This window comes from Urocitellus parryii, chromosome 1 (genome assembly GCF_045843805.1).
Source record: "Urocitellus parryii isolate mUroPar1 chromosome 1, mUroPar1.hap1, whole genome shotgun sequence".
Classification (NCBI taxonomy): Eukaryota; Metazoa; Chordata; class Mammalia; order Rodentia; family Sciuridae; genus Urocitellus; species Urocitellus parryii.
In genome coordinates this window covers 59052262-59124350 of record NC_135531.1, presented here as the reverse complement: position 1 = coordinate 59124350, position 72089 = coordinate 59052262, and the positions used below count along the sequence as shown (strand labels likewise).

The window sequence follows — 72089 nt, the reverse complement described above, 5'->3', positions numbered from 1 at the left end:
TTGTAACTGTTAAATTAAAAGATTGTGAAGTAGTGTGGAAGCAATAAAACTCTATTAAGATCAGTTTAGGCCTTTAAAAAAAATCCCATGATTTCTTTCACTCACATAACATCTTCATTCCTTTTTTTGAAGTTTGGATCCAAGGAATTTTGCATGCTGTGGGTTGACATTTAGTTAATAGCATCTTTTATTGAGGTTCCATTTTCTAAATTAACATGATCAAGAACAGTGACCTGATGATATTTCTTTACACATCTGGCTCTTTCCCAAAACAGAAATATTAGTAGAAAGAGAATGAAAGAAACCAAATCCTTCTGGTCACCTTTATTTTAGAGCAAAGCGGTATTTCAAATTTTTTAAAATACCAGATACCAACTTCTCACCAACAGAAGAAACAAACAACCCTCCCCTACCCCACCCCATAAGATCTGTAAGTTGTAATATGTCTGCTATTTCTCTTTTCTCTCTTTTGCTCTCCTTCTGCCTATGATCATTCCCATTAAGCCATGAGAAAGATAATGCAAAATACATCTACATATAAACTATGGGGAGAGAATCAACAGTTTGCCTGGGGAGTTGAATCAAGTTAGGTTCAACTTCCAAAGACATACTTGGGGATGAGCTGAGAGGAAAGGAAGAGGGCTTGAGGAGTAGAATAAGTCTGTCTAGGCACACAGTAGGCGTTTAACACACTTAAAAAAAAATTAAAGACTAGTAGCAAAAAGTACGAATCATTTATGCCAGTTAGGAACCCGTACAGCAAAATAGGGGACCAAGATAAAGGACCAGAATGGCATCTAATCCACTCTCTTCTCATTCCCAATTTTTTACTTGAAAAGTCCATGTTGAAAGGGTGGGGGTGGGGCGAACTATACACACAGAATGTGAGAAATACCCAGGAAGACAGATGGAAAGAAAATGTGGAGCCTACCGAACGCGCAAGGATGCTTTCCAAGACAGAAAAGGGGGAACTAGGCGCCTTTTTTCCACTCGGCTGCCTTCAACGTCTCGGCTGGCAGAGCGTTCTAACGCAGTTGACTGGACCTTCGGTTTGGGACAAGGACCTAGGGGCTCCGGATGGGTGGGAAAGCGAGGGTTGGGCAACAGGTGGGGAGGTGGCGGACTTTTGTCTCGGGGAAGGAAATCGGCTGCGCTGAAAGGGCGGAAAGCAGTGGCGTGCAGGACTAGTGTCTGCGGGGTCCCGGGCGCTCTAGCCATCGCCCCGGGCTCCTCTAATTAGAGAGGGGATGCAGGGTGGCATTAGTTCCCAAACGTTTTAATCGAGCCTCTTTTCAATGGTCAGGGATAAATGTAGCCACTGTTACTCTGTGCTGAATGGGTCGCAAAGGCCCCCGCCCGGCCCCCAGCGTGGCCATTCACGGCTCTTTTCACAACCCCTAAGCGGTTCAGTCCCTGGGCCTAGCGACACTCTGGAGCGCTCCTAATTAGTCTAATTAGAAAGGTGGATTGATAGATGGAAAGAAGACAGAGTTGGGTTAGGAAGATGCTCAATGCTGCCAATCTCGGCTGGGTTGCCGCTTATTCTCTCCGGAAAGAAAAGGCCCGCAAAGAAGGAGGTTGGAGCCGAAGCCCGCCCGCCCGCGCCGAGGCTCGGCTGCGGCCGGATCGCCGGCTGGGCGGTCTTTGACCCCGCGCCTCCCGCCCACAGCCGGGGCAGACGGCGGGAACCACCCGCTTCTCCAGGGACAGTCGCAGGCCGCGGTCTCAAGCCTTGGCGGAGCGAGGTGGAAAGTAAGGGCCGCGACGGGCGGGCACGGCCCCTCACTACAGCCCGGCGCCTCTCCGCCTCGCTGGGCCCCACCGCCACCCCCTCCTCACCCGGAAAATCGTGCGGAGGCGCGGTGTGGGCGACCAGGCCCCAGGGGGCCTCGGGCGGAAGGTACTTGCGGGGCCACCGAGTCCCGCAGCGCCACGTGTCAGCTCCTCGCGCCCTCCCGCGCCCGCCGTGGGTGCTGGAGGGCAGCGCTTCACACCAAATGCCGAAACCCTAAGAAGGAAATAACTTTGGGCTGGGAAAGGCTGATGGTTGTGTGCTGGCTAGGTCTCTTCACCCTTCTCCCAGCGCACGCCTGTCCCCCGCGTCGCCTCTCCTCCGGGTCGTCGGGCGCGGTACGCCGGTCGTGGCGCATTCCTGCGCTTGCCGCGGACGGCGGGAGGCGGGAAAGGGAGCTGCCCGGGTGGCTTGGAGAACATTGAACCTTTAATTGGGCTATAAATCAGGCAGGGGAGTGCGGTGGAGTTTGTGCAGGTGTAAAAACAGAAGGGAAAGCCCGGGCCGAGCAGCCAAAGCGCCCAGGCAGGTCAGAACCTCCTGCAAACTAACATCTTGATAAGTCCGCTGACAACAAAATAAACAGTGGAGAGGGTCGGGAAGGCGGGAGCGCCCAGCCCGCGGCCCGCTCGCAGCAGCACAGCGGCGGTCTGCTAGGAGAAGGCAGGCCGCTTTTTTGTTTTTCCTTTTTTTGGGGGGGGGGATTGGGGGAAGGGCCGGTAGAGAAGAAAAGAGACGCAAAATTCCCTTCCTTCCCGCCCTCTCCCTTTCCGCGTCACATTTTAGTGGATGAGCGCGCCTGGAATGTTGGACGGTGAAGGATGGGGAAGTGCGCGCTGCCTCGCCAGTCCTGGCGTTGTCCACACACTGGGGTTGCAGGCGACACCGCGGGCCAGGGCTTTGCGCAACCCACTCCCAGCCCTTGGAGAGCGAGGAGTAGGTCCCTTCGCCCCCTGTCAGACACCGGCGCCACAAACCACCCACTCCCGCTTTGTTTCTAGGGCTGACGTTGGGAAAACACTGCTGGGCCCCTGGCCGAAGAAGGTAACAAACCAAGTAGAAAGAGGGAATTAATTTGGTGCACTGCTCAGGAGCAAAACGCTGTCAAAACCCTATAGAGACGTTGGCACAAGCGGCAAGCGGATTCATAGACAAAGGAAAACAATACAAGTCTCGTTAGATCATTTTTCTGGACATTGTTTAAGGTCTGAAAGGGACCAAATCGTTTCAAAATGTTGCCAGTAAAAATTATCCTATGTGGAATGCAACTAATCCTTTTAGGTTCCTGTCAACTGTTTCCACAAAAGGAATCCGATTTTTCAAATCAAAGATCCAAAAGTCTTTGGGGAGAGATTTATTACATGCCAGAGCTTTAGTTACAGAATAGAGTTACAATAACAACCCGCACCCACCAACTCCCTAAAATAAGGGATCTCATCCCACATAGTTCTAAAGACGTGTGGGAGATGGTTGCTGGAGTCCTGCTATGTAAGAATATGGGAGGGGGCAGGGAAAAGGGAGGAAGGCAAAGAAATATTAAATTCCTTAAATAGAAAAACAGAGCACAGAGCGCCTCACATTTTATTTTTGTCCTCTGTGCCCCTGGTTACTTTTGCAGAAGAAAACAAGACCCAAACTTGGTGACTTGGATTCAGTTTCTTGGCGATGACAACTTAAAGGTGAGGTTAATGCTTGAGTTGAATTCAGAAAAACTCTTGGGCGCCTGTGCACCCTCACTGGTCCAAAATTTGTAAACTCTCTGAGTTCACAAATTGCATGTTGCAATTTCTTCAAGTGGAAAAAAAATAGTTCAAAGTTTATAAAAGAATACAAGAAAAATATACTGTACTTTATTTTTATTTTTTGATTTGTAATAAAATATTTAAGGATGGAAAAAAGTGCCCTAGGGTTTTAGGCTGTGCCTCCATATTTAACTCTTCACAAACCTGTATGAATATGAACATGTTCTGTGCAGGTCACAGTCTCAGTTCAGGGTAATATATGAAGGCCTCATAACAAGACATCACCCTTCCCTTTTACAGTTGTTCACTGAGAACTGGCAACTAGGGACACAAAATGATTTATTAGTAAAAAGCCTTAGAACCTTGGGAGGAAACTGAGATTCATGGTTCTCTGCCTGAAGGAGTGTGGAATTGACTCCACCTCCATACTCCAAAGACACTTGTTAGTTTGGGTATTTTTGTGAGTATATTGGCCTTGCCAGAAAGATATTGTCAAAAAGATATCAATTTAGTTTATATCTCATCAAAGTGTTTGGTAATGAAAAAAATGTTCTTTTAAATGGAAAATTGAAAAATTGCCTTTCCAGCCTTCCCTCCACCCCATGGTTCCCTGCTAAAATGGCTTGCTGTTCTTGTTTCCTGAACATGTGATTATGTTATTAGAGGCAGTTTGGTCACGGGAATTCTTTAATTTGTTTCCTATATTTAAAGGGAGAATAAAGGGATTTGCAGTATAGCAGGTGCTCAATAAATAGTGTGAGTTAATCCCACTTTTCAAAGCTTAGGGGTTAAAGAGATGATCAGCAGATAAGTAAGTAGAGGAAAGAAACAGAGCAAGAGACTAGAAGAATGGATTTAAAACACCATTGGTTTGTTTGTTTTAGAAGGGGCAAGAAAGTTATCTGTTCAAATATACATCTGGCTGACGCCAAAGAACACACAATGCCACCTCTTTTATCCTCATTGTTTTTATGAAGGACTAAGTAACAATTTTATTTCTTAGATAGGGGTGGGAATTTTGAAGAATTTTTTTTTTTTTTTTTTTTTTTTTTGTAGAGAGCCCAAAATTTCTCTAATAATTTAGGGATGCTCTGAAGTTTTAAAGTTTTTCATTTTCTTTTTTTTCCAGGGATGAATAAGTTGTGAAAGAAGCCACACAGATATCACAACTCTTTAAATTAATATAAGTTTCCAAAACATTTTCACGTAAATTATATTATCTGATTCTCACAAGATGCCTGCCTCACCAAGGGTTGCGGGAAGAAGGAAGGAAGGGAGAAAAGAAGGAAGAAATGAAGGAAGAGAGGGAGGGAGGGAGGGAGGGAGGGAGGAAAGAAGGACAGACTAGCCATAAATGAGGGCGACAAACTAACATCTCATTTCAACCTAATCTTGTGTATTCTCACATGAGCTTTGGAGATTGTTTGGCTTGTGACTTTTTTTTTTCTCTCCATAGTCAGGTATTTAAAAGAACATCATCGTGTACAGTCATTTTCATGTATATGAAACTCTAAATAAAAACAAACAAATATAGAGAGCCAAGTTATTTTTCCCTATGAAAGTCCTTTATTGTAGCCTTTTCAGAAAATGTGCTGTTTCATTTTATTTCTTAAAAATACCTGGTTTATTAACCAGAATGCCTGGGCAAGTGTGCAGACACTTCTTTCTTCTGTCATGGCTAATCTCTGTCCTCAACTCTTTCCTTTGCCACCCTGCTGTTGATCAATAGTTACAATTAAGAAAGAATCCTTTCCCTGTGCCTGGCTCCCTTGGGGACAGTGAGACCAGGCAAGGCCCCATGGCTTCAAATTCATCATCTCCCTTGTCCTTTCCTGGTGCTCACTGGATTGGCAGGGCCTAGGACACATCCATGTATCTTGTATTCAGTGACTAGCCAATATCCTGTCAGTAGTATCCTATACACAGGAAAACATTCTATCTTGCAAAATAAAGTTACTCTCATTTTAAGAGTAGAAAAATATCCTTCCAAACTTTTGTCTAACTTCATGTTCAGAATTAGGATTTTTCCAGATTGTTTAAATGAAACTGTTGATATTAATTGACTGATTTTCTTTGTGAAATGGGTTTTTTTTTTTTTACTTTTGAAAACAAAATTCTGGTTTTAAAAAATCATGTTTTTACTAAAAAATCAACATCTTTTGCAACTAGCACCTTGGAAAGATTGCCATGATATTCTCTATTGCATTCTGCAGCTCACAGTTAGCCAAGTACAATCCCCACACTGCCAACCAGCTTGGGTGTCTTTTTACTGGACAAAGCAGTCCCAGTCCATACCTCAGGAGACTGGACCTCCCTAAGGTTTTGGATGGCAACAGGCAAGGATGAACTAGCAGGTTGTTTAGAATCCCCACCCACCATGTCCCTGAAAGCACTTTGGGGAGAACTAGGTGAGGCAAATAGGAGCTCCAGGTGGGATCACCACTACAGAGGCTCCTCTGCAGTGAATTCATTGTGCAGGGGCCAAAAGAACCCTTCCAAGCCATATCATATTCCGAAGCTGTTCAAAGACAGTAAAATTTTCTAGAGTGTGTGTGAAGCAGAGACATATTCTCGGTGCGGGGGAGGGGGGGCTTCATTTTCTCATTAAGTGTTAAATCTGTTGACCTGACTCCTTACATTGTCTTCCACATGGGGAAAATGTGTCCTTAAGGCCAGTTGTAAGATCTGCCTACCAAATTTTGCTAAAAGCTCTAAACTTGCAAATTTTGACCATTAAAAATCAATGGAAGAAACAGAAGTGGGTAAACAGTACAAAAGTGAGTTGTGAGCTCTGTGTGTATATGTATAATGTTTTAAAGAAGTTTTCTGGCACAAAAAAGAAATGGGAAAAGGGCTGCTAACAGAGTATCATGTAGAACTAGGTGGAGGAAACGAATGCCTCTGAATAATTAGCTGTCAATTCCAAATGCATCTAAAACAAGGTGGTGGGGCATATCTGAAAGACCTCTGTGGAGGTGGTAGGGAAAAGGGTGCAGCAAGAAAGCAAAAGTATATACAAATAAATGGCTCTTCTACACTGTGCCTTGAAGGCACTTCCCTACTACTGTGGGGATTTAATAAATCACACTGATGGTAACAAAGTGGTGGTGTAACGCAATGGGGGAAAATGGGATTTAAATGCTGAAGTAGCTATGACCTTGAGCAAGTCATTTAATCTCTTTGAGCCTTGATGTCTTTATTTGTAAAATGAGGTCAGTAATATCTCTTGTCCTATTTCATGGTATAACTGAGAGAAATATTAGTAAAAGTTCTTTATAAAAGACAGTATAGGGTGGGGGTGCTGGCTGGAATAAACAGGAAAGGGCATTGAGAACATCTGCGTCTTGCCTGACAGGAGATACAGGGGTGTGTTCACTTTATGAAAAGTTGTTGGGATTTCTATACTTTTCTTTATGTAAATTATGCTGTCCTAATTTTTTTTTTTACTTTTGAAAAGTAAGATTAGTTCAAAACAGCTTTTTAAAAAATAGAATGCTGATGATAATGACAAGCTCAGCAAAGCTCACAATGTTGAATCCCCATTTCACTTTCTTGCTATCCTATCACACCTGAAGACTCAGGAATTAAAAAAAAATACAAGGATGAAAAATAATCATTTGTTGTTTTTCTCTTTGTGTGTTTTGCTTACTACTGACTAGCATGACTAGCATTTTCCTGGTGCAGAAGAAGCTGGAGGAATGAACCAGGAAGTTTCCTACATGCCAGAGGGGTCAACAATAAAAAGAAAGGAGCGCAAGCTGCTCACATCAAGAGAAACATGTGATTAGAGAGATGTGACATGCAAAGAAATTATCTGAAAAGTGAATTCAGTTGGGAAAGTCTAAGCCCCAAAGAGCCCTGAGCAGCTGGTCATGATCAGATTCTCCATCTTTCTGTCAAATGTAATCGTATCCGAGTTGGCAGTGTATTTATTGCTAAAGTCAAAAGGGCCAGATTTTACACTAAACATATTTACACATTTACATTCGTGGCCCTATAAACACACCACGTTTCACTGGCCATGACATCAAACACATTTACCAACAAAAAACATATGTCTAATTATGAAATCATAGAGGGGAGAAGGGAGGCAAGTGGCAGCTGATGGGCAATGAGTGTGCGTGTCTGTGTGTATACGTGTGACTCAGCTGCACCATGTGGACGCCCGGCAAAGACAAGAATGGATGCGGACAATGCTGGGCCCACTTCACTTGTCCTTTACTCCCTGGGCTGGTCCTTGTCTGGTTCCCTTTTAAAGGGAATGGAGGAGCCCTTGGTATTCCAATTACATGCACACTTATTTCCCTGGAGGAGCCCTACTAGACCAGAGCTGATCCTGGGCAGATTTCTGGTTGGGGTTGCTGTTTGGTTCTGATATGACCTTGAAGTTGCCCCAAATGACTTTTCTCAGTCAGTAATAAAAACAGGTGTGAGTGGGATGTGTAGCCAGCAGAGAATTTTAACATCATATTCCAGAGTCCTTGATTCCTGGCTTTGGGTAGTAAGATCAGATCCCTACCCATCAACAGCAGTTGTAATAACACAGTTAGCTGTTCCAAGCTTGGTCCTCCATCAAGCAAGGAAATCAGAGCCACCAGGGCCAAAGAGAGAAAAACAAAACAGACACAGCCTCAACCACTGGCCTCAGACAGCCTTTAATAAATGACACAGGCTGGTATTCCATCAAAATAATCACCTTCCATCAGAATGACCACCTCCCCCAGCTCCCTCAGGAGACAAGCTCCAGGAAGAAATGGTGGGCTTATAGAGAAAGAAAAACGGAAGGGCAGAATCCTTTTCCTGAGATGGATACTTACTCTACATTCACTCTGGGAGTTTAGACCAAAAATATATTCAAAATTTCAGTTCCATCAATAGAAAGTTTGAGCAGTAAAGGGCCACTGCTTAAGAGACAGAGAAGCCAAGATGAGTAAACATAAACATAATTCAACAAGTAAGAAGTCTTCGAATTCTTTTTCTTTCACCTTCTCAGGGTTTCCCACCCCCCTCTTTCTTCTTCTTCTTCTTCTTCTTCTTCTTCTTTTTTTTTTTTTTTTTTTTTTTTTTTAGTAAGAGGAAAGAAAGTGGTTCTTAAATAAACGTGTGTTGAGGATGGAAAGGAAACACGTTATTGAGCAGAAGCACTAGCTTCTTATTCTAAAGAAATAAAATAATTACCCAATAGAGAAAAAAAGAAATCAACCAAGAAACAATCTAAGGTCATGACACCATGTGTGGTACAAGAAGCAATTCAATCCATAAGGGCTTCATTACCCCCGCAATAGATAACATTTGGCTAAATCTAGCTGCAGATTAAATCTCTGCAGCACAACAGAGCCCTGAATGAAGAGGCTCCTTTTTGTGTGGTCCTTCTCCGGGAGCTGCCTGAACCATTAGCCCCAATATATCCCTCTCCCTATTAACTGCAATTCCCTCCCGACTGCGCTTCGGTCATTTGTCTCCAGGCTCTACGGGGGCGTTTGATGAGTAGAGAAACAAGAAGAAGGGGAGAAAAGCGTCGGGTTAATGAGTTGTAGCAAATCCACACTTTGTAGTTGGGAGGAGGAGAGCTGGTGGCCAATGTTTGTCCAACTGGTTTATTTTTCGAGACCCAGCCTATTGAGGAAGGCTTGTTCAAGCAAGCTTCGTCCCTACAAACACACAAACATCCTTCTGTTTGCCTTCAAAGAAAAGGGGACCAGCGCTGGATTTGCATGCGAATAAGGAGCCCGGGGAGGAGACGTCCTTGCCCATCAAAGGCCCGGTTAGCCGGCGGCCTGGCGGCCTTTGTTCCAGCACCTGCTCGCCTGCACGGGCTGACTGGGCGCGCCCCGCGCGTTCCCGGCTCTCGGGTCCACAGCTCTCGGCCCAGGCCCACTCTTCAGCCTCGCCAGCCCCGAGGCCCATCACCCACACCTCTCACAGCCTATACCTCACCCGCCTCAAGGCTCTGGCTTCCCCAGGCGTCAACCCACAGGGGCAAGCAAAGCCCACCTCCAACCGCAACCCCGCAGGGTGGGTAGCTGAATGTGCGGGACGCAGCACTAGAAACCAAGGCAAGTTGGGTTTGCATTTACTTTTGGGTCAGGGGCTCACGCTGCGCTCCACCTGTTCAAAAACAGCAGGAGCAGTGTAGCAGCGGGAGCCCAGTCCCAGAACCAAGCAGGGCCAGTGCTGGATTGCCCAGTGCTTTCTTGCCATTCTCTGAAGAGCACTGACAGCCTGGGAGGTGGAGTTCGTCCCCAGTCCCCGCACTTTTAAAGATGCAGGAATCTGAGCGAGAAAGGGCTTAGCCGGAATCCCTTTTTTCGGGACATCCATGTGTCATGCAAAACAGAAACAAAAGCAAAAAAAAAAAAAAAAAAAAAATACGGTTTTGTTCTTGGCCCCTTTTGTAATTACTTTTAGATCTAAATTCCAGATCCCTGCTTTACAGAAGGCCACAAGGTGCTCCAGCCTTGTCTGCGCCCTTTGGATTTCGCCTGCTAAAGCCTCTGCATCTCTGGGTGTGGGTTCCAGACATTCTCGGGTCCAATGCCTCCTTCTCTTCTTAGCCTGGCTAGGGTACAAGGAACTTTGCATTTAGGATTTTGGTCTAGCAGTATTTCAATTTGTAGCTATATATTTAGTGGTAAGTTTGAGGGTGAGTGTGTTTACTCCAACCTTTTATTTAACTTCTTCCAAACATCCCATAGGGGGGAAAAACAAGCAGAACTTAATTTCAAGGCTGTGAGAGTCGGTTTTTTCCTCCTTAAAAGGGATGAAAGGATAGGGAATCAAGAGTGAATATTACTTAAAAATATTGGCCTCTACCGTAGAGTTCATTAATTTGGGAAGTTAAATCTGCAGGTCTTCAGCCTGTCCAGATATTTCATGGAAATTGAAAAAAGTCATTTAATTTCCACTGATATTAGGCATTCAAATTAAGTATTAAATATGCCTTGGTTTTATTTAGAGTCCATAATAACATTTGTTATTAGCTATCAAAACTAGTCTCACAGTATTTGTAAGAAAAAGAAATTGGACACAATTAGTTAATGACTTGAAACTTGGGGGGGGGGAAGACATCTTAAGTCACTCAAATTGTATAATTAGCTCAATAAACACTTGATGCATTTTTAAAACATATGCTAAAGTTGAGGATTTCTTAAGTTATTCACTTAAGCTAGAATTTCAATGTTTGCCTTTTAAGATTTTAAAAAAAACCTTTATGTAATTTCTGAAATCCCTTTTATCTGAAAAAATGGTAACTTTACATGCTAGAAGTATCAAATATGGGTTGTTATATATTCAGATACTTGCTCATTCAAGACTTTAAAGCTTTTACTGATGATTGTCTCTACTGATTTATTTTTCTATCAAAATTTTTAAACTAGAAACTGCCCCTTTGCTGTTTTGTTTCCATTACAGAATATTATCTTGTACCATTTTTGCATATATAAGCAATATTGTGCTGAAAAGCAAGTGGAAATCAAATGAAGTGGAAAGCTTAAAAATAAGATTTCAAATTCCTATAAAATTATCTCAGGGTAACTGTGGCTTCAGTTTTAAAATGTCTCAATGGTCTTAAGATAGAGTAGAATCAGCTTTTGAAATGTATAGCAAAGTAGCTTATTTGTAATCATTTAAATATAATTTCTCATCTGCAATGACTTTTACTTAGGAAGTTTAAATGAAAAATCATGATATGATACTTTTGTTAAAATCTCTTTGACAATAATATTTAAGTCTATTCTATGCTGAATTCCTACTCATCCCATATCTAACTTTTTCTTAGTAGAAAATAAACTAAGAAGGGGACAACTGAAGCCAATTACTTCAGCAGATTTACTTTGAAAATTAAGCATTTTATTTCTGAAAAAGTGTAAAAATCTTACAATAGTACAATAATAATCGCCAGTAAAATTTACAATACTCCTTGTAAAGAATACACAGTAAGTACAAAATAAAAATTCAGCATATCTATTATGATACAAAACACAGGTTAAAATAAGAAATGATAACTTTGAATTTTGTTTCTTGTGTAAACATGTTAATCATTTTTTCCTTTTCATGAAAAAGTACACCAGACAAGTATCCTCAAATAAAAGGCATTCTTCAAGCCCTTTTCTGTTTTTGTATTATTATTCATTTGAATGTTATTGATCTTAAACGCCTGAACCTGAGAATCTCTACACCTCAAAAAGGCTTAGATTTTTTTTTTTTTTTCAGTTTGCCCAAAGTCAAGGAAGCCCCTAGTGCCTGGACAAGGAGAATCCCCACCAGCACCCTCTTCCTCCCCAGTCTGGGTAGGGGGCTGCAGGATAGGACGACTTTGCATAAATAGAGGGACCCGCAGAGCCAAAAAGCGTGCCCGCGCGGTCGCCAAAGTCTCATCCGAGAATCCGAAGCCGAGAAAATGGGAGCGCGAGGTCGAGAGGGGCCAGTAGGAGCCAACAAAACACCAAACCACCGAGATGGGGGAAAAAAAAAAAAAAAAGGAGCCGGGATTCCTACCTTCTCTTTCTCAAGCGCGCTAACATAGCGTTATTAACAATTTGAAATCCTAGCAGTAAAGTTCTCCACACTGGACAGGGCAGTCCCTTGATGCAGAGTCCCCAGGGCGGCCGACGAGGAGACGGAGGAGGCGGCGGCGGCAGCTGCAGCCACGAGGGAGCGAGTGAGCGCGGCGGCCGGGCCCACCGCCGCCTGAGCCGCGCAGCCGCCTCCCGCGGAGCCGGGAGCGGGCGGAGCTGCCACCGGCGAGGGTGAGGGCGAGGCCTGCGCGGCGGCGGCGGCCTGCGCGGCGGCGGCGGCGGCAGCGGCGGGGCCCAGGCTGCCCCCGATGATGCTCTCGATGGAGAAGGGCGAGCGCGCCAGCGCGGAGGCGCCCGGACTGCCCGCCTTGGCCGCCGAGGCCTGCAGGGGGCCGGGCAGGGCGGCGCCGAGCGGGTGCGGCCGGTAGCCGAAGGCGGTCCGGGCCAGCTCGGCGGCCGCACCGTGTGGCGGCGGGGGCGGCGGGGGCGAGTGCGGGTGGAAGGCTGCGGCCGCCGCGGCCGCCGCGGCCGCGAAGAGGGCGGAGGGCGGCGCGTAGGGCGGCAGCTGCAGGCCGTAGCCGCAGCCGTAGGGGCCGTAGCTGTAGGCGTGAGGGGGCGGCGGTGGAGCCGGCGGGAAGAGCGCCGCGGCGGCCGCCGGGTCTCCCCCGGCGCCCGAGGCCCCCGCACCGCGCAGCAGCAGCGACTCGGCGGCCGCGGCGTTGGGCGGGAGCAGCGGCTGTCGCTTGAAGCGCTTCCTTCGGCGCAGGAAGCTGCCGTTGTCGAACATGTCGGCGGACTCGGGGTCTAGCGTCCAGTAGTTGCCCTTGCCCGGGTTGCCCGGCTCGCGGGGAATCTTCACGAAGCAGTCGTTGAGGGACAGGTTGTGGCGGATGCTGTTCTGCCAGGCGGGGAACTTCTCCCGGTAGTAGGGGAAGCGGCCGCTGATGAACTCGCAGATCTCGCTCAGCGTCAGCCGCTTCTTGGGGCTCTGCAGGATGGCCATGGTGATGAGCGCGATGTAGGAGTAGGGCGGCTTCACCAGCGGGTTCTTGGCGCCGCTACCCGCGCTCCCGCCACCGCCGCCGCCCGCGCCCGCGGTGCCGCCCCCACCGGCTCCGGTGCCCACTGCCGGGGCCGGGCCTGGAGCTGCCGGAGAACCTCCTGTCCGCGAGGCCAGCAGGATGTCATCATCGTCCTCCTCCTCTTCCAGGTCCTCGAGCTCGTCCTCTCCAGCGTAGGAGCGCCGCCGCCGCCGCTGTGCGGGGACAGCCAGCCCGGGCCGGTCACCGCCGCCCTCGTCGTCGTCCTCCTCTTCCTCGTCGTCTTCGTCCTCGCCCTCCCCCACCACGTCGATGTCTGTCTCCTCGGCGAGGCCGGAGGCATCGGACATCTCCGTGCTCAGGGTCATAGCTGTGGCACCGCGGCGGCGGGGCGGCGCATAGGGGCGCCGGACTCCGGCCTCCCTCGGCCCCCGGGCCCGGCTCCCGGGCGGCGGTCCTGGCCCGGGGGAGCCACGCTGGGGTCGCCGCCGCTGCCCTAGCTTTGCTGGGGCTGCCGCGCGGTGGCGGAGTCTCGCGCTCCGACTTTGCAACTCCTGCGCCTCCTCTGCAACCGCGCGGTTTCTGCGCACCCGGTGCTCCGCGTGCACCCGGCTGGCGCGGAGGACTTGACCTTCTCCTCCGAGAGCGCCTCTCGTCGCGTCAGTTGGGGAGGGGGTGGCTGGGCCTGGGTGGGCGAGTCTGAGCCTCGGCCGCCCTGGAGGGCGCGGAACGCGTGAGAGTCTAGGAACAGAGCTCGGCGAGGCCGGGGCTGAGTCCAGAAGAGGGCGGACCTTTCCTCGGCTTATAGCAGAAGGGGGCCTGTCACATGGTGTGCACGTCAGAGCGCAGCCGAGGGAAGGGAAAGGAAGCCTAGGAAATCAGCTCTGCTCGGAGAGAAAGTTCGCCCGCAGGAGGGGGCAGCAACCGAGAAGAGTGGGAAGGAGAGAGGACCCCTCTATTCCTGGCCAAGGGGGCTGATAACCTGCATTAGGCGCTCACCCCTGGCGGTCAGCACCCGGGCAGCAGCAGGAGTTAGAGTTCCCAGTTTTCTTCTCAATTAGCCCTCAGCCCGAACCTCAGAATCACTCCCACAACTCTAGGATTTGACCACTCGATGCCTGTAGGAGCCCTTCCTTTGGGGGACAATTACCTGGTCCTCCGAAGAGGGGAGTGTCTGTTGGGGTGTCGTGGTTCCCCTAGATGGGCGAGCAGCTCCCCGTAGGAATCTGATGAGAAACCCCCAGTTTAAGCAGGATAATAATTGTTTATTGACCCTTTAACCCATTCCCTTCGGTTCTTCTCCAAAGACGTTTGTTTTCCGCCATCTGTTAATAAAAATGCTGTTAGGCTGGCGTTTTTAGTCATTTATCTGCAATTGAATGCCCTAGAGACTTGACAGCTAAACTAAGCCACTCTAATGAGAGGATCTTACAAATTCCATGGGAATAAAGAAAGCAATCACTGAATGCAGAAAAGAAATACAAAATTTTAGTGAAAAACCAAATTACACATGCATAAAGTTACACCTAGGAACGACTTTAATAAGAACTTTCACATTGGAGAAAGGGGCTACAGTTTCAGAAAAGGGAGCATTCTAGTCATCATTTCACAGTAATCTCAAAATAATTACTATAGCATATACACATTTTTTCTACCCAGGCAGGCTTAATAATAGAAACTAAAACGATAAATTAAAACTTTAAGTAAAATCAAATTTTAAAATGCATTTTTAGAAAATTCATTAAACATTTCAAATGCTTTCTGGTAAAAAGAAACGAAAAATTTTAAATGTAAGACTCAAACTCTATTCAATTCAATTTTCTTTTTCAGGTGATAAGGTAGTGGAAATCATTCAAATGTGGTAATATCTTAAAGATACTCATTGCACCTAAATTAATTATTTTTGATACTATAAAATCCTAGTGATTTGTGAAATTCACATTTCACAGCCATACTTTCTGAATTTTTGCATTTTCTGAAATGCTTCTATTTCAAAATGGGGACTTCTGCCTTCAGATTTTAAATTTTGACTTAAATGACCAAGAACTGAGAATAAAAATTAAATGGCTTTCTGTAGAAACAATTGCCAATTGCCTTGGTATACATAATTTTATCAACCAACTACTTATCATGTTTTGAGACGTTTGGTTATTCCTGTTATCAATCACCGAGCCTAAAAAATAAACTGTTCTCCCATGTAAGACTTCTTTTAAAATCGTTTTTTTTTTGTTCTTGAATATGGCTACCACCAATTACACTTACAAATGACCCATAAAGTCTATTATAGATCTTTGAAAGATCTATGAGAATGCCTAAAAATTCTAAATAAATTATTTTTCATTGATTCTCATTTGATATATGGCCGAACAATTTAATTATTGTAATGGGCTCCGCATTAACCTCAGCCAACGTTAATCAGCACTATTAATCAGGCATCACATTGCTTTGTTGATACAGTCAGGAGTTCTTTCTAAGGAGTTCACTTTTAACATCAAAAAGTTTAAGTTTTGTAAGTCCTCGGTCCGTATCTAAATAAACACCGTGATTTTCGCCGCACTGAGGGCTGGTGTGTGGCGATTTAAAGATGAAATAGTGGAAAATTTTGTTCGTAGACCATTAATTACTTTGGAAGATCAGTTACAGCCGTCATTCTGTTCAGAGTTTCCATCGCCCTGAACTTGTCTGTCCAAAAAGGGCTCCAGAAATAGATTCTGCATTAGGTTCGTAACCTCGTCCACAGGTCCCTCCCCCTTCCTCAGGTTAAAGGACTCTTCCCCGGGATCGTTTGAAAAAGCGTGGCAAATTACCTTCTGACCACTTACTGAAGGTCAGAGCAGAAGATCAACCCAAAGGGACCGCTTCAGAGACAGAATGTTAACAGAGATTTGGGCAAGCTTTACTAAAGCCCCACTTTGGGGGCGTTCCTCTTGTTTTGTTTGCTTTAGTTAAGCTACGCATTTGTATGCGACCTTTAGCTCCGATCTCGTGAAGTCCCGGGAGCGCTGAAATCCAAGATGAAATGTCTCTTGCGCTCCCCTACTGCCTCTTCGTCCCTCACTCCCAGGCTATCTTCCCAGAGTTTTCCTAGCTTTCGACCGCGGTTAGGAAATCTCAAGCCCACCCGACTCACTCAAGCTGGCACAAAAGACACAAAACTTTCCCAGAGATGGGCCAAGAAAGCGACTTGGTGACCCCACTCCCGTATGCACTGTCCGAGTGGATTCGGAGAGTGGCGTGGCGCGGATCCCCGAGGTGCCCGCGCAGGGGAGAGCTGCCCCCTGGTGGCTGTGAGCAGCCGTGCCGACCCTTGCGCTGTCCGGGGCATCCAGGGACCGCAGCCCCAGCCAAGAACTCTGCCCCGCAGTTGGAGTTTGGCAAGAGCGGGCCGACAGACTCCGAGGCGTCCCTTCCACTGGAGGGTTGAGGCGGCAGGGACTGGATGGTCGCTGAGGTGTTTCCTTGGACTGTAGGTTCTGCTTTCTTCCCCGCAGGGGGTTTGGATGCTACAGTAGTAGAGTGAGCCTCAGAACCCAGGTCACTGGGGATCATGAAAGTCAGAGCCAAGGAGTAGGCGAGACCCTTAGGAAGGTCTTCTGCCTCAATCCTTTGTCCTTGGTTCCCCACAGAGACCTCCACAGGCTTAGGTCCTCCTTTGGTGGGAGAAGGCTGGCAGAGACTTAGGGGTATAAATTCATGAGGCAGGAATCTGGATACTCCTGGTTAATCTCAGGAGTTCACCCATGAACGTAAGCATGAGGTGTACATCTGGGGCTGTGTCTCTTCCTTGTCTTTCTGCTGCTGCTCTGTACCTGTGGCTAAAGCCTCAAAAGTCATTAGGCAGATGAAAAGTGCTTCCTGAGCTCCCCATGCCAAAGTGAGAGATGTTTGGAGTCTCCCTAGAGGTTCCATTTCTTCATCTAGCACTGTCCTTCCTTCCTTGTGTTTGCATGAATCTTTATTTCTCTTTCTATGAGGCCCCAAACTGGGCCTTTGTTTTTTGTTTGCTTGAGGTTTGAGGGGGTGGTACAATATACATAGTATAAAGTTTACCATTTTAACCACTTTAAATGTACAGTTCAGAAGCCTTAAGTACATTTGCATTCTTGTGCAACCTTTATCACTATCCATTCCAGAAGTTTTCCACCATTCCAAACTGAAATTCTGTACCCATTAAAATATAATTCTCCATTCCCATATGCACCTACCCATCCCCAGCCCCTGGCAATCACTATTCTACTTTCTATGACTTGGTGTACTCTAGGTATATCATATAAGTGAAATCACCCAGTATTTGTCCTTTGTCTCTAGCTTGTTTCACTTACCTTGATGTCTTCAAGACTCATCCATGAGGTAGCATATATCATAATTTCTTTAAGGCTGAATAATATTCCATTGTATTGGAATATATCCCATATTTTGTTTATCCATAGCAGGAGTTTCCCTTTTGGGCTTGAAATCTCAATTTATTTACAATTTTGATACTGTCAGACTCAGACTCTGTGCATGATCTTCAGTTAAAAAAAAAAAAAAGTTTGAGTTAAGATTCCTCCAGAATTTGTTCCAGACATAATTGTGTTCATCCTCATCTTTATCCCTACCCCATCCCCATTTTTATGCTTTCTTAGTTCCTACTCTCTTTAAGGGCCCAAGATGACCTTTGATTTTTGCTCTCCATTTCAGCATTCTTGGGTGGTATAAAATCACACTAGGCCACTAAGCTAATTTTAAGATCACAACTGTTGAAATAAGTAATGGCTGTGAAAGGGGCTCTGAGTGTCTGACAGAGATCCCAAGAATAGGTACATTGTAACCTTGGGATCCTATTGATAGAATGTGTTAAACCATTTTCAGTGGTGGGTCTTTCGGCATCCTTTATTATATTGTACAGTGCTGGATATGAAACCCAAGGACTCACATGCCAGACAAGCACACTTCTACTGAGCCAGACCTCCAGCCCCCTAATGAGATTGCTTTGTAAGGAAGATATTTTAGTGGCATCCAGTCTCACTGGGCAGCCCTTGCTTACATAACAGCTCCTTAAACAAGTGTTTCTTGGCCTGACAGGATTCAGAAATCTTCAAGAATTCAGAATGTCAGCAAAGGTCTAAAACTGTGTTTTATAACAGCAAAATTATTTACACTGACTCAGGAATTTTCATTACCACAGTCAGCTTGGACTAGCCCTCCTTCCCAAACACACCCACACAGACTATTTAGCTCTGTATTCCAGTGGTTTGCAGTAGCACACGTTTAAGTTTTGTACCTCAAAGTCAAAAGTTCAAAAGCTATTTTTATCACAAATTTAATTATGAAATATACACATCTCCATCCCAGAGAGGATTTCTCATTTGGGGAGCTACCCTTAACATAAAACCATCAAGAGTGCATATTTGTGGCTTTGTAATCTTCTTATGTTCACATGATTTAATAAGTTAATTTCCTGGAAACAGTATCTGTTAATTTTAATATAAGAAGAATTGAGAAATAATATTACAGATTGGGAATCTCTTATCCAAAATGCTTGGGACTAGAAATATTTTGGATTTCTGCTTTTTAAAGATTTTGGAATACGTGTGTGTGTGTGTGTGTGTGTGTGTGTGTGTGTGTATAAAAAATGATCTGGGGGATTGGACCTAAACTCAAACATGAAACTCATTTGTGTTTCATATTTGCTTTACATAAGTAATTGTGTACAATATTTTGGGTTGTGTTTTGACTGTGACCCATGGTATGACATCAGGTGTAGAATTTTCCATTTGTGTTGTCATGTCAGTGCTCAAAAAGTGTCAGATTTGGGGGTTAGGAATGTTTAACCTGTACTGTATCTAGAAAGAGTGCATTTACTTCTTTTCCATTTGCAGTTCACCAAGGGGCTGTGAAGGAATATCTCTTTGCTTAGGAAGGACAGGGTTCTCTAAAGTGATTTTAGGGACATAGCTGACTAAAGACACACTGAAAAGAAAAGCATGCTTACAAGGCCATGAGAAAGCCTTCCATGAATTGTAATTATTTTTGTGCATTTAAAATGTACACAATGACTAGCTTTTGTCTCCCTCCCTCCCTTCTTCCTCTTCCTTCTTTTCTTCCTCCTCCTCTTCCTCCTCCTTCTTCTTTCTTTCCCCTTCCCCTTCTCCTCCTCCTCCTTCTCCTCTCTTCTCTCTTTCCACACCCTCTTTCTTCCTGCCCCCAAGCCTAGAATTATCACTTCTATGCTACACATATGTAAACACACTGAAAACTCAATGTCTACCCTCAAGGCAGCACTTCTTCTCATATAGTGTTCTAACATAAGCTGGGGGGTTGCTGGTTGCAGTCAAGCAGAAACATAAGCCCCTTTCAGACAGCATCCTCAACACCTTCCACTAAAGTGCACCTTCTCTAGAAAGCTTTCATTGGCACCCTTCCCAGAAAAAAAAAAAAAAAAAAACTACTGGGAAAGGGCCAGAACCCAAAATTTACAGAAGGGTAAATTTAAATAATGAATGAACACTTCTAATCAGAGACATACTAAACAGGAAAAAGAAAACTATCAAATAAGCAAATCACACGAGGGTGGGCATGATAGTAAGAACTCAATTATACTCAGCCTGTGTAAGTTGGAAGGGGTTCAGACTTTTAGTAAACAATCAGCAATACAGAGCTTGGAACTTAGTGCCTATTACCTTTTGCCCATTAATTGTAGTATTCTATCCTAAAGAAATAACTAGAAATATGAACAAACATTTTTGTGCAAAATGTCCATTGCAGTGATTTTTTTTCAGAGGCAAAAATTGGAAATGTTATATACTCAAGACCGAAATACATTACTACATATTCTTATGATGGATTGTTTTCCAATCATTAAAAATTAAGTCTGTGAGCCGGGAGTGGTGGCTCACACCTGTAATCCCAGTGGCTGGGGAGGCTGAGACAGGAGGATCGCCAGTTCAAAGCCTCAGCAAACTAAGCAACTCAGGGAGACCTTGTCTCTAAATAAAATACCAAATAGGGCTGGGGATGTAGCTCAATGGTTGAGTGCCCCTGAGTTCAATCCCTGGTCCCCTCCCCCCATCAAAAAAATTAGGTCTGTGAACAGTTTAATAATTTGGAAAAATTTTATGATTAATGATAAGTGTGAAATCTGGATAGAAAATTACATACAGCATTTTCTTAATTATTTAATGTACTATATATATAAAAATAGAATACTAAAAGGAAATACACTATAAAAGGTTGGTTATCTCTGGGTCATGAAATTATTGGTTTTTGTTTGGTTATTTAAATGGTACTTTTCTGTATTGTTCAAATTTTCCACAATGAGCTCTTTCCAACTTGCTGAAATAAGATACACAAGGAACACAATTAATGTCAAAGAAAGACAATTATTAGAACAGACATCAAGAACTTAAATAAGCATATTAAACATATGAAGGGGGAAGAAAACTTAATAGTAACAATAAACAAGAACAAGAAATAGTAGTTTTAATATTTATTTATGTATTTATTGGTGCAAGGGATTAAACTCAGGGCTTCATGCATGCTAAACATGTACTCTACCACTGAATTACATTCCAGCCCCAATAGTAATTTTTTAAAACTCTAGTGGATACATTAATAATAAAGAAAATAGTAGGAGGAAAAAGGAACAAATATATAAGACAAATAGCAGAAGAGTCGATTGAGTATGAAGATCAGTTCAAGGGACTCTCCCAAAAGCAGATTTCAAGGAAAAATTCTGGATCATACAATCAGTTTAGCGAGTTTTGAGCAGCATCCAGAGAGCAGAGCATAACAAAATGGGGTGGGATAGGATAGGATAAAAAAGGAAAAGGATAGAAAAGAAAATATCACTGCAGGACATAATAATGCTAAGAATTGTTTGTGAAACCTTCATTTCAGTTGTTATATTTTTATGTGTGCATATATATATACTGAGTTATTATATAAAATTAATCACTGTGTGCATCACAATAAGGAAAATGTTCAAAAGATAATTATTTTAGAAGAATAGCTTTTCTGGAACTTTGCTCATTAATTACCCTCTTCTCATCTAATTTTCTTCTCAGCTTTACAAACAAGTTCCAACCCCTTGAACACCAAAATAAAAAGAAACAGAAATGTTCCTTTTGCCAATGTAAGAAGTATGCCCCACTCCCCACTTTGTCACCCAATTTTTCAAAAGCCTGTTTGTCCCCGTTTCTTCCATGTCATGTCTTAGTTGTTCTGTAGGCCCTCACAGTATTGTTCCTACTGTGCAGTCCACTGCTGTGTTTATAAGTGTGCCATTGGAAAATCTGGCCGCCCAGATGTTGGAAAAGCTGTATAATATTTTATCATATAGATATACCACATTCTGTTTATGGATGCTTTAGGTTACTTCTACCTTTTAGCTGTTTCAGATAATGCTGCTGTGAACAAGAGTGTATGACTATCTCCTTGATTCCTTGTTTTCAATTCCTTGGGATATTTACCTAGAAGTAGAATTGTTTGATTACATGGTAATTGTATTTTTAATTTTTTGAGGCATGACCATACTATTTCCCCCAGTGGTTCTATCATTTTACATTCCTGCCAAAAGTGCCCAAGATTTTCTTCATCTCACCAATACTTTGTTATTTTCTGGGTTTTGTTTTTATGGTAGCCATCTTAATGGGCCTGCAGTGGTTCTTCTTACTTTTAAACAGCATTGCTCAGCATCCTTGTCAAGGTATGAACAAGATATGCTTGAAAGGGAAAAGAAATTCCCAGGTATTTCCAGAATGATAAGAAAAGACCTGTAAAAAATGAATGAAAACAACAATTTACTCGTATAGGACCTCTCAGTTTCCACTCTGATCCAAGAGAGACTTCTTCAGCAATCCCAGCAGAGTAGTCATTACCACTTCAGCCAGGTACAGTGGCCCTGGCCTGTAATCCCAGCAACTCAGGAGGCTGAGGCAGAAGGATCACAAGTTGAAGACAGCTTTAGCAACTTAGGGAGACCTGTCTCAAAATAAAAAAAATATTAAAAAGTTGGGGGATGTGGCTCACTGGTAAATCACCCCTGGGCTCAATCCCCAGTATAGATAGATAGATAGATAGATAGATAGATAGATAGATAGATAGATAGATAGACTTTGAATGTGTGCAGAGTATTGTATGTCAATTATTAATCAATAGAGCTGCTGGAATTTAAAAATTCTCTCATGCTTCACATAAGTAGGAATTTCTTAAAATGAATTTCATTTAAAAATGAAGAAAGGCCAAGCCAAAAAAAAAAAGATAAAGAAAGAAAGAAAAGAAAAAGAAATTAAAAAGAAGAGTACTATAGGGGATACTGGGGCAGATTTGCATTTTCTCAAGTATGGATTTCCAGAGTCTGATGAAGGGGCTCATGTCTTCTTTCCTGACCTTGCGCTTGAGTCAGGGATTCCCACTCTTAATTTGGGCAAGTTGGATTTATGCTGCTGCCTAGTTTGGTGGAGATTTTATTTCCTACTGCAGGCTACTTTCTCGTTTTTCCTCTGGAACAGTCAGTACTTCCCACCCTTTAACAGGCTGAAAACTTTGTTTTCTTCCCTGGGCTCTGAGCTGAAAGTGAGTAACATACTTCCTTGTAGGGCTTCCAGATTCACTGCCTGTTCCAGGCAAGCAGCACCAAGTTGTCAAAGAGCCCTTAAGCATCTTGGAAGTTACTCTGAAAATCCTGTCCTCATCCCACAGCCACTGAATTCTGTCCTCCTTGATTTCTCTGAAATTCACTCATTAATGGCCTATTAAATTGACATATGGCAGAATCACATATTGACCTTGGCTAATGTCTGAGCCTAATTTCTGTAGGGGTCAGGAGAAGTGGACCATCATCTAGGAGCTAAAATACCTGGTGGCTTCAATAAAAACACCAGTCATGTTAGATAAAAATCTGTGAACAAAAATAATTTTCAAGACATTACAAGCTACTATGTAACAAATTATCCCCAAATTTGGTGGCTCCAAACAAATATTTCATTATACACAGACCTTCTGTGAGTCAGGAATTCACAAAAGACACAGAGGGGCTTGGGCACACATTTGCACCACTGTATTTGGGGACTCATGGGGGGTGGCTTAAAGTCTGTGGTGAACCCAGGGCTAGGGTAGGAATTGTATGCAGAAGTCTTTGTTCATACCTCTAGCAGGTGATACTACCTGTCGACATGGTTGACTAGAACAGCAACATGGAACTTTTCAAGGGGCCTGATCTTCCTTGCAGACTTGTGTCTCAAGAGAATCAGTGGAAGCTGTATTGCCTTTTGTGGCCTCGCCTTGGAAGTCACATAACGTCACTTCCACAGTAGTCAAATTCACCCAGATTCCAGAGGAGGGAACTCTTGTAGTTTACTAGAGCTATCATGATGAAATACAACAGATTGGGTGGCTCAAACAGAGATTTATTATCTCACCATTTTGGAGCATAGAAGTCCAAGATATAGATGTCAGTTGCTTCCTTTCAAGGGTTATGAGGGAAGGACCTGTTCCAAACTCCTCTTGGTTTGTGTATGACTGTTTTCTCCCCATGTCTCTTCACCTCATCTTCCTCTGTGTGTGTCTCAGTGTCCTAGAGCTCACCCTAATAACTTCACTTTATTTGCTCACTGCTGTAAAGACCTTATCTCCACATAGGATCACATACCTCAACGTATGAATTTTGGAGAAAACACAATTTAACTCAAGAGGAACACAGACCTAACTCTCAGAGGGAGAGGTGCCAAAAGGCATATGGAGAGATATCGTTACTACCATCTTTGGAAAATACAATCTTGCTCATCATGATATAAAATATTGAATGATAAGAACTATGGCAGCTGATATTACACATTTCCTATAAATCAGCTGACAACGTGAAACATATAATTTGGGGGGGAAATAGCTTTTATGTTTCCCATTTTTCTAGTGGGCCAAGAATTCAAATACCAACTGTTTGATTCCAAACAAGACCCCTGGAAAAATCTAAGGCTGAATGTTTCCCAAGGCAATGAAAGGCTGTGTTTCAAAAACCTGTCCTTCCTAGCAGCACTTCCAGCAAATTATTATTTCTGGCCCAAGGATTCACTCTACTCTAAATTTGTCAGATGATTTGATTATTTGTAGTAGACATTCACTATTAGTGGTTCCCATTCAGCCTAGACCAATTTTGTCTTCACTTAGAGGAATTCATGCCTGTTAGTTTTGTGTGGAAAGGAAATTTAAACATGTACTATTACCAAATTTTAGGAGAAACAAATTATAATAGTACTTGCTATAACAATAAATATCATCATGCTTCATTTGTTGCCATTACTGTTCCTATTTGAGATGAATCCTAGAGTGTAAAATGAATGTTGCACATGGGTAGAGTTCCCACCTAACCCAGAAAGATTTGGCAACTTATTGCTCCAATGAACATCAACAAATTTCTCGCAAACCAACCATTGAATAAAGATTGTGCAAAATGCAAACTTGTTTTGCCCTTTCTAAAATGATATTGGATACACAGCTTCACTCCTTTGGATCCTTACCCAGCAGAAAACCCTCCACCCACTTTGACTGCTTCTATGTTTTGGATATGGTTTGTCCCCTCCAAAATGCATGTTGCTATTAGTCCCCAATGTGGTAGTATTGAGAGGAGGTAGGACCTTTAGAAGGTGATTATGTCCTGCCAACATCACCTTCATAAATAGATTAATCCCTTCCTCCTAAAACTGGGTTACTTGCTACTCTTGTTTTGTCTTCTCATTTCATCATGAAAGGAAGTGGCACAAGAACTTTGATATGTATACAACCCTAGATCTTGGGCTTCCATGCTCTAAAACTGTGATTCTCATAAACTTTTCCTTTGTAAACTACCCAGTTTTGTATATTCTGTAATAGCAATAGAAAACAAACTAAGGCAATTGCCAAATAACATTTTTCTTCCAAAATCCAGCTCTAGCATCTGCTTCCCCAGAGCTCTCTGTATTCCCACTGTACCTCACTCACACATATGCAAATATACATGTTCACTTCTCTCCCTGCTACAGGGTGATCTACTTGAAGGCATGCTTCATGCCATCTTCACTTTGATATCTTCAGAAGCTGCTATTTGGATGTGGAATGTTCCCCAAAGGCTCCTGTGTTTAGGGCTTGGTCCTTCAAGCAGCCTTTTCCCTAGAAAAGTGGGAAGTGATTGGATCATGAAGGCTCTAACTTCATTGCTGAATTAATTCAATGATGGCTTCATAATTGAAGGGACTATTTGGAATGGTGGAAACTGTAGGAGGTGAGTTCTAGTTGGACCAAGTAGCTCACTGGGTGCATGCCCTGCAAGTCTCTCTCTTTCTCTCTGTCTCTCTCCCTCCCTTCCTCCCACCCCTCTCTCCCTCTCTCCTTTCTGGCTGCCACAAGGTAAGCAGTTTTGTTTAACCATACCTTCCACACCCTCATGTTCTGCCTCACCACAGCCCCACAGTACATGGAATTGAGTGGCCATGAGCTATAACCTCCAAAGCATGAGCCAAAATAAATCTTTTCTCTTTTAAGTTGTTTATTTCAGGTATTTTATCAAAGTAAGGAAAGCTGACTAAAGTAGAAGTTAACCCAGGACCCGATTGATTAGAAAAAACTGGGTTTGGGGAAGTAAACAATGAGTCCTTTATCAAGAAGTTAAGTCTCCCTCTTAGTAGAAGCTGCTTGATATGATGGTATTCAACCAGGCTGATTGTGTTTGGTTATGCTGCCTGGCCCTGAAGTGATTGGGGAGATTCTTCTCTCAATGTTCAACACAGTGCACAATAGTTTTTCCCCTTAGCAAGAAAGCAAGTCCCTATAAACAGGAAAACAGATTTTACCAGTCCTTGCAACAAACTTGAAGGGCACTCATGTTCAAAAAAAACCATACATCAAACCAAGGCCCTCCCTGGCGTAGACACTTGCCTTCTTTCCTTTTCCTTCCTGTATTTCATGCTCTCTCTTTACATCCCAGACATCAAAGGACCACATTTTCTTTTTAGTATCTCTTTCCCTCTCTCTGCTACCTCTTCCTTACCTGTAGACCAAGATTATAGCTGCAACCCATAACAGACTCTTCCAATTTATGTTTATCAATTTTCAGCCAACAAAAGCTTTACAGATTATATAAAAACTCAGTCCCACTAAGAAATTTGGCACTGCTCATCTAGAAACGGGGATTTGGTATTGCCCAACATTCAGAGGCCTGAGGTTCTTATTTCTTTTCTGGCCAATCTCTGGGAAGAGGTAAGCAAGATTCACGGACAGTTGAGCAATAACTATAGAGCTGTTCTTATCTTTAGGAGGCATCAGGGTCCCCAGAGGGCTTGTTACAACACAGGTTGCTGATTCAGTGGGTCTATGGTTTGACCTGAGTATTTCTAAAATGTTCCCAGGTAATGCTAGTTTAGGGACCATTTTTTTGAAAATCACCAAGGTAGAGAGCATTGGAGGGTGGGGGAAAGCTCCCCAGCCTGACTCATTCAATCTGTCTGCACATTAAACATATCAGAATATCCAATTTATGTTATCAATTTTCACCAGGGAAAATTTAGGAATTCTGGATATCTATGCTGCAACCCAATAGAATTAAGCTGTATACTCTGAAGGTAGAACCAGACCATCAGTATTTTTTTTAAAACACCCTAAGTGCTTCCAATGTGCACTCAAATTTGAGAACCAATGATCTAGACCAACAATTTTCGATCCTGATTGTAAGTTAGATTTGCATGGCGGGGGCCATCCCAAGCCAGTTAAATCAGAATATCCTTGATGTGAAACCTAGGCTGGCTTGCTTCCTTCTGCCTTCTCCACCTCCCCCACCTACCCAGCCAGTTTTTCCAGATTTTTTTGAAGTTTCATCTAATGTTCATAACTACAAATATATATCCCTGTTATATCTGTTCCAGCTAAAAAACCCCCTTCTTGGGGTTGGGAATGCAGCTCAGTAGTAGAGCTCTTGCTTAGCATGCACAAGTCCCTGGGTTTTTGATCCACAGCACAGCCAAATAAATAAATAAATCGATAAATAAATAAATAAAATATTAAAAATACCCACTTCTTATTTAGAACAAAAGAGATTAGGATAATTACATTTTGAAAACTAGAGAGGACTGGTCTGCAGTCTGGGTGAGAGTAGGAGCAACTAGGAAGGATTCCCTAGAAACAGGGCCAGCCATATCTTCTCCTAAAATTACCCAGAGCAGCATTTCTTAATAGTCCCTGAGCCTGTAATATCAAATGTCGCTTAGGAGTTTATTAGAAACTCAGAATATGAGGTCCAACTCCAGAAACTTCTGAGGGTAGATAAACTGAAAGTGTGTCCCCCACTAAACTCCTATGATGAAATTCTATCTTGAAATGTGATGGAATTGGGAGAAGGAGGTGACTAGGAGATTTCTTGAATGTGACTAATGCTCTTATAAAAAGGACACCAGGGAGCTCTCTAGACTTCTTCCCACCACATAAGGACATAGTGAGAAGATGGCCCTCACCAGAACCTGACCATGCCATGTCCTATCTCAGACTTCTAGTCTCCAGCATCATGAAAACTAAATTCCTTTTGTTGATAAGTCACCCATCTGTGGTGCTTTGTTACAGCAGCGCATCCTGAAAATATAGTGAGGTTCTTGAATTTGTGTTTAACAAACTCCAAAGGTCATTTCAATGTACCTACCAGGAAGATAGTCTTACATTTCTGATGTTGACCCATCTCTTTAAACTTGAGCACATCTTTCTCACAATGCTTCTCAAAGGGAAGACTGCAGGAACAACAGTGGCAGCAATTTCAGAAGCCACCTGACTTAATGTCATGTGTCTCAGTGTCAGATGGAGCATCCAGACCTCTACCATCCTCCATCTGTATATGCACTTGGGCCCTGACCTTTCTGTTTAGCCTTAGGATTTTATGTCCTTAACGTGATGGCTTCAGGTAGTCCCCAAGCTCTGAGAGCTACTAACATTCAGTGTTAGTATGCCAGATTAGAGTGTCTCCAGAGGCCCTTATCAGCTCATGTTTGCCCTTTATTCTCCATTTCCTCACCAGATAGGGTCACATACTCTCAATTTTTATTCAAGCCATAATGCACCAGTCTGTGCAGCTGGGGAGCTAGATGAGGCCATTCTGGATTTAACACATCAGTGTTTTACCAGAAGCCAGAGCATTTCTCTTGGCCTGAAGGCCCATGAAATAGGAAGTAGTGTGTGTGTGTATTTTGTCAAGAACCCTTATCAAGGGTTAGCAAGATCTTCATACCTTGTGAGGCCAAGGGCTTGTTGAGTAGAGATAAGTAATCCATTGCTGGTCCTCCCAAAAAGGAAGGAAACCTGCTTTCATTGAGCACATACTAATTCCTCAGAATTTTACACATAGAATTTAACTTCATCCCCACAGTACTGCAGTTAGTATCATTGTTACTATTTACAGAAATACAAATACTTAGAAAAGGTTGAACAACTTGTCTGAAGCCCCACAGTTAATAAACTGAGATCTGTGCTCTCTCTCTCTCTTTTACTCTTCCCGGCCTTTACTGACCATACTGCACATAAATGGCAACCACAGGTTGTTTCTACTACTACCTTACATTTCTTGATATAAATGCTGAAAGTGAAAACAATTTATAAAAGAAATCAGAATAAACATGTACTGGTTTTAAAGTTTATTCTTGGGTTGTTCTATAAAAACCAAAAGCACAAGCAAGGAAGAAAAAGGGAAACTTAGATGTGATGAACAGTAGAAATTACATGTGTCCCTGGTACCTTTTAGGATCTGTCTTCTTTGCTCTCTTGCCATCCAATGTCCTATCCTATCAAGAACTTCTATCAAGTTTCCAACAGGGATGACCAAGACTAATGCCACACCACTCTTTAGGAGCAACAGGCTCTCTGTCCCTGGCTGACCTACCCTTTTCTCCTATACTCTCTCCTTAATTATTAATTTCCACTATTGTGTGAACTATCTCTCTAAAGGGTAAATGCTTCCCTGCATCCTTGTCAATATTTTTTTAAATTTTTAATTGATTTTTTAAAAAATAAATGACAGGGGAATGCATTACAATTCTTATTACACATATAAGGCACATTTTTTTCATATCTCTGGTTGTATATAATGTATGTTGACACTAATTCATGTCTTCATACATGTACTTTGGATAATGACGTCCATCACATTCCACCAACCATGCTAACCCTCTGTTCCCTCCCTCCCCCCAACCTCTCTGTCCTATCTAAAGTTTGTCTTTTCCTCCCATGTTCCCTCTCCCTACCCCACTATGAGTCAGTCTCCTTATATCAGAGAAAACATTTGGCATTTGTTTTGGGGGGATTGGCTAACTTCACTTAGCATTATCTTCTCCAATGCTATCCATTTACCTGCAAATGCCATGATTTTATTCTCTTTTATTGATGAGTAATATTCCATTGTTTATATATGCCACATTTTTAAAATCAATTAATCTACTGAAAGGCATCTAGGTTGGTCCCACGGTTTAGCTATTGTGAATTGTGCTGCTATGAACATTGATGTGGACGTGTCCCTGTAGTGTGCTGTTTTTAAGTCCTTTGTGTATACACTGAAGAGAGGGATAGCTGGGCTTTTCAATGTTGAGTACTATGTTATTCAAATATTCTTGCTATTTTAATAGTAAAAAATCTGATTTTAATTTGCATGTCCTTAATTATATTGAATTTGAATTATACATATGTTCGAATTTTTTAATCCTTTGTGGACTGCCCATTCATTTTCTTCACCTCCTTCTTTATGGAAGTGACTCTTATTGATAGATTAGAACTTGCTATTTACCAATGATATTAATCCCTTGTCATATACTTTGTCCCAATTTGTATTTTGACTTTGGTGGGTTTTGCAACACAGAAATTTTCAGTTTTATGTTATTAGATCCATGGTTTACTCCTTTGGGATCATCCTTAGAAAGATTAGCATGCTAAGCTTTTAAAAAATATTTTTTAAAACAAGCTTTTAAAAAATATTTTTAAAACAAGCTTTTAAAAAAATAAAAACTATATTAAGACCAGACCTCTTAATATAGTTTTATGTCTCATTTCTATATTCATTAAGCTGGAATTGATTTTGTTGTAAGGTATGGGATAAAATTCTAAAGTCAACATTCTCTCTCAGATTTGCTGTAACACCACTTACTCAGTGAGATCTACTTCCTTGCTGATTTCAATTGCCACCTTTATTATACACTCAGTTTCATATTACACTTCAGTTTTTTTCTAGATGCTCTAGCCTATCAATTGATCAATATATTCCTTGGCAATATCACACTGGTTTAGTTTCTGTAGCCTTAAAATATGTTTTAATACCTGTTAGAACTAGCTCAGTCCCTCTTTAAACAATTCAAATATTTTGACGACTACTACTGAATATTTATTCTTCTAGATTCGATTTAGAATAATTTTGTCAATTTGTCAAAGCTTGACTGTTCTTGTTTTCTTTTTTTTCTGGTGGGAAGGCAGGGAGTGTACCAGGGATTGAGGTCAGGGGCATTCTACCACTGAGCCACATCCCCAGTTCTATTTTGTAATTTATTTAGAGACAGGGTCTTGCTGAATTGCTTAGCACTTTGCTTTTTGCTGAGGCTGGCTTTGAACTCATGATCCTTCTGCCTCAGCCTCCTGAGCCATTGGGATTACAGGCACACACCATTGTGCTTGACTTTCCAACTTATTGTCCTAGGTGTATCTGCATGCATCTTTTCAGTGGTTATTTTTTTCAATGTGCAATAATCATTACCTAGTGCCTACGATTAACCTGGCACTGTAGGAGATGCTAGAGATATAAAAACAAATTTGACCCAATCCCTGCCTTCAAGAGTCTTATAATCATATATAGGAAATAAATTCCAATTTGAGTTCAAAATTCTAAGAACTTTGGAATACCTAGGAATGCCAAGGTATGAATACCAGTCTATTTTATGTTCCATTGTTAATAACACAATATGACAGACAGGGTAAATTATAAAGAAAGGATGTTGATTTTGGTTAATGGTTCTGGTTGAAGGTTGAGAGGCTGCATCTGGCAATAGCCTTCTCGTGGGTAAAGTCCTGAGGCAATGCAGGATCTAATATTGCAAGAGACAAAGAGTATGTGTATGTCGGGGATCCAAAATGGTAGGCCAGAGGGAGGCAGCTATTCTATGTAGCTCTGTGACCCAGGTCTCAACTAGGGGGAATACTGCTTTGCTGAGAGAGATAGAGGACCCCTCCAGAGCTGATCCCACACAGGAGTCACAGCGGCCCAAGCTTCAGCATTAGAAAAGGACTCCTGACTCTTGACTACTCACCCACGCAGGTCTCCTGGGTGCCTTAGTGGGACCACCAGCATCAGCATCAGCACAGAATTCCCAGATACCGCTCCCATGAAGGACACTCAGCTGCTGCTTGTGGACCTCCATCTACTAATGTGGGACTCCCCAGGTCGCCTCCATCTTGGGACTTGGAAGCTATTGCCATAGTCTCCTATTTGCAGTAGCCTGCCTGCACCTGGGGACATCACGGGCTCTAAAGAAACAGCAACACTGCATGTCACAGAGCTCATCTCTGAATGCATGGCACAATGCCACCTCCAGGCTCCACCCACCCGACCAGACACCCCATTGCAGAAAGCAGCAGCCTCCATCTTGGGTCACCTCCATCACCATCTTTAGTTGGGGCAACTACCAGTTTGGAACAATGGATACCCAGGTATCCATAATTTTCTAATTCCCCCCAATCCCCAGCAGCCGCTAACTGGGCAGAGAGACTGATCAATTCAAAATAAGCCTCTGCATCAGGTGTGCAGCCATCAGAGTGCAAAACACAAGGCCTCCTGGAGGGAAAGGTTCCTGATGAGGAAGTAGAAAGGGAGAGAGTAAGGGAGAGACACAATTTAGAGGGCAGGAACTGTGAGATCTACAGGCAAGATGAGAAGATGAGACCCAGCACACATGTCACAGGAGGAGACCCCAAAAGGAGATCCCTGAGGTGCAGTCTTCCAATGGGACCTGAAAGTGAGAAGATCCCAGAACAACATATATGAAGCTCTGAAAGAAAATGGATGCCAACCAAAAATTTTGTATTCGTCAAAATTAAGCTGTAGATTTGATGATAAAATAAAAACCTGCCATGATAAACAAAATTTACAAGAATTTACAGCTAGAAAACTTGCACTACAGAACATCCTTGGCAAAAATATGAAATGAAAATGAAATAAAAAACAATGAAAATCAGCAGAAGGAGGTATTACGCTAAATGAAAAGCTAATCAAAGGAAAGACCAAGTCAAGTTAAAAAATAAATAAAAATGACTAGGAATACATATCATGTCTCACTAACAATCCTGATTGTTAATGGCCTAAATTCACCAATCAAAAGACATAAGCTAGCTGATTGGTTAAAAAAAAAAAAAATACGCTGCCTGGAAGAGACTCATCTCATAGGAAAAGACATCCACAGACAGAAGGTGAAAGGTTAGGAAAAATCATACTACTCATATGAACTGCAGAAGCAAGTAAGGGTTTCCATATCCATATCAAATAAAGTACACCTTAAGCTAAAGTTAATCAAAAGGGACAAAGAAGGACATTTCATTCTGCTCAAGGGAACCATACACCAACCAAACATAGCAATTATAGATATATATGCCCCAAACAAAGGAACATCTATGTTCATCAAACAAAGTCTTCTCAAGTTCAAGAGTCAAATTGACCATAATATAATAATTTTGGGTGACTTTAACACACCTCTTTCACCACTGGATAGATGTTCCAAACAAAAGCTAAACAAAGAAACTATAGAACTCGATAATATAATCAGTAACTTAGACTTAACTGACATATATAGAATATTTCATCCATCATCTCAGCAGCACATGGATCCTTGTCTAAAGTAGACCATATATTATGCCACAAAGCAACTCTTAGCAAACATAAAAAAGTAGAGATACTATCCTGAATTCTATCAGATCATAATGGAATGAAATTAGAAATCAATGATAAAATAAAAAATAAAAACTATTCCAACACCTGGAAACTAGATAATATGCTATTGAATAAACAATGGGTTGCAAAAGACATCAAGGAGGAGATTAAAAAATTCTTAGAGGTAAATGAGAATACTAATACAACATATTGAAATTTCTGGGACACTTTGAAGGCAGTACTAAGTAAGAGAAAAGTTCATTGCATGGAGTTCATTCCTTAAAAGGAGAAAAAATCAACCAGTAAATGATATAACACTACATCTCAAAGCCCTAGATAAAGAAGAACAAATCATAAAATAAAATAATAAAAACTACTAAGCTAGGCCTCAGGCCAACATCATTCTATTTTTTTATATTTATTTTTTAATTATTGGCAGACACAACATCTTTGTATGTGGTGCTGAGGATTGAACCCGGGCCGCACGCATGCCAGGCGAGCGCACTACCGCTTGAGCCACATCCCCAGCCCCAACCAACATCATTCTAAATGGAGAAAAATTGAAAGCATTCCCTCTAAAAACTGCAACAAGACAGGGATGCCCTCTTTCAACACTTCTATTTAACATAATTCTTGAAACACTGGCCAGAGCAATTAGACAGATGAAAGAAATTAAAGGGATATAGATAGAAAAAGAAGAACTCAAATTAGCACTATTTGCCAATGATATGATTCTATACCTAGAAGACCCAAAAAATCCCACCAGAAAACTTCTAGAACTAATAAATAAATTCAGCAAAGTAGCAGGATATAAAATCAACACCCATAAATCAAAGGCATTTCTGAATATCAGTGACAAATCCTCTGAAAGGGAAATGAGGAAAATTACCCTATTTACAATAGCTTAAAAAATACTTGGGAATCAACCTAATGAAAGAGGTGAAAGACCTCTACAATAAAAACTACAGAATGCTAAAGAATGAAATTAAAGAAGACCTTAGAAGATGCAAAGATCTCCCTTGTTCTTGGCTAGGCAGAATTAATATTGTCAAAATGTCCATACTACCAAAAGCAGTATACAGATTTAATGCAATTCCAATCAAAATACCAATGACATTCCTAGTAGAAATAGAAAAAGCAGTCATGAAATTCATCTGGAAATATAAGAGACCCAGAATAGCTAATGCAATCCTTAGCAAGAAGAATGAAGCAGGTGGCATCACTATACCAGATCTCAAACTATACTACAGAGCAATAGTAAAAAAACAGCATGGTATTGGCATTAAAATAGGCTGGTAGACCAATGGTACAGAATAGAGGACACAGAGACTAACCCACATAATTATAGTTATCTTATATTAGACAAAGATGCCAAAAATATACATTGAAGAAAAGACAGCCTCTTCAACAAATAGTGCTGGAAAAACTGGAAATCCATTTGCAACAAAATTAAATTAAACACCTATCTTTTAGGCTGCACAAAACTCAACTCTAAGTGGATCAAAGACCTAGGAATTAAATCAGAGACAATGCACCTATTAGAAGAAAAAGTAGGCCCTAATCTCCATCGTGTTGGATTAGGCCCCAACTTCCTTAATAAGACTCCTATAGCACAAGAATTAAAATCAAGAATCAATAAATGGGATGGATTTAAACTAAAAAGCTTCTTCTCATCAAAAGAAACAATGAGGTGAATAGAGAGCCTACATCATGGGAGCAAATTTTTACCATTCGCACATCAGATAGGGCACTAATCTCTTGGGTATATAAAGAATTCAAAAAGCTAACTACCAAAAACAAAAACAAAAACAAAACCAATCAAAAAAACACAAAAAACCCAAACAAATAGCACAATCAATAAATGGGCCAAGGAACTGAACAGACACCTCTTAGAAAATGACATACAATCAATCAAATATGTGAAAAAATGTGCAATATCTCTAGCAATTAGACAAATGCAAATCAAAACTACTCTAAGAGTTCATCTCACTCCAGTCAGAATGGCAGCTATTAAGAACACAAACAACAATAAGTGTTGACGAGGATGTGAGGAAAACGGCACACTCATACATTGCTGGTGGAACTGCAAAACCGTGCAGCCAATATGGAAAGTAGTATCTCCTTACTTGGAGATTCCTTGGAAAGCTGGGAATGGAACACAGAGACTAACCCATATAATTACATTTTACCCAGCTATCCCACTTCTTGGTCTATACCCAAAGGACTTAAAAACAGCATACTACAGGGACACAGTCACATCAATGTTTATAGTAGCACAATTCACAATAGCTAAACTGTGGAACCTACCTAGATGCCCTTCAGTAGATGAACAGATAAAGAAGATGTGGTATATATACACAATGGAATGTTATTCAGCAATAAAAGAGAATAAAATCATGGCATTTGCAGGCAAATAGATGGTGTTGGAGAAGATAATACTAAGTGAAGTTAGCCAATCCCCCAAAAAGAAATGCCAAATGTTCTCTGATATAAGGAGGCTGATTCATAGTGGGGTTGGGAGGGAGAGCATGGGAGGAATAGACAGACTCCAGATAGGGCAAAGGGGTGGGAGGAAAAGGGAGGGGGCATGTGAGTAAAACAATGGTGGAATGAGATGGCTATCATTACCCTGAGTACATGTATGAAGACATTAATGGTGTGAATATACTTTATATACAACCAGAGATATGAAAAATTATGCTCTATATGTGTAACATGAATTGTAATACATTCTGCTGTCAGGTATAAAAAATTAGAATACAAAATAAATAAATAAATAAAATGAAATGTTTAGGTTTTAACCTTAGATTAATTAAAATCTTAACCAGGACATTGAATAATAAAAAAAAGTATCTGTATGTCCTTTGGTGTCTCTCTTCTTATAAAGCCTCCAATTCAATCATGGACGCTCCACCCTGATGATCTTATTTAATCCTAATCATCTATCAAAGGTCCCATCTCTAAACACCAGTCAGATTAAGTTTTCACCCTCTTAAAATCTCACTGTAGGGATTAAATTCTAATATTAGCTTTGTTAGTTTTGTAGGGAACAAACAACAAACATAGTACTGCCCAAGTCAGGGTAAGACACTGAGAAAGATCAACCTTGTTTTGCTTTTTTATTCTTTTGGGACCCTCAGAGATGTGGACAATATCCACCTACATTGTTTGTGCAAGGGCAACCTGCTGTACTCAGTCCAACAATTCAAATACTAATCTCATCCAGAAACACCCTCATAGACATACTAAGAAAGAATGTTTAATCAGATATCTGCGTATCTGAGGCCCAGATGACACAAAAAAATTAACACTACAAGTTCCCGAAAAATTTCAAATATAAATGCTTACAGATTTGAAACAACTCTGAATTCCATTTTAACACAGATTATGTTTCACATGGTGGCAATTGTGTGTACCCTCCTCCACTGTACATGTTTTTATGTCTTTCAAAGCATTATTCGCATGTTTTGTCATCTATAACCCTTTACCCAAACGCACATGATATCTTTTTTTAATTTTTGTACCAGGGATTGAACCCAAGGGTGCTTAACCACTGAGCCACACCCCCACTCCTTTTTATTTTGTATTTTGAGACAGGGTCTCTTTGGTTGCTTACAGCCTCACTAAATTGCTGAGGCTGACTTTGAATCTATAATTCTCTCGCCTCAGCCTCCTGAGCTGCTGGGATTACAGACCTGTGACACCATACCTGGTTACACAATTTTAAGCAGTGGGCAGATATCACAAGTCTCATTTCAAAAAAGTATAAATAGATGTTTTAATTCGCTGATGCATAAGTGGTGGTCCAAAGGACATGGTGACAGAGCCATGTCTACAAATTAAGTTTCAAATTCCTACACCAGTTCTCTCACATCCTATGGCTTACCAAGTAAGCCCTCTTTTTTTTTTTTTTTTAGTGAAGTTCTAATAGGACTATTCTACCTGTACAATAGTATTTCTACAAGAAGATTCTGAAATTCCTTTATATCTCACCTTTGCCTCACATCTCCCAGGATTCTAATGAAAACGGGAATCCACTCTCTTTATCTGGGTTTATCCCACATAAGAGGGACAAAGCTAAGACTAGGGTGAAGATCTGTATAGAAGCCAAACAGGGGAAGCAGAGGGAAAATTGGCAAAGGTTCAGGAATTGCGGCTGATGTGGCTTCCTGCTTATCTATCTCCAAAGGCCCCCAGCTGCATCACTGGGCACCCCAGCCACTCACTTCCTTTTCCATCCCCATCTGAACAGAATCTCGCTCTCCTCCTCTGGGCAATTGACATACAGAATTCAAACTCAGCTTTTCACTTCCTCAGATAAACCTTTTAAAAACACACATATGTCCTTAAAGGTTTTTTTGTTTGTTTTTTAAATGGTTTATGTTGCTAGTAGCTATGGAGAAAGGTCCAGGAACTGAAAAAGCAAAAAGACTCCACTTTGAGTTTTCCCTCTCCTTAGCTATTTCATATAGATAATATAGAAAAGAAAGGATGATACTTCCTCTACCTCCAAATCCAGTTTTTTTCTTTGGGACTATCTGAGACAGAAGATTATCTACATCTTTTGATGATCTGAGCATTTTATTTCTGGGACGGTGACTTGAAGAGGAGAGGAGTTTGAGGTAAATGGGGAAGTGGGAGGGAGGCTGCCAAGACTCACATTGCGGGTGGCTAGGAGCTCGAACAGCTGCAGGGGCATGCTCTTCCCTGCTTTAGCCTTCAGATTTCATTCTGGCCCAGCTGGAGGAGTTGAAAAGCCCAAGGCAGCGAGGACCTGGGCCAAAAAAAAGGGGCAAGAAGGAGGAGAGATATGAATTCCAGCAATTAGGAGAAAAGGGAGGTTCCCATAGTAGACCTCAGGGAAGAAGAGATGGGAGGGTTGGGCATTTGGCCTCTCAAGCCTGTGTGTGGGCTGGGTGGGGAGGGTGCAATTCAGCAATCTAGGTAACTGAGCAGTCAGGCCTGTAAGGCCAATTGCAAAGCCAGCTTCGGCATATAATATGAATACCATCTGTCTCCCCATGCCAGTAGGAGCACTAATAAATGTTACATGTTGAAACTTTTGCACTAGCTTGTACATAAAAATTCCATATGCCAATTGACTGCACTACATGAATGCATCCATCAAAAATAGGTCTCTTAGGCAAAATTTAGGACATTCCAAAGCAGCTTTATAACTACTTCAGCCTACAAATGGTATGAATTAACTCTCATAAGCTAAATCTATGCTCACTGAGTGAAGGATTGGATCAAATGTCCAAATAATTTAAGTCAAAAATACCCTTTTGCCTGTATTCTAGAGAGTATCAATAGCAAACTCTTTCCCTACCCAGATTGTACTATCGATCAATTCAATGTTTGATATCATGTTGTGAACATACATTAAATATGGTCAAAGTGATCAATGCTTTATGTGCTATGGGCTTGAAAATGACCACACTTTTCATTTTTACAACATTCTTTATTCAACTAACATTTATAATTTACAATATACATTGATAATATTATAAATAAATCTCAGGTACCAAATATATTTTATTTTTAAAAACTTAGTGTATACAATTTTTGAGAGGATCTATTTAGATGTGTTTTCTCCCTGCAATGAATGGAAGATGCATGGAGAAGAATATCTTAGACTAAATCTTTTAGAGTAAATCTTAGATATAAATTAAACTTATATTTATGTGCTTAATCTCAGCTCATATGTTAATGCTAGGAATTGGATATTTTGTTTTTTTTTCCTCCCCTCAAATTTATTTTTTTATGTGTGTGTTCTTTATAACTGTTACAAAGCTATTTTTTAAAAATCAGGTACAAATAGTGAATTATAATTGCAGGATCTTCAAATATCTCAACATGTGAAAAGACTCTAACAGGACAATATGAAACAAGTGTGAATACAAATCACACCTTCATCTCAGAAAACAAGAACTGGATGGGGCAGAAATTCAGCATATGAGCAGGATATATGAAGAAAGGCTCAGGGATTTCAGATTCCTACTCAGTAGGCTTCAGAAAGTTATTCAGGCTGCCTTCCTCCTGCTTCATGTAATCTCAGACTATCTCTAGATGAATGCTGTCCAAACAGGGGGAGAGGTATCCTTTATCGTCTGTGTGTCACACTATTATATTCACATATGAAAATCTCGTTTTAACAATATATTGGAGGGATCTGGAGACCAGCTTGGTGAACAAAATTGTGCCTGCTCCTCAAGGATTCCTAATGCAGTAGGGTAACTGAGTCACATGAGTTCCAATTAAAAGAATCTGTAGTAGGTGTGGCCTAGGAAAGGAAAAGCTCTGAGGGGCCATTTGTTATGGAAAAAATATTAACTACTGTTTCCAAATATTTGAGGCTCTGCCATACGAAAGAAAGATTAAATATGGTGTGGGAAAATTAGAACCAATAAATGAGGCTTACTAGAAGACTGAGTTCAGCTATAAAAGTTGCTCTTAAAGCTATCAGAATATGCATCCTCAATGAAAGTAATATTTTTCCAAGGGAGCAAAAACTGATTCTTGGGGAGGAAGCATGAAGAAAACCCTAGGTGTCACAATGGTTTGAGGCCCTCCAAACATCATTCCTACTCAACAAAATCTTGTGTTTTTTTCCTTAGTTATTAATTTCTCTTGTTGGACTTTATTAGATATCACAAGGGGGGTGATTAAGAAAAACAATGTTAAAAATATTCTTAGGGGAACAATAATTCTTAAAAGTTAAGATGCTTTAAATTAATGCTACCTAAGCATCTTGGCAAGAAACTATTTTGCTACTGTTTTTTTTAGGATGAATTCTAGCCAACATTTCAATATAATAGCTTTGGCATTGACATGGAAGATACATAAAATGCATGCAAGATCAGTATTAAAACTATGATGAGTGGCTGTGATTGGAGAATTTTCTCTCAATTGATGGCTCAATCTCAAAGTTTTTGATCACGAGAGATAGCTTGTGTATGCCTATTGGTTACCATTGTCTGTTTTGAAGAGGTTGTCTATATTTGATTCTTGTCGCTCTTGTGTGTGACTTGAGCTTTGAGAATTAAAAACGGTCTATACTTTTCTATTTAAAATGGTTTAAATAAATATTTAATGATGGTTAAATTTATTCAATCATCATTAAATACATCAAGAAATAAAAAGAAAAAAGTCAATAATATCTGAATAAATACCAAATATCTAATTAAATTATAAAGTTATTTTTTCATATCAAGCAAAAGTTAAAAATTAGTATTTAGAAAATAAATTATTTTCAATAACTTTATTTTTGATGGAAATATAACAGTTTTATTTTTTAAGAATTTGATACTTTGCTTTTATCATCTACTTATATAGATTGTCAACATATATGAGACATTATAATTGTCAGAAAATAAATTATATTAAACATTGTGCAGCAAAAACAGTTATAAGGTAGTTAAATGTTAGTAGCTTTTTTTTTTAATTTAACTAAAATTTTAACTTAAGATTTTATTTTTTTTTTCTTAACCCTGTCATGAATTTAAAAAGTAAACTATATTTGCTCTTCCTGTTTAAAGCATAGATATGCATACAGGACATGAACACATATGTTTTAGTTAGCTTTTCATTGCTGTAACCAAAATACCTGACAAGAATAATTTAGAGGAGGAAGTTTATTTGACTCACAGTTTCAGAGCTTCAGTCCCTGGTCAGGTGAGGCAGAATATCATTGTGGAAGGGGGTGGCAGAGGAAAGCAGCTCAGAAAGAGCTTCCTCAACCAGAACAAAGTGGAAACCCCAAAGGCACACCCCCAGTGACTTACTCTTTCCAGTCACAATCTACCTGCCTATAGTTACACCCAGTTAATCCATATCAGTAGCTTAATCCACCAATTAAATTACACTTCTCAGAATCTGTTTCACCTCTGAAAATTCTTGCTGTCTCACACATAAGCTCTTGGAGGATGCCTCATTATCTAAATCATAACAACAGATATAGTGTACCTGTGACATTAAAAAATTTCATGGAGAGGAGGCGAGTAAGAAAAACAATGTTAAAAATATTCTTAGGGGAACAATAATTCTTAAAAGTTAAGATGCTTTGAATTAATGCTACCTAAGCAACTTGGCAAGAAACTATTTTGCTACTGTTTTTTTCAGGATGAATTCTAGCCAACATTTCAAAATAAGAATGGATTTATTCATATTTTCTTCTTGACCTCACATTACCTTTTTTGCTGTTTTACTCCTCCATGCTGATGAGTGTCTTCTGGTAACAGACTTACTCTCTTGTCAAAAGCACAGTCCTGCTCCCTAGCTCCTTGTCACCAGTGTGGGTAGGTGATACAGGCTGGTATTGTTTTGAACCTGAGATATTAGTCCTGGACCAACACTTTTGGTTTCACTTTCATATTCTTAGCTAAATTGTGAATTACCATTTACCCAAAGATATGTGTTTAATTTCCTTTTTTTTGTCTGAAATCTTCACAAGGTTTGCTATGAATGTTAATATTATAAATTAATTATGTGACATTCTATATTTTCAGGTAACTTGTCATTAAGATACTATACTCTGAAAGGCAATAAACATGAATCTACATTTAGGAAATTCTCCTCCGGCCTCCATAAGAAATATCTGTTGCTAACTTATGTCAGATAAATAGACGGTGAAATTGACTTAGATATTTTTATTATAAAGTATATCCTCCACAACTATTTTTTAAGTTGAAGTATATTATATTGATTAATCCTATTGTAATCTGTTTGTAAGGTTTTGATCAATGCATTCACTAGCAACAAAAGTTGATGAGTATTACTAAGGAATATATCACATTTAATAAGCGAGTACTCAATAATCTGAAATGTACCGAATAACTGATTTTTTATTTCATTTAAAAATTATTATTTTAATTATATGTATTTATGTGTTTTGGTGGGGTAATATGATACATATTACAATGTAAAATGATCAAATCAGGATGGTTAGCATTCTCATCTCCTTAAACATTTAAACTTATTTTTTGACTAGCACATAATAATTGTACATATATTTCAACACATGTATCTAATGTGTACTGATAAAATCAGGGTAATTAATGTTTCCATCTCCTTATTACTTTGTGTTTAGAGCCTTTCTTCTAGTTATTTGTAACATATATAATAGACTTTTGTGAAATATAGTAACTCCACTGATTTTTCACTGTTCAAATGCTTTATCCTTTAAAAAAATTACAAAATTTTAAAGGCCTGAATATAAGAAACAGAACATGATTCCTTCAATTTTTTGATATACAGTGAGTTAACAGCATCCATTTTTCTATGAAAGAAGTTACTGAAGAGCATACAAACTAATGGAAGTTGAAGTCTCAGCCTGCTGTCTATCATTTGATCAGCCCATGAATGATAGTTAAAAATGGAAGTCTTAATGAGTCTGAATTCACCAGGAAGAATCAGGTTGAGATATACCACATTGAGGACATACCAATGGATCAATTTAGGAAACGCTAAAGATAGAGGGCAGGGAACTAGGGGCTAGGATTTGTGGTATGAATTCACAATTCAGCAGAGACTCAATTATTGAGGCTCAGAAAATAGCTGTGCTTTCCAGAAGAGGGGTGGTGGTGGGGAATGTGAGGATCCTGTAAAAAGTCCAAGGTCAAGGGGAGAAGGGGAACCTAAAAAGGTAGGTGAAACAATGAGCCAGTCCAGCCTCAGAGAAAAAGACAAAGAACACAAGGCCATATTCCAAGTGCCTGTATCTTAAAACTGTTGAGAAGGTGGCAAGAAAAATCTTATAAAGGAGATTTTGCTAAACAGGGAACAGGAAAATCTTTGTTTACATTATATGTTGTATGTTAAGTCATTTAGTGGGTAGGGCTTTATTTTGATCCTAGTTAATAAAAGACAGATTTCTGGAGTCTGCTTTTACAACCAAGTATGGCCACTGTTTCTGAGCAGCTGGAAGTCATGCTTGGCTCAGTCTCTGTGGGGGAGCCATGACTTGCCACCAGTTGTGCATCCAGATTTTGTGGGGAGTAGAAAGCAGAATGGAGTAAAAATACTCCATACAAATTACAAAGCAAAGATAAGGGTTTTTAATGTACATATTTTGATACCTATGATTATAATATTAGCAAAATTTGCTATGTTCTAAATTTTTAAATAAAATTTTAGCATGGACTATTACTTCTGTAACTAAAAACATTCTGTTTAGCTGTCATGTTTTATATTACTAAACCTTGATTTTGTTCATATCTAAGCTACAGCTATCAACTAAATAGTGTTGAAGGCTCCTAAAAGGGATCTAATTAACCCACTTCACAAATTGCCATTGATTTAATGAATAGTCCAAGTCCATCAAGAAGAATAGCTCTGAATTGTCTACAACCAGACCTAGTTGAGAATTCACTGTACTCTATCCTATCATATACCAGCTTCCACACTTCATTCTGGCATGATCTTTTGTGGCTCTTTTCCAAGTTTAATGGTCTCTTGCTTAACACTCTTTAGGACCCTTCCATTCATTTCTCAATGGAAGTCCTTAACATTTCTTCCAGGGTCCCTCATAATTGCTCCTTTGTCCTTGTAACCTCATCTCCTGACACTTTTACATATGCATGGCTTTGAAACTTCAGTCATTCATATATTATCTTCACAATACCTGCCATACCTAAGAGCCAAATGAACTATAGTATCTACCTAGTACTTTTAAAAATAGATCAATTTTAATTATTCAAATAAATTATTTTTTAAAAAATCTACCAAAAATAGCAAATTAGTTTTAGTTACCTTAAAGGGAATATTTTTTTTTTATTTCTTCCTAGATAGCACAGCCACATGAAGTTCTGCATTTAAGCCAATTCTCTCTTTAAAGGGAGATTAGCGCATGTCACAAGGGTGTTAGACACCATAAGGGGGAATTTCTCCTTACAAAAGGTAGAAAAAGAATTGAAAAGAGTATAATTCTATCCCTTTGTAATGACTTATCTGTGAGCCAGAATAAAATCTGAATATTAAGTTTTACAAATGTCCAGACCTTTGGAAAACACTACTCTAGCCTTCTTAAATTGCTTTGTGGTTTCAAATTTTATTATTATGTACCTAATATACTCTGCTTTCATTTGCAGTTAGTTGATTTCTTCAGCTCTACAGGAGCCAGGGAATTATTCCCTGGAGTGCAGTTGCAGGTGAAGTTGTTGTGATGCCCCCTTGTGTTAGCCGGGGTTTTCTACAGAAACATGAACAATAGAGTATAAACACACACACACACACACACACACACACACACACACACAAGTATTCATAACAAAATGAGGAGATACTCATGACAATTACAGTTCTCACTTTTGTAATTGGTCATGTGGTTAGACCTGGTATTTAAAACTACCTTCTTCCACTATATATTGTATTCCCTTGCTTTTGGGGTAAACCTCAACTGCAATGGGTTTTTACCCTGGAGGGTCTGGGTCATTAGTAGTCCTGCCTGGATTAGACTGTAGTTTTCCATTGACTTAATCATAGGGCCTGGTACTAATAAGAGACTCTAAGGGACTTCTTGCATTCCTTCCAACACAACTCTTCCTTACCTCCATTGCTGTCCAGTTTCTCCTGGTAGTGAGGATCAGTCACCCAGTCAATACCAAAACTCCCTCTTTACCTGTTGACTCAGAAGCATGAGAAGTCCAAAGTGTTTAGATGGCCATCTCAACTTTCAGTTCAATAGGATCATTATTGTTTCTCCTGAGGGAAGGATCCTTCCCTCTGGAAGGAAGACCTCAATGCCGGCAGAGCATAAAGTCATGAGAACAACAAGCAAAAATTTTTCTAGTGGGTTACTGGGTATAATAATGAGTGGTACCATTCCTATTTCCATCCTTGATTTCTGGACTGTGAATCCTGCCTACGGGAGAAGCAGCACCATATTTTGAATGCTGGGTCAGAGCCTCTGAACTTTGTCCCAAACTCCTACTGTAACTGGGTCTTCAAAAGAATATTCCACTGTTCTATCAAACCAGCTTCTTCAAGATGGTGAGAAACACAGTAAGACTCATGAATTCCATGAGTGTGAGCTCATCGCCACACTTTTTTTTTTTTACTGTGAAATAAGTTCATTGATCAGAAATAATGGTTTGTGGAATACTATGACCATGAATAAGGCATTTTGTAAGTCTATGGATGGTAATTTTGTTAGAAGCATTGAATGCAGAGAAGGAAAATCTATACCTAAAATGCATTTTTCATGAAGGCTTTTACCTGGAATCTCCCAACAAAATAGCCCTCACTCGACATGTTAGGGGACCAGTTGCTAAGTATAACTATTCTAATTATGAATTTTGAAAGTGCCAAATAATCATAGGATGGGGTTTGGGACCCACTGCACCTAGTGTGAAATGAACCTGAGTTAAAACTCCAATAATCACCTGATTTCCATAAGCTCTTTGTGTGTATGTATGCACTGGGGATTGAACCCAGGGATGCTTAACAACTGAGCTACATCCCCAGCCTTTTTTTTTTTTTTTTTTTTTTTTTTTACATTTTATCTAGAGACAGGGTCTCACCGAGTTGCTCAGTAAATTGCTGAGGCTGGCTTTGAACATGCGATTCTCCTACCTCGGCCTCCCGAGCTGCTGTGATTATGGGTTACACCACTGCACCCAGCTCATAAGCTCTTACTCCTTTGGGTGACTACAGTGATGTTTAGCATCTCCTACTAAGAGTCAGTTCAAAGCCAGTCCTGGAAAGTTCTGAAAAGATCTGATCATTTCCAGTTACCCTGATACATGATACATAGCCATCGTTCCATTGGTGAAGGCTGGGAGAAAGATAAACAGTATAAATTTTTGATAGTATATTGGTGTCTTTCCTCAAGGGGACATGGTTTACCCTCAATTCAATGGATTCTGAATCTGTAAATTAGCTCCTGAGAATTCAATAAAGAATGATCTCTCTCTCTCTCTCTCTCTCTCTCTCTCTCTCTCTCTCTCTCTCTGTATGTGCATATGTGTCTCCATTCAAGGCTTTTGTTCACTTGACCTAAAACATTTCAGTTTATACATATCATGTAAAAATTTAGCCAACTTCCTTCCTATATATTTCTTTCTAAAAACATTGTGATCATCAATATATTTAGCTTGTATGAATCAGGCTATTCTGATGGTTGCTTTGACTTAGTTATCTATTCTGATAAAAATGTCTACCTTTTTGGGGGGTTGAGTGCTTCCACTTGGCCTTTGGGGTCCAAGTTATTTCCACTGCATTGAGGTTTCTCAATTCAGGGGCTCCAGTTCCCACTGTAAGGTCTGGCCTACAGAGAAGAGAAATCACTGAGCTCTTCAAGAATGCTTGGACTCCTCTCACAAACTTGCTTCTCACAGCACTGGTGAAAGGTAATGTCTTCTGGGCCCTTCCAATATGGGTGAGTAAATCTTAAATAACAAACCCACTAACATTCAAATTTTCCTAAGGCTTTGAATCACTTCTTTACACCAAACCAAGGGTCTGGCATTTTCAGTTCACTCATTAGGGGCCACATTTTTGGTCCATGTTTCAAATAAACTGTTAAGAGTTTTTTGTTGTTGATGTTGTTGGTTTTTGTGGTACCAGGGATTGAACCCCAGGGGCGTTTAACAATCCCTTTTTGTATTTTATTTAGAGACAGAGTCTCACTGAATTGCTTAGGACCTCACTGAGTTGCTGAGACTGGCTTGGAACTCACAATGCTCCTGCCTCAGCAGAGCCACTGAAATTACAGGCATTTGCCACCATGTTTGGCTTAAGAGCCCTTTTAAACTCTCCAAATGGCAACATAATCTCTGCTTAGTGAGCCCCTATCAATAAATTTGGCCTGAACCAACTTCATGTTCTTTTCACCATTTTCTCACACACGGTAGTATACATTCTAATGTGTTCCCCAGATTTTTGTCTATATAAGTTAGAAAATTCAAGCAGTTCTTCAAGAGTGTAGTGCACTTCCTTACAGGTCATAGCTTGTGCCTCACACCTGCTGGGACTTGAGTCTACTCACAGATTTAGAAGTAAAGAGGAATGGGAATGCGGGCTCCTGAGAAAAATCAGCATTGTCTCACAAGGTAACTGCCTAAGGGAAGGCCTGTACAGTTCCCTCAGGCAATGCTGGGTCGATCCCTGCAGAAGCAGGGGATGATTTAGAAGAGGTCACTTTCAGTGAAAACGAGGCGTCCTCTTTCAGAGGCAAAGAAAAATCCTCAGAATTTGAGCCTACTATTTCTAGCTTTATCGGGGTCTTTGCAAATGTTTCCATCCCAACTTATAGGATACCCTCTTTTCCCAATAAATTCTCTCATTTTAATAATAGATACCATAGAAGGTTAAGTGTTCAATTTGTGTTAAGTGTTCAATTTGTGTTAAGTGTTCAATTTGTGTTCAGTCAGTCTCAGGATGAGATTCTGTGTTTGGTTTTCAGCAATCTCAGCTATATGGGAGATAAAGGTCTCCTTCAGGACACACAAAGAAGCCTGCAGGTCATTTTTATAGTGCTTGAGCTGTGAATCTGAATTCTTCAGCTCATCCTTTTCCTTCAATTTTGGAAACACCAGCCAACCTTATTATATTCATTGGTTTTCCAAAAATGTTTAAAAGTATTATATACAAAATCACCCAGCTACTTGCTTCTAATAAGTAATTGATTAGGAGTATGCAGTGTATATACTTTGAATATCCTATTGCCAAATCATGCCTTGTATCAGTGCTCTCTTTACTATGATAAATAAGTCATTAACATCTTTAAATATAATTAGATCAGATAATAAATTTCAAAACTCTAGAACCAATTCAGAAAACCCAGTCTTAGAAGTTTGTTCTTCTGGAACCTCTTTTGGTAACAAAATGCTTCCTCAGTGCTTTATTTACTTCTATAAGAGTGCATAATACTATATTGTTTTTATCAGTTATTTGTGTTTCTCTGAACTGAGAACTTCTTTAAGGCAGGGAAAATTAGTCTGTTCAAGTTGCCATAGCAAAATACCACAGATCAGATGACATAAACAACAGACATTTCTTCCTGTTCTGGAGTCTGGAAAGTATAAGATCAAAGTGCTGGCTGATTAATTTTCTGTAGGCCCTATTCTAGACCTGTAGATGGTCACCTACTTGGTGTGTTCTCACATGGCAGAGAAAGAGCGAGGGAGTTCTGGTACTTTTCTTTTTATAAAGACTCCAGCCTTATCAGACTAGAGCTCTACACTTATGACTTCATTTAACATTTATCACTTCCTCACAGGCCCTATCTCGTAATACAGCCTCACTGGTGGTTAGAGTTTCAACTTATGAATTTTGGGAGAACACAAACATTCACTCCATAACAGGCAGGGCTAGGTCTTTCATCTCTGATACTTCAGCACTGTATGACAGTACCCTGTCACTTAGTACATATTTACTGTTACATACAATCATATATTAAAAAATAAATAAATGCTTGAATGGATCAATCTATCAGTGGAAGCATCTTAAGACAAAAGTTCTCAAGTTTTTGTGTGTTGTCAGAATTATCTGAGGGAACTTGGTAACAAATAGACCCAGGCTCTCTCCCCATCCTGCTCCAATGGGCTTTGGACTCTATATAATTTATTAGCTCTCCTGGTGATCAAAATACACAGTAAACTCAGCCTTTCCAGGTGGGAAAACAACTTCACACAGGTCAATCTATTTGTCCAACATTGTATAAGTGGAGGTGAAACTGGAATAATTCAGGATAGTTTGTGAAGGTTTTCAATTCAGTCATTATATATGAGACTAATCATGAACAAAGCTATGTGTCTGTTCTAGTTAATATAATAAATATAGATTCCCAAATACTCTTGTTTGAATCAACAATAATAGTCTAAAAATTAGTCACAGGTTATGGTTATAATTTAACATGGGTTTAATGCAAATGCCATTTCCTTCATATGTTCAGCAGATCTGTGCTCAAAACAGACTGTGTTCTGCAAGAAAGTAATGAGTATAATATTTAAACTTTGGGGCTAGAGTTGTGACTCAGTGGTAGAGTGCTCAACTGGCACATATGAGGCACTAGGTTCAATCTTCAGCACCACATAGAAATAAATAAATAAATGTACTATGTTTATCTACAACTAAAAAAAGCTAAAAAATTTTAAAAATAAAATAAAAATAAAAAAAATTTATTTTTTGAACTATGTAAATCTACAGGAAACAGAAAAATATTACTCTCTCCCACCTAATTTGCATTTTATAACAAAAATGTATACATTGAATAATAAGGAAAATCAGATTATGTGGCCTAGATTTGGCTCTAATTTAGAATAGGAATTGACCATGTTAATTTTGCAAATAAATTAGAATAAAACCCTACTACATTAGGGAATTTGGAAAATCTGAAGGAAACCCACCTACCATTTCAGTGCTATATCATATTTAGTAAAATTCTGTAAAATATAATGATCTACTTCATGTTACTGGTTTAAATAATTTTTGTGCAGAGAGGCTTTAACCACTTGTTTGTGCTGAGCTTGGGCCACAGTCCAGTTGAAGCTTTTCTTTCTGGTCTTATAATAAAGAGTCTTTTCTAAAATCTGCATGGGAGAAACAAATAAGCCAACAAACAACCTTGATCCCTATCTTATATCATAAAAAAATTTAAAAGTGGATCATAAAGCTCAATGTTAAAGCTAAAGGTATAAGAAATGAAGGAGAATATAATCCTGAGTTGTATAGAGATTTCCTAAGCAGGGAGAGAAAAATATTAACCATAAATTTAACAAAAGTATAATCTTTTTTTTAAAGAGAGAGTGAGAGAGGAGAGAGAGAGAGAATTTTTAATATTTATTTTTTAGTTCTCTGCCGACACAACATCTTTGTTGGTATGTGGTGCTGAGGATCGAACCCGGGCCGCACACATGCCAGGCGAGCGCGCTACCGCTTGAGCCACATCCCCAGCCCCTAATCTTTTTTCTCTTAAACTGAAATTGTTTCTATAGCATTAAAATATTTACTCTCTAATATCAATATTACAACTAAGAATAAGACAACTGTACTAGTGTTCTTTAGAGATACAGAATACACACATACATGACACATATTGCATAATGTCATTTTGGCCAAGGACAAACAATGCATACAACAGTGGTTCTATAAGATTATATTGCTTAGCGACATTGTAGTCCTCTTAGTTTGTGTAAGTATACTCTATTATGTTCTCACAATGATGAAATCACCTAATAATGCATTTCTCAAAACATATCCCTGTAATTAAGTGGCACATGACTGTGTATATACATGTAGGTGTATGTATATAAATATAGTCTCCAAGTCTGAAGCCCTGAAAGCCAGGGAAGCCAAGATAATGAGTCAGCCCAATTCCAAATCTAAAAAGCAGAAGACTAACCTCCCAGTTCAAAGACCATTAGACAGTAAGAATAAATTTTCAGAGTCTTATGGTTCTATTCAGGTATTCAGTGGATTGGAGGAGGACTGACTACATTGGGAAGGACAATCTACTTTATTCAGTTTTTCTGATGCAAATAGTAGCATCTAGACACAACTTACTGAACACACCCAGAATAATATTTGAACAAATATCCAGGCACCCTGTGGCTCAATTAAGTTGAAAAACAAAATTAACCATCACAATTACTGAGTTTGTTTTAATTTTTTCAGTTTTTCCTCTATATATTCCATTAAGATCAGATAGTTTTTATATTGTGTTTAAAAGTTAAATCATTATGTGGCAATTTTCACAGTTTGATAAAGAGTTTCCTTTATTTTGGTCTGTTTAATATTTTAAGGTTTGCTTCAATTTTTAATTATACAAACTGTTCAAAAGTCAAAACAAACTGAAAAGATATACTCTGAGAAGTCTTGTTTCCTTCCCTATTCCCTCCACTTTTATACACACACACACACACACACACACACACACACACACACATACAGACACACCCTATAAGAACGTTTTAAAAGTTTTTAGTTACTTCCATTGTTTGACTTTTTTCTAAAAAGCCCTCCCCTCTAACACACACACACACACACACACACACACACACACACCACACATTTTCCTTTTCTCTTACATAAAAGGTAGCATATTATACATGCATAGTAGTAATGCAATTAGCATTGCATTGCATTAGAAATGCTTTGTAAAATGTACAGAAATCCCAGTCTTAGAAGTTTGTTCTATTTTCCCTTGGTTTAGAGAAACTAGTTGTGGATTCGCTGAGAGATAATGGTGAGGGAACAGAATAGACATCTACAGTGCTAATTGTTGCCAGTTAAATTAGTTAGCAATTGTTACAAAAATGCTGTGTAACAAACTACCTCAAACTCAGTGACTTACAATTACAGCATTTACTTCATGCTCATGAGTCTGTCTATTACATGAGTGTGGCCACAGTTTTCCATAAGACTACAGACAGACTGGGTTCAGGAATGCTCCACATGTTTATTCTGGGACCCAGATTCAAGGGGCTATTGGCTTCTTAAGGCAACCTTTCTCTCATGGAAAACACCGAAGAAAGCTCAAGAGAAACAATACAGATTTAAGGTTTCTGTTTATTTGACTTTTGTTGATATTCCATTGTTGAAACCAAATTATCTGGCTGAGCCCAAATGCAATGGGAAGAGAAACAGCTTCTATAAATGGTCAGAAGAACAATGAATAGATATTTGATGAACAATAAGTCCAAACTCATTCCCAATGTAAGGGCGGTGAGCTCCCCCCCCATCTCCCTCTACTTCTTTCTTCTTTCTAGTTTTGCTTCCTGTAATCTTTGTTCTTTCAAATGTTTCAGTTCTTCAGTGACTTTGATGGCTCTTGCCTTGGTCCATTAAGGTTGAAGGAAGTTGACAAGAGAGGTTAGGGAATGGTCAATTTAAATATTATATTAAGTACTGCCCCAGACTGAGATAAAATTCATCATTCCTGATTATTTTGATCTTGTTCTTCTATTTTCAAAATAAAAAAATCAAATAATTTTTGTTATTTCTGGGTTCTATAAATGAAAAAATGCTTAAGAATAAAAGTACTTAAGAACAAGGGTAAGAGTGATAGGAGATTTTGAGAAGATAATGGCAGATGGGTGGTTTTCTAGGTTCAGGTAGGGAGTCTGGATTTATTCTAAAAATAGTGGGCAGGGCCAGGGATGTAGCTTGGTTAGCATTTGCCTAACATGCACTAAGCCCTGGGTTCAATATCCACTACTGCCAAGAGAAAGAGAAGGGGGTTGCGGGGACAGGGAGTGGAACAATAAACAGACATTGGGATGCTATTTAAACAGAGGAAATTTTATTTGCTTTAAAAAAATTTAAAAAAAAAACTTATGTGAAGCATGAGTAGCAGGAGGCAAAGTGGAAACAGGGAGGCAAATTAGGAGGCTGTTATAGTAGCTCAGGTGAGGGATGATGGTGGTTTGGATTAGGATGATACTAGTAAATGTTTAAGTGGTCAAATTTGGGCTTTATTTTGAAGTTAAGACAGTAAGATTTGATGACAGAATTATGAATAACAGAAGAGTTGACTCTCAAGTGTTTTGATTTAATGGTGGATGGAAAATATTATTTTTAGGTGTACTGTATTTGAGATATTTGGGAGGTTCGTTAGTCATTTGAGTAGAGATAGTTAGTAAGTAGTTAAACCGATTTTTACTGGACACTAGGAGCAGAATTGAAATAAGCATAGTTCTTAGCAGCCAGCAACACAGTATAAAGGTTATTATTAACAGACCATGGAACGGACTGCAAGGGTTCATGTTTTGCTTTGCCAGTTACCAGCACTGTGACCTTGACCTTATGTAAGTTAACCTCTCTTTGCCTCAGTTCTCTGGTTTCGTAAAACCAGGAATATCTACTTCATAGGATCAAATGAATGCAAAATCTAAGAACAGTGCCTAAAATATTTTAAAGACTTAAAAAAGACTATATGTTAGCCATAATTAACACATTGTCACTTTAAGACAATACAGAAGCTGCTCATTAATTTTTCTTCTCCCATCTTCACTCCCATTTTGTTTCCCCATAAAGATGCTCATTGTAATACTGAAATGACTTTAAATATGCATATGTCTTTTATTAGATGTCATGTTTTATGTGCTTTTCCTTTTAAGAAACTTTTATCATTCAGGATAGTAAAATAAAAAACTGTATATAATACACAGGTCAGGAGACAGACCCTATTCCCTACCCTAGACACCTTTTATGTGCATCCTCCCAAATATAATCACTTTCTCTCAAGAATAACCCCTATTCTTCTATAATAATTCATTTTCTTTTCACTTTTATCACTTAATCATATATCCCACAACACTGAGGTTTGCCTGTTTTCCTTAGGGTTTGTTTGATATGTCTTAGTAAATATCCCCTTATTCCTTTGGAGTTTTTGTTTGTTTTAGTACTGTGGGATTGAACCCAGGGCCACTTAACCACTGAATTACGTCCCAGCCACCCGTTCCCCCCTTTTTGAGACAGGGTCTTGCTAAGTTGCTGAGGCTGTTTTTGAACTTGTGATCCTCCTGCCTCAGCCTCCGGAGTTACTGGGATTATAGGCAAGTGCCAGCCACTGTGCCCAGCTCCTTTGGAATTTGTTGAAAAACAAATTATCCTTTCACTTTCTGTATGCTGAATTGTGTTGACTGCATTCTGTGGAACAATTTAACAGGTTTTTCTCCCCCTTATAATTCTTCAATTTGATATCTAGGTCATACTGAAGCAAAAGAAAAATTATGTTTCCACTCAACAAGAGTACAACAGATTTAACAGACCAAAATATAATGGAATTCCTAAAATCAGCAAGAAATAAGAAAAAAATATAATACATTCAGAAATCCACCTAACAGATAACACGAGACCTTCAGGAAATTTTAATAACTGATAAAATACATAAATATTTAAATTGGAAAAAATAGGTGAAAATTTTGGTAGTATGGTAGTTTGGTACTCAGCATCCATTAAATCTTTCAAGCTTGACTTCTTGTACTATACACATCTAGATTTCTAAGACTTCCCTGCAATTAGGATTTTAGAGATAAATTATTTCTGCTAATTAGGTCATTTGAGTGAGTTGGAAGGTGACCTGAACCTAAAGCCTTCTTCCTGCTGCTCTTTTGTTGTGTTGTTTTTGTTGGCAAGCATGCTCAGGAAGATGGAAGAATTGACTGTAGCAGCTTTGTAAGTGGTAAGTAGTAGGTGCTACAGTATCATTTCAATTCTCAAGTTGTAGCTACAGTGGTATACTCTTAATATTAGTAATTCATGGCATCTTAATTCTCTATCCTCCTCCTTGGTACAGACAGTGGATGCAGCTCCCTTGACAACCCAGTTCTGCAGTACTACCCTGGGACAATATGAGCCAAAGCCCCCTCTTCCAGCCCTTTAAACAATTTTCTAAACACCAATTCTCTATATTAAATCCTTGTATGTTTAAAGTAGAAAGATCTATTTCCTGTGACTAAACAGACTCATACAATGACTAGTAAAGATATAAAAGCATCCCAAGTTGATCTGCACAATTCAATCCCAATAAAAAAATTAAATAATTGAACAAACCCTAAAATGTATATATGGAATAAATATCTGTGAATATATCAACTTAAAAATAAAAGATGGAATTATCATCTCTTAAGAATATGAGTTTATGTGTTGATTTGATAATTATTAATGGTGGGTGATGGGTCTACAGGTGTTTATTATCGTTTTTATTTTTTATTTATCTTAAGTTTTCCATAATAATGTACAAAGAATATTTAGTCCAGAATTCAAAAGGAGTTAGTATTAGAAATATAAATTTAGGATTCTTCAATATAATAATATTTAAAACTATGGGGTAGGATATATTACTATTTGGGGAGAAAAATAAAAGAGAACAAGGACTAAAAAGTGAGCAATTCAAAATCAACTCAAAATAAACCAAAATAGACTGAGGAGACACCAGAAAAGTTGAAAAACCATGAAAATGAGATATTTTGGAAGCCTGAAGAAGAAAATGTTTCAAAAGCATAGAAGTGGCCAAGGGTGCCAAATGCTGCTCAAGGCTTAAAAAGCGAAAACTCAGAATTTATCTTTTTTGATTTGCTAAGCTAGAGGTTCAGACAATTGTTTTGGAGAAATTCTGCTATAAAAGGGAGCCCAAATGTTAAGTAGTGGCTACAGGGTAACACAATTCAAAAGAAAATTTTTGTTTTCTCTTTTTAAGATGTCTGGTGTTAAAGCATTTTATTGTACTAGTAGAATGATGTAGGTGAATGTACAAAACAAAGACAGGTAGGAGACAATAATAGAATCAAAATCCTGAAACAGGGATTGAGTATGGGTAGAGGCAATTTTCTTCCATGCATAGCAGGAGTGAAGGTGACATTTATACATTAAATACGTATAAATGGATAGATTTAGTGCAGGGAAGACAAGGTTGGTTGTATCCATTTTCAAACCTTTAACCCCCTAAGCCTCAGCTCCTTCACCAGTAAAATGAGGAGTATCCTCTCATAAGATTTCTATGAGGATCAAAGAGCAAGAACTCAATATAACCTAGTGGGAAATAAAGATTCCTGATTCAGTTTTCCACTAACTCAACAAAATTATCAATCTCTCACTTTGAATTTAATAAAATAATGAGGTTGAGAGTGTTTCAGCAGTATTGCCTGAGTCTTGGGAGAGATAAAAAATATAGGCATTAACTTGACAAACACAGAGATACTAGAAGAAGAATACAAGGAAGTTTACAAAGAAAGAAAACAAAGGAGGAGATGAAGGAAGAGATGAAGAAGAACAATGATGAAGATGATGGAGATGACTTTGAAGAAAAGAAGGACTATGAAGAAAACAACAAGAAAAAGACTAAATGAAGAAGAAGTCATTATTGTCTATTGTGGCTATCTGGCAAGGGCTAGGTCATGAAGCAACTAAAACCATAGGAGCATTCATCCTAAGTGATTTCTCAAAACCTCTTGCAGATCAGAATGGGACCCAAAGGCCTTTAAGAAATAAACATAATAAATAGTGCTCGTTTCGGCAGCACACATACTAAGATTGGAACAATACAGAGAAGATTAGCATGGCCCCTGCACAAGGATGACACACAAATTCATAAAGCGTTCCATATTTTTTATATACCAAGCTCTGAAAGAAAATGGATGCCAGCTGAGAATACTAAACCCAGCAAAATTAAGCTTCAGAATTGATGGTAAAATAAAAACTTTCCATGATAAACAAAACATAAAAGAAGTCATAACTAGAAAGCCTTTTACTACAAAACATTCTCAATAAAATATTTCATGAAGAAAAAATGAAAGTGAAAACCAGCAAAGGGAGAAGGATACTACACACTAGAAGGATACTCAATCAAAGGATAAACTAATTCAAAGTAAAAACCAGAAATAAATCAAAATAAAAGAAAATAAAAATAATTTCTCAATAATAACATTTAATATAAATGGCCTAAACCCATCAACCAAAAGACACAGACTGACAGATTGGATTAAAAGACAAAAGCCAACAATATGCTCTCTTTAAGAGAATCACCTCATAGGCAAAGACATCCACAGACTGAAGGTAAAAGGATGGGAAACAAACATATCATTCACGTGGATCTTGTAAACAAACAGGGTTTTCTATCCTCACATCAGATAAAGTGGACTTCAAACCAAAGTTAATCAGAAGGGACAGAAGGACATTTCATACTGCTTAAGGGAAGTATACAACAACAAGACATACCAATTGTAAATATTTATGCCCCAAACAATGGAGCATCTACATATATTAAACCAATCCTTCTCAGTTTCAAGAATCAAATAGACCACAACATAATAATAGCAGGTAACTTTAACATGCCTCTGACACCACTGGATAGATCCTCCAAACAAAAACTATAGAAGTAAAAATATATAATTGATAATTTAGATTTTACATACATATATAGAATATTTCATCCATCAATGACTGAACACACTTTCTTCTCAGCAGCACACAGATCTTTCTCTAAGATAGACCATGTTATGTAAATTATCACATGTTGGTATACAATTGTAATATTGTTTTAGCATCTATAGGGTAATTTTGATAGCTCCTTTCCATTAATATTAATTTTTTGTTCTTACTTTTTTCTTAGACTTGTTTTGTTTCAAACTTTAGCTTTATCATATATTTCTGTTTACTCTTATTTTTTCCTTCCTACTCCCTAATTTGAAAATAATTTGATTGTTAACCTAGCTTCTTTCTGATACAAGTACTTTAAGTTATAAATGTTCATCTGAGTACTGTTTCATCCCAGAGATTCTGGTATTTTAAGATATTATCATTTAGTTCAAAGCACTTCTTATTTACTTTACTTGTGCTTTCTTCTTTGACCTGTGAGATATTTATAAGTGTGTCATTTAATTTTGAAGTAGTTGACATGTGAGAGTGGGGGTTCTATATATCTTAAGGTGATTGGTTTCTAATATAATACATCATGTAGGAAACACAGTCTGCATGATTTCAAATTTGAAAATAAGTAATGGAAATGCTTTTTACGTTGACTATATTGGTTACATACGTGTCAAAACAGATCAAACTGCATACTTTAAATATGTGCATTTTATTATACTTCAATTTTACCTCAATAAAGCTATGAAAAAATTAAAAAGAAATATGCATAATATAAAGTGAATATTTTGGCTCCTGCTAAAGTACAATTCAGAGATGAAAACAATTCATGAGTTTTGATTAGATCATAAACTATAAACCACAGAGGTCAAACAGGTTTCTCCTTTCTCGCCTTCTCTATAGGCTATCTTGAATGAAGAGTAAATAATTCTTAGGCTGTTCCAGCTCATCAGTGAAGTGTGAAAGCCAATTATTGACATTTGCCATAGACATTGGGAGCACACAGAAAATGGTATTTCCAAACAAGATTACAAGGAAGTAACTACTTGGACGGTGGAGAGGAGAAAAAATCCCTTCAGTTGTTTTTGAAGAGATTGATATGTAAATATGACCAGAACCAGAAATAAGTGCCTGGCTGCTCACAAAATAAGTGGGAAACAGCTGGGGTTAAAATAAAAGTCATCTCTTCTATAATCATCTTTGATGATTTTCAGCATGGTACAAATATTTAAAATTACAAAAGAGTAAAAAATAACTCACATTTCCTGAAAACAGATGTATAACAATTCTCGAAAACAAGTATTGATTACATATGTACAAAATCTTGTTTATGTAAAACAAGAAAACATCACAACTAGGAAGTTTCAAATGCTCCTTGTATCACGTGGAGGAAAGGGGTGAAAATGTTCCTGGACAAAGACATACATTCCTTTCAAAAAGGGAAGTATTTCCATATATTTTATATCTTTATTGTACTGGATAATTTTGGCAGTATTTTTATTTGATCTTCACCATCAGGATGGAAATTCACATGACCTAACAATACTAACACCCTTTTATGTAATAAAATTTACTCATTTTATAATAGAAGCAACATTGTTTTTTTTTTAATATAAAATAACTGTTACGATTAATCTAAAAAGCAAAATACCACAGTTTTAGTAAATCTGCACCTAAAAAATATTCAAAGAAAAAAATTATCTTAATTGGAAGGAGTATGCACCTACACAAATTTTCTTGCTATATAAATTTTATTCTCTCTGGCTAAGATTTTTTGACTTACTTTTGAAATGCAAAAACATTTCATAGATATGACCACAAAATTTGACTAGATAGCATCTTTTGTTTTAGCTGCCATTTTAAAAATTGGTTTTAAGATTTCCTTAAAGCTTGTCCTGGCATTTAACATATTTTAACCCACATCCACGAATTTAGTCTTTCCAAACACAGCAGGCACAATTTTGTCTTTGATTGAATTAGTTAAGAAAGGTAAAATCTGTTCCATTGTGAATCGCTATTGACAAATCCATGCCAATTCGCTATCAAAAGTAGCTTTTTGCCTATGAAAGAAATAGAAGGTAAACACATAGCTGGGTTTTAAAAGGTTCATTGTCCTCTAGAGTCGCTGAAAAGAAGATTATCCAGCCCCACCTCTGGTCCTACAGAATTGCTTTTTGAGGGGTGGAGCTCAGGGATGAATTCTGAACACACTCCTCAGAAATGCTGAACCGAAATCTACCAAGCCATCTAATCTTGGAAAGCAAAATTAGCTTCGCAGTTTTTGACAGTTCTCCGATCTACACATTTCAGTGTGTGGACACCTGCCAAACACACGAGCACAGGTTGGGCGCCCTAAACCCTTTCTTCTGACCTTAACGAACTTCGGGATCGGGCCCGAAGGAGTTAAGATGCATTTACTCAAACTTGTAAAGAATCAAGTTTTCTGACTTCGCTGCCCTTTCCCGGGACTATGGGCGGCGCCCCCATGCAGACTACCGCCGCTGGAAAACAAGAGGGGAATAGACGCCTGCTGCCGGCAAAGCCATCACAAACGTCGCGGCGCGCCGCTGCGCGTGCGCAGTGAGACAAAGCCTATTTCCTGACTTTTGGAGGAAGTGGCGTTGCATCACTTCCGGCCTCCCTCTAGCTGCCATCTTGCGTCCCCGCGTGTGTGCGCCTAATCTCAGCTGGTCTGCCTGAGACCCCCTGAGCGCCAACCCTAGTCCCCCGCGCGGCCCCATTTCCGCTCCGACAAGGTACAAAAAGGCTCTGGACGCCAGCGTGGGAGGAGGACGGGATCGGGGGCGGGAAGTTCCCGGAAGGAGCGAGACAGGGAGGGACAGGGCTGAGGACAGGAAGGCGATGCGACGGACAGGCGCACCCGCTCAGGCTGACTCTCGGGGGCGAGGTCGAGCCAGGGGCGGCTGCCCTGGGGGCGAGGCGACGCCGTCTCTTCCTCCACCTCGCGGCGGAACCCGAGGACAGGAGCCTCAGGTACCGCGAGGCTTGCGGAGATGCGCCGGGCCGGGCAGGCCCTGGCTAGGCCGAGGCCGAGCCAGGGCCGGGGTGGGGGGAGCTGGACAGGCATGGGGTAGAGCCCTTGTTTAGGGCTGTAAATGGGGGGGGGGGTTGTGGGGGTGAGAAGGGGAGATGGGTGCTCCTTGAGCTCTCTCCGAGCCGAAATTTGGAGCTTTGCGGGGTGGATTTGGGGTTCAGGCCTTGGCCTGTGTAGGACATTTGTTCTACTGGTGTTTTGGGAAATAGCGAGCGTGGAATGCGAGATTGAGCTTGACTTTTCCATGCTGAGAATTTCCCTTTTTCTAGATGAAAGAAACTATCATGAACCAGGAAAAACTCGCCAAACTGCAGGCACAAGTGCGAATTGGTGGAAAAGTAAGTTTTAGTAGTTTTATTTTTGACATTCTATTTGCACTTAGGATATTGTTGATTTGCCACTTTGCCCATCTTGAGAAATTAACAAAAGTAGTAAATTCGGGGTGAGGGCGGGAAGTGGAGGTTAGATAAATATGAATGAGACTTGCAGGTTGTATATTAAAAGGGATAAAAGCAGATGAATCGAGAATAAATAAACATTTGAACTAAAAAACATTGCTTTTATGTAAATGTTTGCTTTCAGTGTTAAAGTGAATAAGTAGAACCAAAATGTTTCCTAATTTTTTTAGTAGGAAAAAATGTGTCATTTCAGTTAGCTCCTTGTCCTCCATAACTTGACTTGTTTTGGTTTAATTTGTACCAGGTCAGTGGGATTTGTTTGTTCCTTTTCTGTACTAGGGATCTAGAACTAGCACATGCTAGGCAAGTACTCTACCACTGAGCTACACTCTCAGCCCTTTTTGTTTTTCAGTAGTTTTTCCTATTAATACTTAAGTTAGAAGTTTGTGTCATATAAATTAAGACCTTTCTGTAAAGCATTCTGAGCGAAGTGCCCTTCTGGTTAGTTCTGTATTTTCAAGGATATTTGAAAATATCTTTCTATATATTTTGGAGTTTAAGAACAGTGATTGTTTTGAAAGTATTACCTAAGCAGATGTCTTTTCTGTTCTGACTTTGCAGTTAAGGTAAAACTGAGAGAATGGAAATAATTGAATTTTAAATGATCATTTTGGGGTTAATTGAGTCTCCCCCCTCCCCCTTGTGGATACTGATTGTTCATGGCGATTCTTTTTTGGGACTTGTTTTTCAGATCATTCTCTATGTAATTTACTTAAGTCAGAAGTTTGCTTTAGACAGAAGTCTGCCTAGTTGTATTTTGTATTGTTAGCACATTCCTAGTATTTAACAAGGTGTGGCAGCTTGTTGAAACAGAGCATGTCTTTACTTGGTAAAACTTGTGAGGCTTCCATAGTACAAGTTTATTATCTATTAAATTTTCCAGACTTTAAGCATTTGCCTTCAAGAAGAGTCTATTGTGAAGTAGGCAAAAGTTTAACTTAGGTTAAATAGTTATGATGCAGCTCTGATAAATTACTGAACTTTGCCAGCAGTGAATATCCTGATTTCCCCTTCATCCTTCCTTCTGCTGACACTTTTAATCTTCAAGATCCACACTTTTCACATTAACACATTAAGTGTTTTAGGTGTTTCTTGTCCGTTTCAACAATTACCAGGCTATAGCCTTTGGAAGCCAGAAAAACTCATCATATTCTTTGCGAACTATCATTGGGATGTTCTATATCAGTATATTTTTAGCCATTATCCACAGTTTGAGGAATAATGTTCTTGTGTGCAAGCTTGCTACTCTGATCATTAGGTTTTACTGTTGAAAGGCATCATACCAGGGCAAAAGAAACTCTTAAGGTTTTCCAAGATTTTTAAAGCTGACTTTGTATCTTAACATCTTAATACTTGTTAGCTTATATAAAAGTATTTCTGTTGTCATTGTACTATGTAAACATTTTCTATACCTTTTAAAAAACCTACTTATGGGATGTGAAATCGAGTGAGTTTTGCCTTAGAGTAAGTGATGTCAGCTACTTTTAAGGTTTTAAGGATTGATATAATAAAAGCTTTCGATTGCATTATTTAATCAGAACAGAATAACTTAGTAAAAATTGAACTCTGCACATGTGAAATGTATAGAACCTATAGGTGGTTTGCTGGTTTTGTTTTTGTAATCTTACGGGTATCTTTGGAAATGAGGTATCTATCTACACAACCACTTCAGTGTGATTATTATTCTGTTTGGGGGAGGATTTGATAATCAGTTTGTGTGTGTGTTCTTTAAATGGTGATTTATTTAAGCCTTTGCTATTTTTAATCCTGAAAAGGTAAAGTTTAAGAAGGGAAAAGTCTTTAGGGGGATTTCTAGCCTAGTAGTGGAGTCATTTTTTAAAAAACATGTAATTAATCTGTGATAAATGCCTAGTATAATAGAAGCATTTTTAAAATACAGAGATGGGAGTGACTTGGCACAGGAGTTTTAGGGAAGGCACAGAAAAGGTAATGGCTTGATAGTGTTTTAAAAGATGAATCAGAAATGGAATAGAGTTTGAGGTTGGTGAGGTGGTTGGTGTCCTTGAGTGTCTTCAATGAGCTAGATTGGGTAAACAGTGAACAGAATAGATGCCTCCAGAAACTCAGATTATATTTTACAGAAATAAGTTTTATAAGGAAAAGTAAACCAGGATAGAAAGATGAGTATAGGAGTTGCTATTTTATATTTTTAATTGATAAAAGCCTCTTTGATAAGGTAACATAAGAGCAGAGTTCTGCAGTGAGGAAGGGAACCATGCAGATGCTAGGAGAAGAGAGCATGTATCACTGCCCTGGGTTCATAGCCTGTTTGGCCTGTTTAAGGAACAGCAAAGAGGTTTATTTGGCTATGGAGAATATGGTCAAGCACAGAGTATTAAGGGCAGTCCAGATCATGTATGCGGGCCTTGTAAGTTAAAATAAGAACTTCAGATTTTTACTCTAGGATTCTGTAGAAGTACATGTATAGATCTATATGATTATTCCACACACTATCTTGCCTGGGCGTATTGTTTTAAATGTTGATTTTTCTTTAACGTAAAAGTAAAAGATAAGTAATTTTGGATGTGGAGCTTTTTAAAATGAAGTTTAATCTAGGTTGATATGTGCCACCTCTGATTACTTTTACAGCAGATAGTATAAAAGGACTTAAATGTTAAGGACTTTCAAAGGATTTAAAAAAAAAAAAAATCTGACAAAACTTAGAAGCTCAGAAGTTACTAAAGATTTATAAACAGTTCTTTACTTGTTCTCTTTTTGCTTCTGTCTTTACCTTAGTTTGCCTACTTAACTGCATAATTTGTGGTTATGGTTATTTTCTCATGCAGAATCTAAAGCCAGAAAAGAATTAGAAACTGCTCCCACTTGAAAATGTTTGTTGTTATATTATAAATGTGCTGTTTTCTCCTTTCCTCCCTATATTAGGGAACTGCTCGCAGAAAGAAGAAGGTGGTTCATAGAACAGCTACAGCAGATGATAAAAAACTTCAGTTCTCTTTAAAGAAGTTAGGGGTAAACAATATCTCTGGTATTGAAGAGGTAAGAGTCAAATAAGACTTGGCTGGAAAAAGATTACATGTTCATGCAATAAAAAAATTGTAGATCTGTTTTTAGCAAAGTATTTCATATCCCGCTAGACTTTAATGTTTCTAAAATGTGTTTTACTCTGTTAACTAATATTGTTAAAGTTAGAGAGCTATTTGATAACAGATTTCATTGCAGGCAAAATTTCACCTGAACTTCAAAGTGAAATAATAGATTAGTTAGCCAGACTTCAGGTTTTTGTTTTTGCTTTTAAAAGGCTCTTGAATGGGCATACTAATTTTAATTTTTTTTTTCTTTTTAGGTGAATATGTTTACAAACCAAGGAACAGTGATCCACTTTAACAACCCTAAAGTTCAGGCGTCTCTGGCAGCAAACACTTTCACCATTACAGGCCATGCTGAGACAAAGCAGCTGACAGAAATGCTACCCAGCATCTTAAACCAACTTGGTGCAGACAGTCTGACTAGTTTAAGGAGACTGGCTGAAGCTCTGCCCAAACAATGTGAGTTTCCTAGCAGTGGATTTACTAGGGGTACTTATTTAGCAGCGCATTTTTTTGATCTCAGGACTCAAAGTTGATGAGATTTTTGTTTTTAAATCTGGAATGTGAACTTTAGTTTTAAACACACACACACACACACACACTTTTAACTGATTTTTAAACAAGTGTTCTTGGTGTTCATAGAATTTATCTAGTTTGTTGTGATCATTATAGTTGATTTAGTGGAGTATTTGTTTTGTACTAGTTTGCTTGCTTTGAATCAGAACTAAGGATTTTTACCTTTGTTTGCTGGAAATGATGAAAATGTTAATTTTGGACTTTCTGGTAACCACTAATAAGTTAGAATTGATTAAAAATATATTAGTGTAATTAACTGTTCCATATCATTCATCATTTCTATGTGCTGGGAATATTTGGACTCTTTAAGTTATTTTGGAATACATAATAAATTGTCTGCTGTAGTTGTAGATTTCTTTAGTTGTATTACTACAGTTGGAATTGCCAATAATTATTAAGAGATGACCTGCCAGTGTTTTAGAGGTTTTAATTACAGTTTGCTAGGGATTTTGTTCAAGACAGAGAGTAGTGTAGTTGAATACATATACATAAGGGGGGAGGATGCAACAACTTTACACTGAGGTTTTTTGCTTAAGATTTTGAAGAATGGGAATATAGGAGAAAATCTGTCTTATTATATGACTTTAGTCCCCCATGTTTTTCTAGGTGTTGACTCACTCTGCCTCATTTTATATCTGTGTTGTTATACATAGATAGATATTAAAAGGTTTTAAGCCATCTTGGGCTCTCAGAACTTTAGCAGGCTTTAAAAATATCCCACTGATAATTATAAAGGTCTAGTACTCTGAGATCTCAACCCTCACCCTTGGTTCACATTTTTGTTTGATAAAGGAGTGATAAGGATGATTGCCATTCAAAGACACTTTAAATTTTTTGAATCTTTTATTTCATTTCAGTAAATGTTTGTTGAGCTTTATGCTATGCACAAACAGCAGAGTATCTGACCACTTCATTTGCTTCTTAAAATAATGTTAACCATTAGATGGTGTGTGGGTTTTACCTGTCTGTACCCTGAGGGCTCCTGCCTGCTCTCAGAGCTTATGGTGAGCCAGAGGGATTGAAAAGATGGGTATATAATTTGTTTTGTTAGCCATTATTAATATTCTTGTCCCTTGTAAACATCAGAATATCATGTTATTAATGGTACTATAGGCAAAATCCCACATGTCACTTGCCATCATGAATATAGATTGTAAGAACACTTGGCATTTTATCTGTCCTTTTTGTTAATGTTGTTGAAAACCTGGAGAAATATATGTTAATTTGTTTTCCTTTCACAGCTGTGGACGGAAAAGCACCACTTGCTACTGGAGAGGATGATGATGATGAAGTTCCAGGTAGGATCCTTCACTTGTGGTTATCTTAGCAAGGGAGAACAAAGAGTCTTCACAGATAAACTACCTTGGAGATGGGGGTGTGGGAAGTGAGGGGCAGGGGACATGGAGTGAAAACAATAATGGAGTGTTTTTAACTAAGACTTGATGTTTATTGGCTTGACCTCTTTTCTGTTTGGGATCTCAAGAAAGTATAGGTATATACTTTGTGATCTAAATATAATGATCTGTGGATCAGAAATAACCTTTGATTCCTACTTAAAAATTTGTGAGTTTTGGTCTGGGGTTGTGGCTCAGCAGTAAAGTGCTCACCTAGCACTTGTAAGGTGCTGGGTTCAACCCTCAGCACCACATAAAAATAAATAAATAAAATAAAGATATTGTCCAGCTACGACTAAAAAAAATTTTTTTTTTTTAATTTGTGAGTTCATGAAAAAGCATGGAGAAGTTGCTTAATTATCTTGGGATATAATAAAATCTGTGGCAGAATAGCTTCTTTGGTAATCTTGAAGCATTTTTCTCTTTATTATTGGATAATTTACTTTGTTCTAAAACAAATAATGAAATGAGCAGAAGAATCACTAATATTGCCACTTGGCATAAACAAGTGCATAAGAGCCCAAGAAAACTTTAAAATCATGTGTCATTGTCATGGTCTTCTTTGGTTCTGCTTCCCCATATTGATTGATGCATTGCATTGTTTATTTTCTTTTAATGGGAGGGGAATAGAGAGGGTATAAACATTTAAGTGTGCTTATTAAATCATTGTTATTAATAGCTTTCTTTTGTATTAGTTATATGCCAAAACATGCAGTTCTCAATGTACTAAGTAGATAGTGGCCTCTGGAAATAATGACATGTGTTTAAATTTGAGAGCATTTTCTTATCTCCTGTTAAGATTTGATAATTGTAGAGTGGTTTTTTTCAGAATTTTTTTTCCCCCCTAGATCTTGTGGAGAATTTTGATGAGGCTTCTAAGAATGAGGCAAACTGAACTGATCAACTTCTGAAGAAGATAAACTTGAAGTTACTGGGAGCTGCTGTTTTATATTATGACTGCTTTTTAAAATTGTTTTGTTTATGGATCTGATAAAATCCAGATCTCTAATATTTTTAAGCCCAAGCCCCTTGGACACTGCAGCTCTTTTCAGTTTTTGCTTATACACAATTTATTCTTTGCAGCTAATTAAGCTGAAGAAGCCTGGGAATAAAGTTTGAAACAAAGGTTAATAAAGTTCTTTGCCTAGTAAATGGTTTTATTTATTTCATTGACGATGACCAATGCCCAGCAAGCAAAGTTGTTAATGGAAAACTAAACATTGGCATGTTATATGACTGATAGCCTTTGATGAAATATAATTAAAGATTTAAAAATACAGCATAACATAACAAACTCTCATGCTTGAAAACTTGGCACTCCACAAGCCCTTAGGGTTTCTATGGTTTAACTATGGTTTGAATATTCCTGTAGGTAAGCAAAGGGGTTTTTTTCTCTTAATATTGTCTGTCTTCATTGTAACATATTAAGAACCTTATATGTATTATCTTAATTTTTCCCACTTCATCTTCAATTTATGAAGTAGGAACTTTGTACTTCTGTAAATACACCTTGAAATTCAGATTCTGTATCCCTTCTTTGTAGAATAATCCTTTTATGAAATGATTGAAAAAAAAGTGTTTCTAGTAGGAATGTCTCCTGGATCACTTTGTATTTTTACTAAGTAATAATCCTATAAATGGCCAGGGCTAATTTTTAAAAGTGTTAGCATACAGTAGAATTGAGAGTATATACAGGTGTAAGAGTTATAACATGTAATGTATACTGCGACCAGTGTCAGGATACTTATAGTTCCATCACCCCAGGAAATTCCCTTGACTTAAAGAATTACTGGAAATTTTGTTGAAGCAGCTATACAACTAAAAAAATTATAAATCATGATGAAATGATTGGGCCATGCTTATAGCTCAGTAGTAGAGCACTTGCTTCTCATATGAGGCCCTGTGTTCAATCCTTAGCACCACATAAAAAATAGATAAAAATAAAGATATTCTGACAACTAAAACTAGATATTTTAAAAAATACAAAAAAATAATTATGTATAATCAATAGCAAGACCAGTTAGAGAACAAAATTATTTCTACTTCTGACAATTATAAATGTTTATAGCAATTCACAAGGACCTTTTGAAGGTACTATACTGCTATACCTAAAAGTCCCTATTAGTTAATTGTACCAAAAATCAAAAATGAAGGACTATGTAAAGAGTATTTGCATCTTTACATTGACTCATTTTCTTCACATGATGTTATGTAACTCCTGTTAAAGTACACTGTTACAGTAACAATGGACCCTGAGGACTGAACAGTTAACAAAATTATAAACTGGTTGGGCTTTGCTACATTGATTCCAGTTTCCACTGCAACCCCTACTGGGGCCCCTCATAGCTTCCTTGGCAGAGATGATGGTGTGTAAAGCTGTTACATAAGTCATTTTTACATGTAGCTGACAAAACCAAGTAGAATACTATGGGAGGGCAATGAAGTGGGAAGGTCTGGAGTGGGAGACCTTCCCAAACTTTGGAGAGTTTGCATTTCTGTTAATAATGCTGGTATCTATCTGAAATGCTTTGAATAGCATAAAAGTCCTCTATTCATCCTGAGTCTTTAGGATGACAGTAATAGGTCATGCGCTTAAGAAAACTGCCACTATCACAATAAATGTCCAGCTGTTTGACCTAGATCTATAGAAGAGAGCTACATAGAGGTGCAATGGATTTCTAGTCAGACAAGTTTTTTGTTTTTTGCTTTCCTGTAATCTCTTTTATCAGGATAGATAGGGTTATGGTACACTTAACAAGTGACTAAAATTTTTAATTGCTACAAAGATTTATTACACTTGACATCTTTAGTTTATGTGTACTTTACTACAGGCACATCCTTTATTTGGAACACTGCCAATCTCATAGGGAAAAGAAGATAAACAACTGGTTCCTCAAACTTGGTGGGAGGTGATACATACTACTAATGTTCACATTTCATCAGCCAGATGACGTCACATGCATAGTCAAATCTGATGCCCATGGGAATGTGGGAGGATAATTCTCCCCCAGAGCAGGGTAGTAGATAATTTTGAACAATAATATGATCTACTGTATCCTTGCAGATTTTCTCTTGATTATCTACAATTCCTTTAGCTACTATGACATCAGTAGTACACCACTTATTTTATGTCTGGTTATAAAAATCCTTAGAGAGCCACTTTATTCAGGTGGGGAAACAATTTTGAAGAGGTGAAATTACTTTTCTTAGGTCACCCAGCCCCTACAGTGATAGTACAAGATTCAAACCTAGTCCTGCTCTTTCAAGGTCACTACCTACTGGAAATAATGTTAAGCTCTGACAGACTAGAGGAGCAGGCAATTCTGATTTGGTAGAGAAAGCTGTCTACTATTAAGACTAGCTATGCTAACAAAAACGGCATGGTATTGGCACAAAAATAGACCTTGTAGATCAATGGTATAGAATAGAATACACAGAGACAATCACACATAAGTACAGTTATCTCATACTAGACAAAGGTGCCAAAAACACATTAGTGAGAAGATAGCCTCTTCAATAAATGGTGCTAGGGAAACCGTGTGCAGCAAAATGAAAGTAAGCCACTATGTCTCACCATGCACAAAACTCAAAAGTAGATCAAGGACCTAGGAATTAGACCAGAGACCCTACGCCTAATAGAAGAAAAAGCCCAAATATTCATCATGTCGGATCAGATCCTGTCTTTCTTAATCAGACTCCTAAAACACAAGAAATAAAATCAAGAATTAAATGGGATGGATTCAAACTAAAAATCTTGTTCTCAGCAAAGGAAACAATAATGTGAAGAGAGAGCCCACAGAATGGGAGAACATCTTTAATACATGCACATCAGAGCCCTAATTTCCAGGATATATAAAGAACTCAAAAAACTTAATACCCAAAACAAATAATCCAATCAGTAAATGGGCTAAGGAACTGGACGGACACTTCTCAGAAGATATACAATTGATCAACAAATATATGAAAAATGTTCAGCTTCTCTAGTAATTAGAGAAATGCAAATCAAAACTACTTCAGTCAAAATGGCAATTATCAAGAATCCAAAAAATATTAAATATTGGCAAGAATGTGGGGGAAAAGGTACACTCATACATTGCTGGTGGCACTGCAAATTGGTGCAACCACTATGGAAAGCAGTGTGGAGATTCCTTATAAAACTTAAAATGGAACCACCATTTGACCTAGCTGGTTCCTCAAACTTGCTGGGAGGTGGTACACATCCCACTCCTCCATCTACCCAAAGGCCTTAAAATCAGCATACTACAGTGATGCAGCCACATCAATATTCATAGCAGCTCAATTCACAATAGCTAAACTGTGGAACCAACCTAGATGCCCTTCAACAGATGAATGAATAAAGAAACTGGTGTATATATACATAATGGAATATTACTCAACATTAAAAGAGAATAAAATTATGGCATTTGCAGGTAAATGGATAGAGTTGGAGAATATCATGTTAAGCAAAATAAGCCAATCCCAAAAAACAAAGGCTGAATGTTCTCTGATAAATGGATGCTGATCCATAAGGCGGGTGGGGCATAGGGAGAATGGAGGAAATTCGATTGGGTAAAAGGGAGGGGTGGTGGGGAGGGGGAATGGAGGCAGGAAAGATGGTGGAATGAGATGAGCATCATTACCCTTGGTACATGTATGACTGCACATATGGTGCAACTCTACATCACATACAACCAAAAAAATGAAAAGCTGTGCTCCATTTGAGAACAATGAATCAAAAGGCATTCTGCTGTCATGTATAATTAATTAGAACAGATTTTTTAAAAAGACTAATGATGGACTAAACTATTTTTCAGCTGAATCTGAACCAGGGCCATACTAATGAGATAGACATCTATTTTGATCTGAAAGCTCTTAAAATTATTATCCTTTATATTTGTTGAAATAATCAAGCTAGAGTCCACTTGTATGAGCCCCATAACCCTGTCCTATGCAGGGAAAAAAAACCACTACATTCTAAAATTGGGAAACATTTAAAAAAATGGTCAGTGTATCTATATGTTGGCTCTGATTTCTGCCTATTCTTTTTCTTCGTTAATACTGGGTCCACATTCTTTTGTAGCTTTTCCTTGTTCCCTACTCAAATAAGACACTTAGGTAAACATGTTACTTTTGAGAGAAATCTGAAGACACCTAATAACAGTTTTCAGATTTTCCAAAATGATAATTAGAAAATTCTTCTTCTATTCACACAAGTTTTCATATCTCCATTTTTGCAGCGAGTTCTGGGAATGCCAATGCAGTCAGCAGAGAAAATATTTTCATATCTCCAACTGGGACACTTTGAACACTGTGAAACTAGACATTTGTATTTATTTTTTTAATTAGTCAATTTGTTCAAATTTGTTATACATAGCAGCAGAATGTATTTCATTCTGGTTGTTTGTACTTATTTATTTTCAAGTTTTTAAAATTCTTTTTAATTCTTTTATTTATTTGTTTGCATGTGGTGCTAAGGATTGAACCCAGTGCCTCGAACATGCTAGGCAAGTGCTCTGCCATTGACCTACAGCCCCAGCACTTGTTTGTATTTATTTTTAAAAACACAACTGTCAAAATGTCAATGTGAACTAGAAAAGATGCTTTTGGCAAGACATAGCTCTTTGGGTATGAAAAATAGTAAAAACTGTCTAGTGGGAAAACCGTAGATGTTTATTAGAGATTCTATTTGTGTTTTGTAAAGCCAAGAAGAGTACTACCTCTGCCTTCAATCTAAAAATAAACATACTGATATGTTTCATAAACAGGGAAGGTTTCATAAGAGTTTGTATGTTCAGTTAGCAGGGAAGAGAATCAGTTGGCATCTAGCCAGAAGAAGTGGATCTCTACATACTTTTATTCCTTTGTTACTAAAGCATTATAGTCGATGAATCCTGGGATGCATTTCTATTTCTAACATGATAACCAAGGACAGGAAATTCAGTGTTTTTTTTTTGATAAGTCTTATATGTTAATAGGGGGCCATGATGCATTGGAATTCTATCTACTGCCACAGTTTTAGAAATAATCCAGCCTTACCACTGGTGATCAAGGGTGCTACTCAATGATAATGCACTCTAGGGAACATGGTGGAAGACAGGAAAGAAAGTGGGGAAGAAAGGGCAAGGACAAGACAAAAGGTGAGAAACAATTTTTTTTTTTGAGAGTTAAAGTATTCATTCCACGGATTTTTATTTAATTTTTGTCAAATTTGCCAAAGAAACCCAAATGGAATTTGCTAACATCCAAGAGCTGTCTATTGAGATTATTTCTTTGTTAATTCCAGCAAAACTGGCTTTACTTATTTGTTATCTAAAGAGCTTATTCGCTTTAAATGGGTACAAACTACTGGAGTTTTAGAATCGCTTTCTTTTTCTTTTTGGGGGTTGATTCTGGGGATGGAAACAGAACCTCATGCCTGCTAAGCATACATTCCAACACTGAGCTATATCCCTCAGGCCTTGAGGTAGTAGGATTTCTTAGTGATGTAGATAAGTATCCTAAAGGAAGATTTCTAAGTAGGAATCAATTTAAGTAACTGAAATGTAAGGGTAGCCACTCAAAGAACACATGAAAAAATCAACTACATATTTTAATTTTTAACCTGATTCATCTGAGCAGTCACCACAGTCATTTCTTGTGTTATACCCCTTTATCCACATATGTCCAAGTCTTCTTATTGGAACACTTGAATGTCAAATTTTGTGAGAGACTCTTAGGCATGTGACCTGTACTTGATAAAGACATTATTTTTAACATAA

The 72089-nt window shown here is 39.0% G+C and overlaps 2 protein-coding genes and 1 non-coding gene across 4 annotated transcripts; 2 read left to right on the top strand and 1 right to left on the bottom strand.

The window, feature by feature from the left end:
* Positions 1 to 12063: 12063 nt before the first annotated feature.
* On the bottom strand, positions 12064 to 13458 carry Foxd1 (forkhead box D1). Its single transcript, XM_026393286.2, has one exon. The coding sequence runs from the start codon at positions 13456 to 13458 to the stop codon at positions 12064 to 12066; it is 1395 nt and encodes a 464-aa protein (XP_026249071.1).
* A 42458-nt stretch (positions 13459 to 55916) lies between these two features.
* On the top strand, positions 55917 to 56023 carry LOC113185990 (U6 spliceosomal RNA). Its single transcript, XR_003301208.2, has one exon. It is a non-coding gene; the product is annotated as a U6 spliceosomal RNA (small nuclear RNA).
* A 3392-nt stretch (positions 56024 to 59415) lies between these two features.
* Btf3 (basic transcription factor 3) lies at positions 59416 to 66483 on the top strand. Of its 2 annotated transcripts, none has more exons than XM_026393246.2 (6): positions 59416 to 59536; positions 60105 to 60173; positions 63198 to 63311; positions 63619 to 63820; positions 65179 to 65235; positions 66180 to 66483. In XM_026393246.2, the coding sequence occupies exons 2-6, from the start codon at positions 60105 to 60107 to the stop codon at positions 66224 to 66226; spliced, it is 489 nt and encodes a 162-aa protein (XP_026249031.1). In that variant the 5' UTR covers positions 59416 to 59536; the 3' UTR covers positions 66227 to 66483. The 2 variants fall into 2 exon arrangements, with proteins under 2 accessions (XP_026249031.1, XP_026249029.1); XM_026393244.2 differs by lacking the exon at positions 59416 to 59536 and adding an exon at positions 59543 to 59774.
* The last annotated feature ends 5606 nt before the right edge of the window (positions 66484 to 72089 follow it).

Excerpts from the sequence above, each read along its gene's own strand:
- Foxd1 (XM_026393286.2), bottom strand. The coding sequence starts at position 13,458 with ATGACCCTGAGCACGGAGATGTCCGATGCCTCCGGCCTCGCCGAGGAG.
- Btf3 (XM_026393244.2), top strand. The coding sequence starts at position 59,643 with ATGCGACGGACAGGCGCACCCGCTCAGGCTGACTCTCGGGGGCGAGGT. Across the intron at positions 59,775-60,104 it reads CCCGAGGACAGGAGCCTCAG|ATGAAAGAAACTATCATGAA; the intron begins GTACCGCGAGGC and ends CCCTTTTTCTAG. Across the intron at positions 63,821-65,178 it reads TGAAGCTCTGCCCAAACAAT|CTGTGGACGGAAAAGCACCA; the intron begins GTGAGTTTCCTA and ends TTCCTTTCACAG.